General features: G+C 60.4%; 3 protein-coding genes across 6 annotated transcripts; 1 reads left to right on the top strand and 2 right to left on the bottom strand.

The window, feature by feature from the left end:
• Positions 1-12,420: 12,420 nt before the first annotated feature.
• On the bottom strand, positions 12,421-25,879 carry FGFRL1 (fibroblast growth factor receptor like 1). The gene is made up of 7 exons (XM_004772331.3): positions 25,584-25,879; positions 24,918-25,012; positions 15,766-16,038; positions 14,635-14,715; positions 14,259-14,543; positions 13,819-14,172; positions 12,421-13,686 (listed from the first exon to the last, which is right to left on the bottom strand). The coding sequence occupies exons 2-7, from the start codon at positions 24,994-24,996 to the stop codon at positions 13,238-13,240; spliced, it is 1,521 nt and encodes a 506-aa protein (XP_004772388.1). The 5' UTR covers positions 24,997-25,012; positions 25,584-25,879; the 3' UTR covers positions 12,421-13,237.
• Positions 25,880-39,750: 13,871 nt separating this feature from the next.
• On the bottom strand, positions 39,751-56,138 carry IDUA (alpha-L-iduronidase). 4 transcript variants are annotated; one of them, XR_006604958.1, is made up of 14 exons: positions 55,851-56,138; positions 54,943-55,083; positions 44,860-44,945; positions 44,605-44,712; positions 44,227-44,322; positions 43,932-44,134; positions 43,654-43,833; positions 43,340-43,556; positions 42,783-42,995; positions 42,580-42,701; positions 42,374-42,499; positions 42,221-42,301; positions 41,742-41,842; positions 39,751-41,589 (listed from the first exon to the last, which is right to left on the bottom strand). XR_006604958.1 is itself a non-coding variant. In XM_004772338.3 (14 exons), exons 1-14 carry the CDS (start codon positions 56,003-56,005, stop codon positions 41,483-41,485), a joined length of 1,932 nt encoding a protein of 643 aa, XP_004772395.2. In that variant the 5' UTR covers positions 56,006-56,138; the 3' UTR covers positions 39,751-41,482. The 4 variants fall into 4 exon arrangements, 2 of the variants coding, with proteins under 2 accessions (XP_004772395.2, XP_044930279.1); XM_004772338.3 differs by having other exon boundaries at positions 42,225-42,301; XR_006604957.1 differs by having other exon boundaries at positions 41,543-41,589; positions 41,742-41,946.
• On the top strand, positions 50,259-54,945 carry SLC26A1 (solute carrier family 26 member 1). The gene is made up of 3 exons (XM_004772332.3): positions 50,259-50,499; positions 51,333-51,951; positions 52,631-54,945. The coding sequence occupies exons 2-3, from the start codon at positions 51,361-51,363 to the stop codon at positions 54,158-54,160; spliced, it is 2,121 nt and encodes a 706-aa protein (XP_004772389.1). The 5' UTR covers positions 50,259-50,499; positions 51,333-51,360; the 3' UTR covers positions 54,161-54,945.
• Positions 56,139-57,358: the final 1,220 nt, after the last annotated feature.

The following is a 57,358-nucleotide window of genomic DNA, read 5'->3' as shown; positions in this document are numbered from 1 at the left end:
CAGGGTCACTGTGAGCTCCTCGAGTGGCCTCCCACCTTTGGGGAGGAACTGCGGTCACCGATGCTTCTAGGATCCTCTGTAGGATCTCCCCCTTCACAGGAGACATGGGCCAAGACCGGGTTTAAAAAGAAGGAACATCAGCTCCCCCCCAGCACTAAGTGACGGGCCTCTGGCCCCGTCTGTGAAATGGGCCAGCACCTTCCCAAACCATGTCCAGCTCCTGCCTCAGAAGCGCCTCCCCCAGGAGCCAAGATGCCCCATCTCCTCACACAGGCGGCACGGGCAGCAGGGGTGGCCCCAGCCTCCAGGCCGACTGCGTCCCCACCCTCCTCTGGGCTGCCTGGCTTCCAAGTGCAAAAAGCTTGAATCCGGTCCTTGGAAGAGTTTCCAGATGTTTCTGGCCTCAGAAAGAGCCTTCTGTGATGCTGGGAACACGGCTGGGGTAGGGGTCTGGGTTTACCCAGTGGGCACTTCTGTCCTCCTGCATGTCAGCCACGCCGCAACAAGAATGTTCCGTGCCTTCCAAGGAAAACAGACCAGCTGGAGGGAGTCTCGGGGCCTTCACTCCCAGCCTGGGGCCGCCTGGCGTGGGGATACTTGGGGATGGGGTAGCAGACTCATGCCCCCCATGCTGCCACCCCTGGAGATGCTGAGGCCAGCTAAGAGCCTGCCCTCTAGGGCCCAGCATGGCCACCCCACCCTGGGGGCCAACAGGTCAGAGGAACCTGGACCCCTGAATCCTCCCTGGAGACCTGGTCTCCGTGTTTTGGAGGTGCGAGGGACCCGAGCCCTGCCCTGATCCCTGAGTGTGAGGGAAGAAAGGTACCCCTATACGTGCACACTCAGACACATACGTGTGTGTGGTGCACACTCACACCCGTGCACAACCAGTCCCCTCCACACATGCAGCTGTGACTCCAGGTGACACAGCCCAAGAGCCAGCCACTACCTTGGGACCCCGCAGCACGGAAGATTGGGTTTGCACCTGGTCCCTTCCTTCCAGCTGCAGGGCCCCGTCTGGGCTGTGCGTCCAGAGGCAGCCGAGCGTGTTGCACATACAGGACGTGGAGTCGCGTGCAGGAGTCAGCAGCTCCGGGGTGCATCTGGCCGTGGCCCAACATGACAGAGAGATGGCCACCATGCCTCACCCTCCTGTTCCCTGACCCTGGGCCAGGGCCCTGTGTCCATCCAGGCCCCTCGGCCAGGCTACCCCATAGCAGCAGATCAGCACTGCCTGCCTGGCCCTCTGCCGGCCCCCCTCGGCCCCAGCCTGTCGCTGCAGCTGGGCCAGGCGCCCGTCCTCGGCAAGCCCGGCAGGAACAACCCAGTTCACTTGGGGAGTGCTCGTCTGGAAACTGGATATATGTGCAGTTTTTTAAAACCTCGGAGCCAATGTTGAGAATGGGGCTGTTTTTCCAGTGGAAAGTGTAACGTGAGCCCAGAACCGTTCCTGCTTGCTCGCCGCACGGAGACAACCCGACGCCCCTGCACATGAGGCCGGCGCCCTGGCTCAGGGACCACATCGGCCATGCCCTGCGCCCCGCCAGGGTGGTCCCGCCTGCAGCCCCCGCCTGTAGACCCCCACCAACACACCAGGCCAGTCAGGGCTCTGAGACACCCACCAAGGTCTACGGGCCTGCCCCATGCAGCGCCCTCATGCTCACCCAGCAGCCGAAGCCAGGGCTCAAACCCTGAGTGGCCCTGGGCCCGGGGCCCTGGCCCTCAGCCAGACACGGCCCCCAAGCACAGGAAGCTTGACCCCAGGCAGCCAGGCCAGCTGCCCTACAGCTCCTGACAGATGCCATTGCCTCCAAGGACACCCCCAAGGCTGTGACCCTGGACCCCTGGGCTGTGGCTGTCAGAGCCTCACGACTGAGCCAGGGAGCTGCTTTCTGCTCCCCTCCCCCAGGTGCTGAGGGCCAGCACTGGGGTCCTTCCAGTAGGAGGATAGCCCCAAGGCCAAGGGGCTGGGCCCCTGCAGCAACTTCCCCTGGGGAGAACTGCCGATCTGTGGTGTTTGCTCAGTACAGCTACTGCCCGCTTGGCAGCTCCGAGAGCCTCTGGGGGGCAGGGGTCCCATGGCGCTCTGAGCGTGTTTGTGGATCTAGCAGATGATGGTGGCCCTTGGAAAGTTCAGTGGCCAGCACTGCCTGGGCTCTGGGAGAGGCTTCCCTGGGACACACAGTGGGCTCTGCCTTGACCCCAGCCACTCCCAGTCCCCCACCAGGCTGTCTACACCAATGCTCACTTATGGAACTCTGGTCTCAAAGAAGGAGTTGGGCGGGCGTGTTGCCCAGCCTGCTGTCCCTGACACTCTGCTAGGGGACTCGGCTCCCATCTGCCTGGACAGGAGCCCCAACCCCAGCCACAGACTCACATGCTGGTCCCTGTGGTCCCTTGTGCAAGGTGCTGGGGTACAGAGGCAGGTCCCTGCCACAGGGACCACACCTCCAGCCACTTCCCTGCCTCCCTCGAGGACATGAACAAACTACAATCTGGCCCTCAAAGCAGGACGAGTCACCTGGAGGTGAGCTGGGGAGGCCAGTGACCATGAGACACCCACCTGAGCTGAGGATTCCCTGCCGGACCCAGTGACCCCCCCTCCAGGCCCAGATTCAGAGCTGGTCCGTTGCTCTCTCCCCCCGACTCAGGGGCCCAGGGCTGCACGCCAGGACACGTGACCACAGGTGACCCCTGGTGACAGCATCTCCCACTGGGGCAGCCTGTGGCTGTCACTGCTCACCATTCCAGCCTGGTACACATCCTTTTGGCAATATATTTTTTTAAGAGAGTTTATTTTTTTTACAGTAATCTCTACACCCAACATGGGACTTGAACTCACAGCCTGAGATCCAGAGTCCCACACTCTGCAGCCTGGGCCTGCCAGGTCCCACTTGGCGAGGTGTTTTTGTTTTGTTTTGTTTTTTGAGATTTTATTTATTCATTTCACAGAGAGAGAGATCACAAGTAGGCAGAAAGACAGGCAGAGAGGGGGGTGGAAGCAGGCTCCCTGCTAAGCAGAGAGCCCAATGCAGGGCTTGATCCCAGGACTCTTGAGATCATGACCTGAGCCGAAGGCAGAAGTTTAACCCACTGAGCCACCCAGGCATCCCGAATTGGTGAGGTTTTTTTTATCCTGTTTCATGGTGTATTGCTGTATACCATCCGATCCCACCAGAGGGACGTCTGCCACTCCCCACCTCGAGAGGAAACCGGGGACATCCTGTGGGACCATCCGCAGTGGAGGGCAGTTCTGCCGAAATGGAGGACATGCTCCTTTTCTCTGAGTGTGCAGTATCCCCGTCCTCCTGTCCCAGCCGTGGACAGGGCATCACGGGGGGTGGGGGGGTCATCGCTGGGGGGGGGGGCATCAGACTGGGACAGAGGGGTAGGCCAGGAATATAGTTCAGCTCTGACAGCCTCCTGGACAAGCTCTGGGTGCCTGAGCAAAAGGCGGGGGGCTGAAGGCCACAGGAATTCAGCCCAGCCGTGGGGACACAGCTCCAGCTTTCATGAACATGGTTTGGGCCTGTGTCCCCTCTGCTGCAGGAGGCCAGGGGAGGGGCAGTGGGCCAGGACCCCAGCCCTGAGACCCCCATCCATCTGGGCAAGCTCCCGAGGCCGGTAGAAGACCGGGGGGACGTTGAGTGACTCCATAGTTGGGAGAGCCAGGGCGAGGCCAGGCTGAGCCTGGCACCTTCTTGGTCATGGGGGAGGCAAGCCACGTAGTCTGAGCTCCAGGCTCGCCAGCAGCTGTCAGCACCTCAGCCCAGGCCCTCTAACACACATCCACAGGGACCCAGGCCTCAGAGCCCCTCCTCCTTGCCCTGAAGATTCTCCCCCTGGTGCACAGGGAACCCCGAGCCTTGGTACTGCTGTTTTGGGAGAAGCAGTCATGGGTGTGTGTTCAAGTCTGATGTTGGATGGAGGGAACTGCAGCAGGTGTGGGGGGTGTTGCTGCTCCCTGCCCTCCCTGAGCAGGGTATCCTGCACTGCCCCCTGCCCTGCCCTGGGACAGGCCTTCCAGCCCCCCAGGGCCTCCCCACTTCTGGGCAGACTTCAGACACCCCAGGCCATCCTGGGGGGCCCAGAACCCACCCTGAGGCCTGAGGGTGGGTGCCGGGGCAGTGGGGCCTGCCCCAGGGTGGGGCCACTGGCCAGGGCTCCAGTTCTGGCCAGCCCCTACTGAGGCCCCCAGCCTGCCAGGCTGTCCAGCATGGTGGTGATTTCAGCCTGTGAGGATCAAAGCTGGGCCCTGCTGGGCAGAGTCTGCCCTTCCCAGGACAGATAAGAAGGATCACGGCGCAACAGGGGGGCTCTGGGTCACCTTTCAGCCTCTGCACAGATGCAGGCAAAGGCTAAAACACATCTCAGGACAGACACCAGACGTCCTCACAGCTCTGCTGAGACCCCTGGGGAGAAGCCGCCAGCAGGGGTGGTGTGAAGGGGACTGCTGAGCGAGGGGATACCCAGGGCTGAAGCCCCACGCACACCAGTACACATGCATACATATTCAAAGCCCACGGACCCACATGTGCCCACGTGCCCATCCATCATTGGCCCCAGACTGCCCCTGACGGGGCCAGTATCTGCCAGAGGTTTGGCCCCTTGGAGCTGGGGTCACCCCATTCCATGGGCAGGGGAACAAGCCTGGCTGAGCTGGGATAGACAGCAGACCCCTCTGCTCACCCCTGAAGGGACCCTTGCCTTCTCCACCCTCAGCCACACCAACCACCTGTGCCTGGGGTGAGCCAGGAGGGAAGAGAAGGAGGAGAGCGCACTCAGAGCCGGTTGGCCGGGCAGGGCATGGGTTGCCGAGACCTGGGGCTGGCGAGGGTGGAGAGACCAGGCTCCCAGGCCCCCCACAGACACCCCACTGGGCCAGGCCCGAGGGCGGTGGGGTGGGCGGTCCTTCCAGCTCCTTGTGGAGCCCAGCCCTGGCGTCCACCGGGCCCTGGCAGCCGGGCCTGTGGGGCGGGTGAGGGCTGCTGGCTGGCTCACCCTCATTTCCTCTTGGCCTCCGGGCTCCAGGCGGCCGCAGGAACAAAGGGAGGATTGTGCCTCCTTCTGGGCCTGCCCGGCCGGCCGCTGCCCTCGCTGGGCCCCGTGGGCGAGCCTCCGGCCGCCGGCTTGCAAGGGCTCAGGGAGCACAGGCACCCAGGAGCCTGCCCGAGGCTAAGCAGCCCGCCATCCCCTCCAGTGACCACTGTCCATGCAGGGACATCAGCCACGACATCTCTGTGGGTCTTTCCGTGCCTTCGCCTGTGCAGACACTTCCTGTCACCAGGCCATGGCTCATGGCTGTCCAGCCCCAGCCCCTCTGTGCCTAGGTCCCCCATAGCCTGTGATACCTCCCACCACCCGTCCACCCTGATGGGCCAGAAGGAAGGGGCCCTGTCGTCTGTCCAGGGCAGGCCTCCTGGGTCACCAGAGGGTAGGCAGGGGGTGGACACCCTCTGTCTGCCAGCACACACCCCAACGTTCTGGGCCCAAAGCTACTTCTCCTGCCACGCATTTAGTGAGTACCACTGTGTGCAGCAGTGGGCGCCAGAACGGGGACATTTGGCGGAGGGCACAGGCAACCAAGGGCACCCACCATCCCATCTCCCAGGTGGGCCCGCGGTCTTACGGTAGCAGAACGCCTCGACAAGGCTGCGCTGACTGGACAACCACACTCAGTACATGGACAGAGATGGGTATGCGCCCCAAGGCCACCCCCACCCAAGCGGGCCGCATCTGTGCTCCAGCCAGAGACACCAGGCTCCCAGCTGGGAAGGGGGACAGGAGCGGCAGCAGGCTCTGCCTGCACAGCCTGCAGAGGCCTCAGGCACCATCCCCCTCCCTGTGCCACTGGGTTTAGCTCCACCACTACAGTCAAAGGAGCTCTGTGGCTGCCCGGAGGAGCCGGGTGCCGATTGTCTTGGAGGGGCTCCAGGAAGGAACAGTGGAGAACAGCTTTTAGAAGAAAGTGGAAAATATAGAGGAAAAAGCTATGAAGGAAGAAGGAATTTGCCTCTGCAGAGCCCGACCCGTCCCGCCCACCAGCCAAACTGGGCCCCTCATGCCCAGGGCTGAGTCAGAGCCCTGGGGTAGCGGCCAGGCACACCATGTCGTGAGCAGCGCTGCCCAGGGCACACAGGTGGGGGAGGCGGGGGTCATGGCTCCCTACAGCCCGGGGCCAGGAGTGGGTAGGGTTGGGACCCCAGGACCCCCACCATCCTGCCCACCGGTCAGAGCGTCAGAACCAGACGAGGCCAGATGCTGGCTCCCAGAGGGGACTCAGAGAGGGCAGGGGGTCATGACCACCCTGAGCTCATGGGCCGTTGTTCACAGGGTCCTGCCTAAAGCGAGGTGGCCCGCCAACCAGGTGCCCAGGACATGACCCAGAGGGGCTCCCCGCCAGGCAGGGGGCAGCTCTGGTTCTGTCCCCAGCTCAGGGGGTGGTTCCTGGGGGGCTGCTGGGATGATTCCGGGAGGGCCTGGAGCCGTGAGGATGATGGTCCCAGGGGAGAGTCTCACATATCTCCAGGCACCCACTGAGGCTTGTGGTTTTCCGGGAAGTCTGGGTACAACTCACTTTCCCCATCCCTTACCAGGAGACCCGAGAGGAGCCCAGCGCCACAAGCGGGCTCCCACTCTTAGTCGCCACGGGAGCCCACCTGCTCCTCCTCCCTTCAGGGTGGACACTGCAAGGCCCAGCCTCTTCCATTCCTCTCACCTCCCTGGTTCTGTGGCCCTTACCCCTCCCTTCAGGGAGCCCCCAGACCCCTGGCTCTTCAAGAGGCAGATGGATCCTCAGCCCTGGCAGCAGGGCAAAGGCACCCCTGCTGGCTCCCCACTGTCCTCTTAGTGAGGGTCCTTCCAGGACCAGGGCAGGGCTCTTTAGGAACACAGGAGCTTGGCCTTCCCCGGGACTCCCTGGGGAAAACCCACCACCCACTGCTCCACTCCCTCCCTCCGCTCAGGATAAGGCCTGCCTGACCCTCCCTCCAGCCAGCTGTTGGCAGCTGTCACCACCTGCCGGCCACAGGCCAGATGCCCAGCAGCTGTCGGCTGTCACAGGGAGTGGGGGTGGGGTATACAGCTGTGGTGGGGGGCAGGGCAGCCTCAAGCCCCACCACTCCCTCACCTGAGGCTACTGCAGACCCTCTGTGTGTCCTCCCCCACCCCTGGAGGGGGTGCATGGGGAGAGACATCTGGCCCCAATCTGGACCCCTCCCTGAGGCATCACCCCCCTCACACACAGGGCATGGCTCACCCTTGAGGTGCTCAGGAGGCCACTTGCACCTCCCCCCAAGACTTGGTTATGGAACAGCTGGTGGCGTCCTCACCCACTTGCGCTCTTGGCCTCCCTGGCCTGTGAAGGTGGTGTGGACAGGGGTCGGCACAGCCTCTGGGGACGAGCACATGCCCCCTCCAGCTTGGGACAGAGGCCTTGGCGTGGCCAGAGGAGGGAGTAAAACTCCAGGCTGCAGGCCCAGACGGACGGGGCCTGAGGTCAGGAAGTAAGGGGCAGCGTGTGACCCTGGCTGCTGGGCTGCCATTCCTAGGAAGCCCCTGGCCGCCGTGCTGGCCATTGGACCCGACCCAGGCACACTGCCTTATCATTCCAGACAAACTCCAGACCCAAGGCTCCCTGAACAGAAACAGTTGGGACCCCGAGAGGCAGACGTGTGCAGAGCCACCACCTCCCCCTCCCATCCCCCACCCCGCACGCCTGCTCCTTGCCCTGCCCCAAGCTGAGACTGAGTCTGTGTTGAGTCTCCACCCCTCCCCCCACCTCCACCACACCCCGGGCTGAGCGGAATTCCCAGGGCAGGGGCACAGGAGGTCTGGGTCAGTGGCTCCCTCCCACGGAGCCACACAGCTAGGGCACTAGCAGCTGACTGGGCCTCAGCAGCCACAGGGTCTGCACCCAGCTGCTGCCCATAGAAGTATATGTGGGGAGCCCCTGAGCCCACTGCACAGGGCCCCAGGCCCCCTTAGCAGACGAGTGGGTTCGGGAGGCCAGACAGCACTGCTAAGGGTTGCTGCCCCCAGGGTCGTCCCCACAGGAGAAGCCCCAGGGGGCAGGGGAGGTGGGCTCTGCACCTCAGGATCCCTCAGGCCCAGGGAGGTGTTCCAGTTCCCACCTGGTATCACCGAAGTCTGTGGGCCTGTGGGGGGATGGAGGGTCCTGATGGTCCCTGCACAGACAGCTGCAGTCCAGGGACCAGAGTGTCTGGGGCAAGGTGCCAGCCTGGAGGGACCCCTGAGCCAAAGCAGGGGCTGTGGAGAGCTACACAGGGCGGGGGTGGTGGTGGCTGGGGTTGCTGACAGGACAGGGCTGAATCTCCAAAGGGACAGCACACACCTTCACAGGGTCAAGCGGGCAAGGCTGGGTTGTCAGTGCTGGAAGCCAGAGCTGCCCCTGGGCCCGTCCCAGGCTGGGGAGTGGATGCCTGAGGGGCGGTGCCAGGGGTCATGGTGAGGGGCTGGTCCAGAAGCCCCCACTGGGCTGCATACTCATGCCACAGGGACCAGGCCTATCTGTAAGCGGGGCGGACAGTGTGAGGGCTCTGTGCAGGGCCTGTGGCCATCCTGCTAGGGCCCAGAGCCACCAGAGCTGGATGGACATTTCCCCTGGGGCTCCTGTCCTGTCTTGTCTTCACCGGGTAGGGGGAGTGTAGACCCTCTCTGCTCCCTCCTTTACCCCACCTTCACCCCCTGACCCTGCCCTCTGCTCCCACAAGCCAAGTCCCCTCAGAGCTCAGTGTGGGGGCTGGAGGTATGGCCATGGGGAGGGGGTCCTGTCATAGATCCCACCAGCCCCGGGGCCACTGCAGGCTAGCCCTGCCTTTGGGTCACCAAGGGTTTCCGAGCTCCAGCAGGCCCTCCATCAGCATCCCCAGACATGGTCCTGGCCAAATATTTCCCCAGAGACACTGTCATGAGGCCTAAAAGTAAACCCCCAAACCAAGGACTCTACATCACCCAAGCCCTCCAGGAGAGCATCTGAGCCCCAGCTTTCCAGGCCAGGGTGGCCATGTGGGGCTAGGTACACGGTGGGGTCAACACAGGGCACAGAGGGCGCCCTGGCCAACAGGTCCCACCCTTGCCCCCTCCACCCAGCCAAGCCCTTCCATGGGTCCCCTGGATGTGGCAAGGGCTCTATTAAGCGCCGTGGGCTCCTGGGACATCAAGTCCAGCCAGGAGGCCTATCTCCCCAAGCAGGGGTGGCCCTATGGGGGTCCCCACATCACACCCTGCCTCCCACAGCCCCTGCCACAAGGCCAGGATCCTCCAAGCCCCACAAAACCCAGCGTCAGCAACAGGGGCAGCCTGGCCATCCCCTGTGGGCTCTTAGCTCTGGGTTCTGAGTCCAGGCCATGGCTGTCCCCATCCTGTGTCCTGACTGCATGTCCCATGTTCCTGACACCTCTCCTGTGTCCCATATCCTGCATTCCTTTCCCTGTCCCCTGGCATGACCCCAGGATAAGACTCTGATCTCCTGCCAGGCTGTCCCAACCCAAGTCCTGTGCGGGTGGGGCTGTCCCACGTCCCCCTCATTCTCATCAGCCTGGGCCCCCCCACACACCCTGGACAGCTGTGGGATGAGACTCCCCTTTGAAGCCAGGATGGCCGGGAAGGGTGCGTGGTGGGGGGGCTCGCGCCCAAAGTGTCAGAGCGGTAGCCGCCCTTTCAAGTACTCTGGGCTTGGAGGGACCGGCTTATCACCACCCAGGAACAGATCAGGGGGAAGCTTGTAGCCCGGCTCAGTACTGGAGCTCCACCCACCGTGTGCCATGCCCCCACCAAGGACGCCAGCAGCGGCCTCCTGATGTGGCCTGTCAGAAGTCCCTGTCCAGCCTGGCATGGCCGGGGGTCACTCTGAGGACGCAGCTGGGTCCCTCTCCTCTGCCTCCAAACTGGGAGCTCCCAGCCCAGCCCTGCCCCACAGAGAACCCCACAAAGCTGGGGACACCAGCTGTTGTGTCCTTGCTGGTGGTCCCCAGAGCCTTGACAGCTGCCTGCTGACCTTTCTGCCCAAGCAGTAGGGGCCATGGTGGGGCATGGGAAGCTCACCACCCCACCCCCTCTCTCTGTCCCTAGGGCCCCATCCTGGGTGGGGGACCCTGCCCTTAACATCAGCTGAGTCTTATCCCTCTGCATCAGACCTGGGAGTCCCCAAGGGGAGACTGGCACCCACAGGGCAGAGACATGGGCTCAGGAGCAGGGTGGGATGGGCAGAAAGGCCAGGCTCCAAGAGAAGCTCCACTGCTAGTTAGCCACCAGAGGTCTGTTCGAGGAGGCCCAGTCCTGGGACCCCCGGGGCCCCCATCTTTCACAACCCCTGTACCCGGCCTAGCATCCACTCTCCCCCGTCTCACCCCTCCCCCATGCCCTGGACCCCACGGTCTGTCCACACTGCTGTCCCCTCCGCTGCCCTCACATGTGGTGTGCAGGAAATGAGATTCTATCCTGGGAGTGTGGGGCACAGGGTGGTCCCTACAATATGGGGGGGGACTCAAAATGGGACCTTGCAACAGAGGGGACAGAAGTCAGGGTCAAGGATTACCCAGGTAGACCCTGAAATCTCCCAGGAGTCATGCAGCACAGAGCAGGAGGCAGCACAGAGTGGGAGACATCCCAGGAGAGCAGAAGTACAGGGTAGGGCCAAGGGAGAAGGGTCTGGAAGCGACAGGTGGCCCCTGAAAAGGGCATGAGAGGGGTCTGGACCCATGTGGTCACCCCTGGAGCAGGAGGCTGAGGTCTTTGTGAGACAGGCTGTAGCTGAGGACCCTGAGCCCCAGGTGTGGTAATGAACACAGGGCTTCGGGGAGACCGGGCAGGGTCCCCATGTATTCACAGAGTCACCAGTCCCTCAGTGCCTGCCTCCCCTCAGAAGCCCTGAAAGGGCACAGGGGGTGTGGAGCCCAGGGCTGCCGGTCTCAGTGAGAGCCAGGACCCAGGGCCCTGCTGGACCTGTCTTGCCCCTGAGAGACAGACCATCAGAACTCCTTGGGGACAGAAGACAGGAGCAGTTCCCATGTGAGGCCCAGGCAGAGACACTGGACCTCAGCTGTGAAGGTCATGGGCACCTTTGGAGGTCCAGGCAGGGGGTAGGAGGTGTACCCTCCCAGGTGCGGGGGGGTGAGGGAAACGGCTCACTTCCATGGCCTATGGTTGTCCCGTAGCCTGAGTTCTCCCTGCCGCCCAAGGCTGACTCTTTCCATCCCGCCCCCACCTGGGAGAGAAACACATCTGGGCTCTAGCCCCCAGAGCCTGTCCTGTCTGGAGAGCATTGGCTGGTCACCAGCTGTGGCTACCTGAAGCTCCCACAGCTCCCCCTGCTTGCCCAGCAGAGCTGCCACAGCTGGCTTCCCATGGTGTCCCCTGAAGTTGGCCACCACCAGCCCTGCCCAGGCTCGATCACTGCCTATGGAATCAGGATTGCCCCAGTGAGCCTTCCCTCATGCCTAGCCCCTGCCTCCTTGGGGCAGAAAGAGTGGGGTCCAACCCAGGGACACCAGGGGGCCCAGTGGAAGAGGGCCAGAGGATGGGGCCTAGCCCCAGACACCAGAGGACAGGGTTCCCAGACCTGCCCTCGGCTGAGGAGAAGGGAGCCAGGAGAGGCTCGGCCCTGACCCTGGGGAGCTCTGGCTGCAAGGAACCAGCAGAACCAGGTGGGGTGGTGAGTGTACTGGCCGGTAAGGCTGGGCAGAACCTACTTGTGTTCTCTCCAGTGCCCCTAACACCAGCAAGGCCCCATTCCTTCAGCCAGACCTTCTGAAGCTCTGGGGACCCAAAGCACCTCAAACGAGTGGCTTTGCTAAAATCATCTTAACTTAGTGCCTTTTCTTAAGACGCAGTGAGTCCCAGCCTCAGGGTGCGCAGCTGGAGTGAGACCATGGTTCATGGCCCCGTAGTGGCTGGCAGACTCGGGACTGCATCCTCTAGGCGGCAGGCACCAGGACAGGGATGACAACGAGGCCCCACTCCTCCGAGGCCACCAGCTGAAGCCCCAGACTGTGGGGCAGGGAAACCACAGGCCCTACACTGAGGGCCCTCAGGGCCGTTCGTGTAAGAGATGGGACATCCACTGGACCAGGCAGGACTCTAGCTAGCTAGGAAGCTGCTGGTAGGGGTGTGAGTCAGTCAGTGCTCCAAACACGGCCACCTGAGTCCAGTTGAGGGCAGCTGACGGGGCCCCAGGACCCCAAGGTGTCATCCCAGAACCCTAGGCCAACTACAGGACTCCTGGAGCCTGGGCCTGGCACACAGGCCCACAGGCATGGCCACACACACAGCTGTACACAGACTTAAGCACACATGGGCACACACACCTGTTCACAGACCAGGCCCACAAACATGCCCGTACACAGACCCAGGCCCGCACACACATGCACACACGCACAAGCCAAAGGCAGAAACATCAGCTTAATGGAAGAGGATGCACATTTTCTTGTTTAACAAAATAAATTAAATATACGAAGCTTCAGCTCAAACTCTATATAAAATTACAGAGGTCTGGGGCTGCCACAGGCAGTGGGGCAATGGTGCCCGGCCCGGAGGCGGCCATCCAGTTGGCCAGCAGGCCAGGTGCGTCCCGGGCCTGAGGTCAGGCAGGCTCTGTGGTACACCTTCCTTCCAGCATTATTAATATTATTATTTTCTTTTTTTAAATATAAATATCAAGGGCCCTTCGCTCTGGCGAGGGCAGGGTCACCCCCAGGGGGCTCCAGCCTCTTAGGGCAGGGGCCAAGACTGCTCTGCCTGACCTCCCGGCCCGGGAGCCTGGGGAATGCCCAGACAGGAACTGGCAAACACAGCCAGCCGCTGGTGGAGACCTGGGTAGGGACACGGCAGCCGGCACGGGGCAGGGCTCGGAGGTTTGGCCAGGGTCCTCTCAGACCCCCTGCCAGGCGCGGGGAGGGGTGGCTTGACCGTGGCCCCTGTGGAACCCTCCTCATGGGGCGAGGGGTTCCTTCATCAACTAGCCCATTGCTACATGCACAATGCAAAGTTGCCGGCACAGACCTTCCCAGGTGTCTTAGTCTGAGGGGTGTGTGTGTGTGTGTGTGTGTGTGTGTGTCTGTCCAGAGGTATGTGTGTGTCACCGAGGGCGCCCCAGGGTGCTGACTGTGCCTCCTGCCTAGGCCCCAGCTCTCTGCGCAGCCGCCTGTCTCACATGGGCCCGCCGCCCCACCCTGTGCCCCGCAGGGCCGGTGGGTGGGGCCCAACCCCGTGGCACTGGCTAGCACTGGTAGTGGATGTGCTGGTGGACCTTGCCCTCCACGTGCGAGTGTGTGTGCGAGTGCGTGTGTGTGTGCGTGTGCGTGTGCACATCCGTGTAGAGTTTGGGATAAAGTCTGGGCCCGGCAGATGGTCCCGGGCTCAGCAGATGCTGGGGTGCCACCGGAGGCCCGAGCTCCTCGCACAGCCCCACGCCAGGGGCAGGGCCGAGGCTGGGGGGCATGGGACGGTCCTTGTCCCCGGCCCGGTCGCGGGCGGCCACGGGCGGGCGGTGTGCAGGCAGAGGCGGGGTGGGCCCGGGTGTGCACGGCTTCTTCTTGGCCTGGCAGAGCCACAGGAGCACGGTGCCAAGGATGAAGACGGCGCCAGCCGGGATGCCGATGACCACAGGCCACGGCAAGCTGGTGGTCGAGGACGAGGGGGCCACGGGGGGCCCTGGTGGCTTGGGGTCTGCAAGAGAGGCCAAGGATAGGGGTGGGGAGAGCAATGTCGCCACGGGTCCCGGGACAGCCCGCGACCGGCCAGCCCATGGCCTCGTGGGGCGCCTCGCGTAGCTGGGATGGGAGCAGGGAGGGGGCGCACCTGGCAGCACGGTGAGGAAGGCGCTGCGGAAGCTGTAGCCCATGGTGTTGGCCCCCAGGCAGATGTACATGCCGGCATCATCCTGGCGTGCGCGCGCAATGAGCAACTTGTTGAGGTAGGAGCCGTCGGGCCTCGACCACACATCCCCCGTGGGCAACACCACGAACTTCTGGCCGCCCACATCGATAGTGGAGTTGTAGCGGCCCTCAGCGCCATACTCCACACGCTTTAGCCACTGGATCACCGGCTTCACATCGCTGCGCACTTTGCACTGGAAGGATGTGGTGCCCCCGAAGTCCACGGTCGTGTTCACGGGGTGCGTGCCCGTGAGGACGGGCTTGGAGCGCGTCCTCTCTGCATGGAGACACAGCAGGTCATCGGCACCACCTTGGGCCGCCCCCCACCCCACCCCCCCCCCAACCCCAGCCCCCTGCACTCACGGATCACGTCCACCTTGTAGGTTGCATTGATGGCGCCTGCGCGGTTGGACACACGGCACGTGTACCTGCCACTGTCCTCGGGACGCAGGTTCTTCAGGCTCAGTGTCCACTTCTTCTTTCTGTGCTCCCCGGCCTCCAGGCCTGTCAGGGCCTGGTCGTCCTTCATCCACATGATGTCGGGCCGTGGGTGCCCACTGGCCACACACTTGAGCCGCACAGAGCTGCCCACAGGCCGAGCGATCACGCGACGCCTCATCTTGGAGGGCTGCGTGAAGCGGGGCCGCGCTGTGGAATGGCCAGCACACAGGTGAGCAGGACACTGGGAGGCCACCCCCACCCATGCCCAGGGAGGACGGCGATGCCCACCCCCTCTCACCCCACTGCTTGCTGGCTGCATCCTCCTGGCCCCCGGAGGCACCGTCGTGCCCCAGACGCTCCCTTCCTGTGCCAGTATCATCTGCAGAGAGGACAGCAATGAGGGGGGCCCCAACAGTGTCCCTCCCGACCCAAGGCTGGTTCCCAGGCCCTGGCCTCTGGCCCAGCTGGGAGAGCTCTGTAAACACACATGCGCGCCCCCAGGGCACACCCACCTCTCAGAATCCCAGAGACAGCTGGGCAAGAGCTGCCCGCCCAGCCCGCTGCCTGGGTGCAGGTGACCCCAACAGAGCCCCCCCGGCTCCGGGGGGTCTGCAGGCCCAGTGGGAGGAGGGGGCCGGGCCCGCCCGGCAGCTGCGGTAACCCTAGCCCACATCAAGGGGGCCGAGGCCTTGGAGAGCTGACATGGCTCACATACCGCCTCGTCACCCTCCCCTCTCAGAGGACAGTGGGGGGGACACCAGCCGTGTTCCCATTCCACAATCCAGAGCAGGGGGCCCAGTGGGGGTGGGGCAGGCCAAGGAATGCCCTTCCTGTCACAGCCTCCTCCACCCAGTCAGGGACCCAAGGAGGGGGCCGCACAAGTCAAGCTCGCCCCCTTTGCGAGATGGGGTGCTGTGGCTGCCAGGGAGCCCCACCTCCAGGCACCCAGCCCAGGAGCCCTCCCGGTACCAGCGAGTCATGGGTGTGTCTCTGGGGACCCCGCCAGCCCCCACACCAGAGCCCCAGAGGCAGAAGAGAACACAAGGCCCTTGGCGGCCCCTCTGAACTCTGAAATCTGAGCCTCAAAGTCAGAGCCGACGCCAAGGCCTGGCCTCCCAGCCAGGCCCTTCACAAGACCACCACCCTGGGGCTCTCCCATGCCCACTCCTGCCACCCCCTAGCCAGCCTGGGTCTCCCCGTCAGCAGAGGTTCTGGGGACCCCATGGCACAGGCCTGAGGAGGAGGGCCCAGGCTGGGGGTGGTGGCCCCAGAGGTCAGGCCCCTGTCCTGGGCTTGGAGAAGGCCGGCAGGTAGGTCTCCTCCTGGTAGCAGCACTGGGGTAGGGTGAGGCCGCACAGGGAAGGTCTGCTTCCCGGGCTCACGTGGACTTGGGCTCACACGGCATGGGCCCAGCGTGGGCATCACTGACCCATCACGATGAGGGTGTAGTTGACGCTGAGGCTGCCGAAGCCGTTGGTGGCCTTGCACACATAGGCGCCGGCGTCCTCCCGCTCCACCTCCTTCACCTTCAGGCCCTGGGGCAGCACCCGGAAGCGGCTCCAGCCGCCATGAATGGTGCGGCCGTCCTTGGTCCACATGGTCAGTGGCGGCGGGTCTCCCTCCACAGGGCACTGCAGCCGCACAGTGCGGCCCAGCCGGGCCACCTGCCTTGGAACCACCTTGTCTGCCATTCTCGGAGGGCCTGTGGGTGGGACAGAGGGCTCAGTCAGGGAGGGGTGGGTGGCCAGTGGTTAGGAGTGCAGGCAGGCCTGCATGCGGGAGCCCCCGTCAGCTGCCTGCCTGCCCAGCCCAGGCAGTGGGGGTCTGAAGCCCTGGGCCCTGGCCCCAGCCCGCAGGGGTCAGCAGTCTCCTGGATCCTGCCACTGCCGGGATCTGAGCTCCCCGGATGTGCCATCACATCATGTCACGGAGGAGCCAGGATACAGAGGGGCCAGAGCGACTCACCCAGGCTGTGCGTCCACAGGCGAGCCAGGATGGACCCCCATGTACTCCCCACAGGCAAGGCACACAGCACCAAGTCCATGTAGCACAAGCAGATGTGTCTCATGGTCCGGTCAGTGCCCGGCTATGTGTGCCTGGCCAAGGGCCTCCCTGATGCCAGCGGCACCTTGGCAGGAGGCTGAGCAGAGTGGCACGATAGGGTGGCATGACCCCGAGTCCCTGGGGTCCAAGGGCAAGCAGCAGGGTTCCTGTCTGGCTGTCAGCCCCCTGCCGACTGTCCCCCAATAGGAGAAGCCCAAGTCACCAGCAGGAAGAAACCCACTCCCAGCCCTGTCCCAGCTCACAGCCAGCCTCGGTGCCTCCTGGGTGCAGAGCCAGCAGGCACGGCTAGCCGGCTGCAGAAGATACTGCTGGCGTCCCAGAGAGGTGGGGTTGCCTCCTGGCCAAGCCCCAAGGCTCCTGCACCTTGGGGCGACCTCAGGGGGCGCTGAGCCCTTACACTCGCCCCGCTGACTGTACACCCAGACCAGAACAGATGGCTCCGGGCACCCCGCTGCCCTTCCAGGGTCTAGCTCCCAGGATCCCGCCCTCTGGCTGTTGGCCAGGGGTGCTCACTCCACACTGTGGCCACTAGGGCCTGGACGTCCTGAATCCTGTGTCCTGGTCTCCCAGGAGCCGGCCGGTGGCCGCCCTGAGATGCACAGCTATGGGGCCTGCGGGCAGCATGTGCTCTCAAGAACCAGCTGGTGTTTCTATGGTGTGTAGGTACCAGCTGGCTATGTTGCCGGCCTTCCCCTCCAGGACCCAGAGCGCATCCCTAGGCTTTCCAGAGGCTCGTGGCAGCTTCCTGTGCACCATCTCCCAGCCCCAGGGGACCTGTGCAAAGTGTAGCCCCACGCCACTGGTCTGCTGGTGGTGAGGGCAGGGGGTGTTGGCTCCCATTCGGATGGAGAGAGCTGACAGCCCAGGGTCTAGGCAGAGAGGGGCCCGGCTTTGCTAGGGGGACGGAGGGTTAGGGGGCACAGCAGGGGCACAGCAACACCAGGCCCTTCCCTCTGTGCCCTCTATGCCCACTGGTGAAAAGGGAGCTTGAGGTGGGGGAGGGCCCTACCCAGCCCCACCTACCCTCCCACCCACCCCACCAAGCACACCCCCAGGAATGCTTCTGCCTCTGCTAAGGTTCCCCCCACTCCTGCCATGGGGCTCCTAACATGGGCCCCAGGCCATCCCTGCACTCTCAGCCAGCTCCCTCCAGGCCCCCAGGGCCCCAGCAAGCAGCTGCTGAGATCTACCTCTCCCAAATTTCTCAGTTGCATATGGGGCCCCCCAGACACCCACCAAGTCACAGTGAGACAGTTGCGGGGGTCTCCTGAGGCCCCACAGCATGCCCAGGGTCCCAACCTTCCTCCTAGGCAGGCCCTGTCTAACACCTGTCACTGCTTGCAATCCCACTATTCAAAGGGGCATCCCAGACTGCAGGACAGAAAGGGGACCCCCTCAGCCTGCCCCCAGGCTGACTGACACCTGGCTGTCCACACAGGCCCAAACACTGCCTGGCAAGCGTCAGGGGCTAAGACGGTATCCCTCTCTCCCCGGTATCCCTCTCTCCCCGGGCTTTCCTGTCCTGGCCCCATCCTGGAAGAAGCCTGTGTCAGTGGCAGAGAGAGGACCCAACAGACAGCGCTTCCGGGGCCAGGAGGGGCACCTGCAGCCCTGCCCCCTCCCTGTACCAGGCAGTGGGGTGTGAGGAGTGGGGGTCAGGGGCATCTACTGGGCCACAGAGGCCACAGACCCCCTCAGCCACTGCAGAGAGGAGGACAGAGCCCAGTGACTGCCAGACAGAACAGAGGTGTGGCCTTGAGGACTGGCCTGCATGCAGGACAGGGGGACAGGCAGGCAGCCAGAGGCCCCAGCCGGAGCCAGCCTTATCCTAAAGCAAACAGCCCCCTTCCCCCCTCCCTGAGCCTGGCCTTCCCTGCCCCCGCCACCCCCTGCCTCTGCAAAGACCCCAGCAGGCTCACCGGAGGGAGCCCCCCCACCCCAGATTCCTGGGGATTTTGGCCGCCAGTGTGACGGCCACGGCTCTATATTTAGCTCAGGAAACACAAGCCCCCATTGTTCCACCTGGTCAGGTGCCCGACCCACCCAGCCAGAGGCAAACTGAGGCAAGACCTGAGGCAGATGGGCAGCTGGAGGGTGTGCAGGGGGCGGAGCGGGGGCAGTTTCCCACCAGCTGTAGGGCAGTCTCTGGATCCTTCAGCACAGGCACCTTCCCCACAAGCACGACCTCCAGGAAGCCCTTGGCCTTCCATGCACCCCAAGCCACAGCCTTGAGGAATTTTGGGGGGCATGGGCAGGATGTGGATGGCCATGTGGAGGGGGTAAATGGAGGCTGGGGCTGGGTCGCACCCCTCAAGGGGGCTGAACAGCAATGCAGTAGGCAGAGAGAGGACCACTACACCCTCTTCTCCTCCCTCTCTCCTTCCCGCCCTACCCCATCCCCACAGCTGTGACAACATACTAGAATGGGGGTGTGGGGAGGGGTCAGGGGGCAGCAACCAGGAAGACCCCATATATCCAGCCTATACTTCTAGGCTTCCCAGCCACCACCCAGAACTCAGGTGCCATACATCCACCTCATCACGCCATCTCCAGACGCTGTCCCCAGACACACAGGCTATCCCCCAGACACTGTCCCCCAGACACACAGGCTGTCCCCCAGACACTGTCCCCCAGACACACAGGCTGTCCCCCAGACAGTCCCCAGACACACAGGCTGTCCCCCAGATATTATCCCCAGACACAGGCTATCCCTCAAACACTGTTCTCAGACACATGGGCTGCCCCCCAGATGCACACACCCTACCCACAGACAGGCTCCCAGGCACACGCACATACACAGTCATACACCAATAGTAGAGGCAAACTCCCCACACCAGAGACCCCCTTGCCCCACCTGCCGTGAGGACAGTTGCTCAAGGGTTAAAACACTATAACCTCAGCTGATGCTCCTCCTATCCCAGCAGAGCCCAGGAGGGCTGAAGGAGCAGGGGAGCTGGGACAGATGGAGGGATGACACATGCTGGAGGGCTAGGGACAGGACCCCAGTGGCAGTCTAGCCCATGCAGTTTCCAACACCTTCGGGGGCCACCTGAAGTGCAGCCCCCCACACCTCCCTAACCCTCACGGCCTCTATGCTGCCCATCCCTTCCTGGTATCTCTCCCCAACACCCTCCCCAACCCCCCTAGGGGGCTGCAGTGCCCCTCTTGGGGTGGCCTGCTCTGGCCGCTCCATCTGAACCATACCCGAGCCCCTGTTCTGTTTAGGTCTGTCTCGGGCCTGGCCGTGGGGGCATTGCCCATGCCAGCCTCTCCCTCTCTCCGCCGCTCAAGGCATTCATGACCTGCTGACCCCAAGCGGCCTTCATGAGGAGCTGGGCCAGACACCAGCCCTCCCGGGGGCCCCTAAGTGCCAGTCCACACTGCCCACACAGGGGCCACGGACACGGGTAGAAGTGAGGGGCTGCAGGAATCAGCTGGTCAGTACATCAGAGCTCACTCCATTCTCAATCAGCCCTGAGAAGCCCTGGAAATGGCCAGCCTAGAAGGAACTCTCTGGCTGGTTGGGGAGCCATCAGGCTGACCTTGTTGGGACTGGCTGGGAAGGGACTTTGGATGGCCAGCTGGAGCCACTGGAGCCCTCTCTTCCTGGAGAAGTCAAGTGGTCTGGAAAAGAGGACTCAAAGGACTCTGTGACAGGGCCTGACGGGGGGGCAGGGAAGCGATGTAGGTCCCGTCTAGCTTGGCAGAGGCAGGGGGACACTCTCCAGCAGAGTGGGGGTCCCTATGATGGTCCCTTTGGTGGGTGAACACCACGCAGAGGCAGACCTGGGGCCAGTGCCCTCCCCCAAGAAGACAAGGGCTGGGAGGCTAAAAAGAGGGGGCCCAGATGAAGACCACCCCAGGACAGCCGTGAGAGGCAGGGCTCAGCCTCCACCCTGGTTCTGAGCCACTCTGGTACACGCGTGCACACACATGGGCTCCCAATCACCAGCAGGCCCGGGGCGGCCCCTGGGGGCTGAACCCATGGGATCTACCCATGGAACTGGTAGGACCCACAGGGTGGGCTGTTGCCCCAGAAGCCAGGCCGTCTGGGTGCAACAAAGGGACAGCCTGACCCACTGAGTCAGCAAGCTGTTCGAGGTGTCCGACCTGACACACCACCCGGGGAGCAGCACCATGGAAGGCAACAGGCTGGTGGGGGGACCCTCCAGGTCTGTCCCTGGCCCTGGAAGCCCCAGGCAGACCTCCAGCCCAGACCTGACCAGGGCTCCTCCTCATTGCCACTCCCAAGACACACATGGGGGCCACAGAGCATTCCCTGACAGGCTGCTGCCCTGGGGAGGGGGTCCCCACAGGAACGGCCAACAGCTAACGGCACCCACCCCACGGTCCTAGGAACAGTCTAGAGGGCTCACTGGCATACCCCGGTGGCTGCATCCACAGCCTGCCAAGTCCACAGACTCCAAGCTGACCCCTGCCCCCCTCCCCCACCTCAGAAAAACATCATGCACCTAGAACTGGTTTAGCATCACCACCTCCCTAGAGGGGCCCAGCCCCAGCCCCAGCCCAGCCCCAGAGTGAAGAAGGACCTGGTCCCCTGGGTCTCCCTCACAAGCTGGTGCTGGACCCAGAGGACAGGGTAACAGGACAAGAGGCCCAGCGCACCCAGGGTCCTGCCCGCCATGGGCTTGAACCCATATGACATGGTGTTTCCTGAACCTGGAACCCCAGGTCAGAGGTTGGCACCAGTGCTGCTCCTCACTGTGAGGGCTCAAGCGCCAGACGGCCCAAGCCCCATGCCACAGAGCCCCGCACTCCCACCCACACCAGCTTCACCTACCCCAGGGTCCCAGCCAACAGCCCACAGCCAGCTTCTTGCTGACAGACTATAGATACGAGGCTGTGGCACACTGGGATCCCTGAGATCTCCGCAGGCTACAGGGCACACAGCACCCGCTGCCAGGCTCCACAGTGAAGCCCACAGTCCCCACCAGACCGGGCAGGCTGCTACAGAGTGCCAGGGCCAGCCAGTGGCACCACTGACACCCTCAGTGTCTTGAGGCTCAGCATGGTGGGGTCAGAGGAGATCACCGCCCAGGGCAGTCCCAGGCCAGAGCTGGGCACAGCTCCCTCTCCACCACCTGCTGCCCCAGGCCCCTTTATCTCTTCATAGTGCAGGACTTGTGTCAATCTCTAACAAACTGGGTTAGAAAGTCATTATTTCCTGCCACAAAGGGAAGCCCTGGGCATCAGCAGGCCCCAGGCTGGAGCACCTCCCTGCCACACTGTCCCCTGCATTCCAGGGACAGACCTGGAGCCCCTGCCTCATGCTGGTTCTCCCCAACGAGGCCAGTTCCTGTGGGACAAAGGGACCCAGGCCCACCAGCCTCAAGGCCCTAGCCCAGCAACTCACTGGGGACAGGAAGCTATCACCCAGGACGTGCCCAACCCCTTTGCCCTGCACCCTAGCCAACCAACCTCTCAGCCCAGTCCTGGCCTATTCCCACTCCTGGCCCCCATCCAGCTACACCAGGGCGTCTGCAGCCCCAAGATGTCCACCTTGGTCAGTGCGACCTGCCTACCTCTGCCCACGCTCTTCCTCCACCCAGAGGCCATTCTCCCCTCACCTGACCAGTACCCATACCTCCTTCCGGGCTGTGCTACCCACGTCTCTCCCTATGCCCCCAATTCCCTCCCCCAGACTTCCTCGACTGTGGACCGTCTGGCTGCAGACCCAGCCTGAACTAGCCCAGGACAGTGGCCTCCACTGCCCTCGGACCCCAAGAGTAGCCACACTGAACACCCACAGGCTTGACCAGGAGCACACAATGACCACCACTAGAAAGACAGATGGCAGGCAGGGTGGGGTGGCAGCATGGGCCAGAGGCTGTGTCCTGGGCATGCTAGGGCTACGGCCACTGGGATGGCACAGAAGGCCCGCCACCAGCAGCAACGCGGCCAGCAGCGAGACTCCCGGCCCACCGGGACCACCGCCTGCCTCTGCCAGCACTCTTAGCAGTGTCCAAACCCCAGGCCGGAGGCTGAGGCCACTGCTGGGAAAAACCAACATTTCCCCATGGCACTGGGCGGGGGTTGAAGGCCCATTGATTCCCGCACAATGAAGAAGGAGCCTGCGGTAGGAGTTTCCAGGCCCAGCCAAAGGCGACTTTGTTCATGGCTCCCTCCTCCCCCCAGAGGGGACAGTGATTTATTTTCTCTTCCAGGAGTGGGGCCCGAGACATAAATGGGGCGGCTGGCCTGCATCCCCACCTCACAGCGCCTGGGCCCAGCTCCCGCACATCCACCTCAGCTGGGGCTGCCTGGTAGGGTTGGGGGAGGCCCCTGCGGCCTGGCCAGAGGCCAAGCAAGGTCAGCCAGCGCACACGCACACGACGACAGCCCTCCTGACGGCCGCGCGTCCTCCGCACGCCCTCACACACACTGGTAGGCTCTTCCCAACACAGCCCAGACGGCAAGAAGTCACTATGCCGGTGGCGTGAGGCAGCCAGCAGCCAGCGCCCGGCCCCGGGGGCGGCGCTCGGCCCTCCCAGGGCACACCAGCACGGTCCAGGGGACAGAAAGGTGACTTCGAGGGCTGGCTGTCCAGAGACCTGTTCACTGCTTCCCCTGTGGAAAAGCTCAAACCCGACAAGCTCTTCCATGAGTTCTTCTAGAGCTCTCTGGGAAAGGCAAGGCCATCGGAGCTGCTGGAGTTCCCACTGTGAGAAACCCAAATCCTATCTTCCCTCCAATTTGGAAAAAGCTGTTGAAGACAAACCCACCCTGATTGTGAAACTTTCAGAAAGAAGAACTTTGAAAACATGATCTAGTGTAGAGACGGGCTGACTGTGGAGAGCGTGACGCACAGGGAAGACGGCTCTCGGCAAACAGCCTGGCCCTCTGGGGGCGCGCCCAGAGTTACCGTGCCCCTCAAGGCCAGGCTGGAGGGGAAGCCAGCACTGTTCAGGAACAGGGGCCTCATACCCCACCCCCAAAGCCACACAGGACCTTGCCCTTGGAGAGTGGGTGCCAGGGCAGTGCACACCCGGCATGAGGGCCAAGGCTGGAGACAAGGCGCAGTCCCAAGGCCCAGGCTGAGGGAAAGAGAGCTGGGTGTGGCCCCTCCAGGGCCCCCTGGCACTGAGGCAGGCTCTGCTGCCGCCGCCATTGCTGCCATCCACCACTCTGCGTCAGGATCCAGCCAATGACCAGGCCAGGCCAGCGGCCTCCAGAGCTCCTGGCTGAGCAGCCAGAGGACAGGCAGGTGTGGGATCGAGGGGAGTCCAAGCAGATGAAAGAGGGATCGGAATCCAGGCTGCCGGCCACTGGCGGGCGGGGGAGCCTTGCTGCATATGACCTGAGTGCCTGCCGTGCCCAGGACACTGCCAGGCCCAACCACGCCTGGGCAGCCCCCACCAGGCCACCAGGCCAGTCCCTAGCCGGGCAGGCGGGGGGGTACTGTGGCATTAGGCCCACCTGGGCTGCCGCCTGCCACCCAACTCCCGAACGTGCCCATATAAGGCCGGGCTGGGCTCGGTGTACCCGCTGGGTGGCGGGGGGAGGGGTGCGAAGCCTCAGAGGACTGGTGGACAGGACAGGGACGCTCCTGAGTGGTCAACACACCCAAAGGGCTGGCCCGGCCAAAGGGCCCGCCTAGCCGAGAAGAGGCCAGTGCAGAAGATGGCGGGCGAGAGTCCGTGAACGCGTATGTCCCATCACCCGTCAGCCAAGGCTGTACCTTGCTGGGGCTGGGTACAGGGGCGAGCGTCCCTCGGGAGACATTGCAGGCCTGCCCACTGGGACATCAGGTGTGTGAGCGTGCATCTGAGTCCTGGAATGGAACACACCCACACACAGTATGTGGCCTGAAGCAGGTGGTCCTCTGGGTCTGCCTGGAGACGAGCCCCCACCCCTACACCATGCAGCAACTCCATGTTCCAGACACTCAATCCCCCAGCCCCCCACCCTATATCTTCCCAGGGATGGGCCAGCTCAGGGCACAGGGCTGGGTCATGAGTCCCAAACACTAACAATGTCCCCACTGTCCCCAAACCGCACCCTGACCACCATGGGGGTCTCTGGGTCTAATTGGGTCCTTATAGGGGCCTAACTGGGTTCATTGTGCCAAACAGCCTACCCCACAAAAATCTTCAGGGTAACCAACTGCCCTCAACCTCAGGTACACACACAGACATGCATGTGTCCTGAGAGGCACTGGGGCCAGAGTCCACTCTACCAGCAAGTGTGGGGTCCCACAGGTGAGCCGGGGTGATCTTTGGGTGAGAGAGGCCTTGTGGGTGAGGTGTGCCCCCTCAGTGAGCATAGAGTCCCAAGGGTGAGCTGGGGGTGAGCTGGGGGACCCCACGGGCAAAGGGGGATGTACCTTCTGGCTGAGCCTGGGGGCCCAGAGGGTGAGAAGACCCACCAAGCTCCAGGCCAGTAGGGGCGGGGCGCAGGCACGCGCGCCAGCCGGGCACTGTGGCAGGGTTCAGGCCCGGGAGGGAAAGGGGCGGCGCTGGCGCAGGCCGGGGCGCCGGGCTGGGCGCCAGGACTCACCTCGGGCGGCGGCGGCCGGCGGGAGGGCCCCCAGCAGCAGCGGCGGCAGCAGCAGCAACAACGTGGGGCTGGGCGTCATCTTGGCCCGTCCGGACCTGGAGGTATTGAGGGTCGGTCACTGGCGTACAGGGTAGGAGTCGCCACCATCTAGACTAGGGCCCCGGGGCCGCCAGCACCGCAGTCCGGGGCTGCGAGGGTCTGGGTGCGGGCCTCCCCGCCCTCCCTGCCAGCGCTCCGGGCGGAGGAAGCGGCGGCGGGGAGCACCGCGGGTATCAAAGGCAGACAAAGGGTTTACACTAATTACCGGCCTCCCCCGCCGCCCCCCGTCTCTAAACACCGTCTGGATTCCTGGCGCTTGTAACTCGGGCCCTGCCCGCGGGACACACAACACCGGCGGCCGCGCACATAATCGCCTGCGCCATTAGCGGACAAATTTGCGCTTGGGGGGGCCCACGTGGGGTGCAGGGGCGGGGGCGGGGCGCGGACAGGACCACTGGCCGGGCAGGGTCGGCGGCGGCGCGTGCGGTGCCCAGCGGCCTCGCACATTGTATTCCGGAACCCAGACCCTCCCAGCCCCCGGCCAGATCCCGGACCCCGGACCCCGATCCTTCCCTGCAGGCCCTCCCAGTCGGCCCCCCGGGGTCGCGGGCGCGCGGAGGGTCTCACCTCGGCGGGGCAGGCAGGCAGCGGGGCTCAGGGCCGGGCCCGCGGGACGCGCTGCGCGGTCATCGCCGCCCCGGGCGCCGCACCCCGGCGCCCCGCGCCCCCGGGCCCGGCCTCGGGACGGGGCGGCGCTACCTGGGCGCGGGCGGCTCGGGCCAGGACCGGCGCCTAGGCGGGTGTCCGGAGGCAGCGCGGGCGGAGGGGTCGAGTCCAGGGGCTGGAGGCCGGGGCCGGGGTCCCGGGGCGGCGGGGCGAGGGGCCCGGGGCGCCGCGCCGCGAGGCGTCCTTCCCTGCGGGGCTTTGTCAACTCTCCCGGAGCGAGCGCCGAGCCCGCCGCGCGCCCCGCCCCGACACAACTTCCCTCCAATCGGCTCGCCCCGGCTCGCCCCGCGCCCGCCCCGCGCCCGCCCCGCGCCCAAACTTTCCCCCAATCCGCGCGCGCCCGCCCCGCCCGCGGGGCTCTGGGCCTTAACCCTCGCAGTGCGGGCGGCCTGCGGGCGGGGCGGCTGCCTGGGGCGCGGCCCCGCCCCCGGCCGGGCCCGGCCCCCAGTCCCAGTCCGCCCTACCCGGCCCAGCCACCCCCTTCCCGCCCTCGTCCCGCCCCCGCCCCACCCCCGCCACGCCACGCCCCCCCGCCCCTGCCCCGTTAGTCTCTGCCACCCCAGCCAGGCCCACCGCCACCCCGGCCCCCACCCCACCCCGCAGCTCCCCACCCTGTCCCGCGCGCCCCTGGGTGCCGCGGCGCCCACCCCATACCTGCAGCCACCGTGCCTAAGCACTCCTGGTACCCCCAGCGCTGGCCCTGATCGAGCCCACAGTCGCCTGACCTCGGGCCAGCCCCGACTGCAGCTAGGCCATCCCTGGTTGCCCAGGACGGGCGGACGGGATGGCTGCAGGGTTCCCTCGAGGCCCAAGTCCCCGGGGAGCCCCTGGGAGCAGTGAAGAGATCCAAGACCCAGCTCCAGTCCCAAGTGGTTCTGGCAGAGGGGAACAGGTCTCTGGTGAAGTGGGGAACAGAGGTTCTGCCCCGTGCCCAGGGTCATGGTGGCATCCCTGACCGAAGGCAGGTATGCCCACCTGGGGCTTCAGGCCTGCCGCTGTGATAGTAACCCCAAGGACACCAACAAGAGTAATAGAGACCAACACACATCACGACTTCTTTAATCCTCAGAGGCAGGCAGGTGCCTTGCTGTCACCTGACACAGGTGAGGGAGCAGAAGCACAGAGAAGGCAGGTAATTCGCCCAAGATTTCCCCATGGGCAGTCAGCAGAGACTGAACATGCAGACTGAAACTGTGCTTTGGAGGCCTGCTTTACTGTGTCCTTTCTGCACACTGCCCTCCCTCCCCCCACCCCAGCCCTGGCCTGCTCAGCGTCTGCCCACTCAGATGCCTCCCCACCTTCACCCTCCAGGGCCTCCTCCCCAACCTTTCTGATCTGAGGAGGGGGCCAGGCTCTCCTCGGCTTCCCCTCCACTGTCGCTTCACTGGAACGGACAATCATCATTTTAAAATAAAATTGTGGGGGCTCCTGGGTGGCTCAGTGGATTAAGCCTCTGCCTTTGGCTCAGGTCATGATCTCAGGGTCCTGGGGTCAAGCCCCACATCAGGCTCTCTGCTCAGGGAGCCTGCTCCCCCTACCCCCCGCCTACTTGTGATCTCTCTCTCTCTCTGTCAAATAAATAAATTAAATTAAAAAAATAAAATAAGATAAATAAAATTGTGATCTTGCTGTGATTCCATAATGCCTTCACCATAAACCCCACAAGCCTTGAGGCCCTGGATGCCTGGGTCCTAACCACATCCCCTTCTCCCACAAACTCTGGCCAAATAATACCCCCAACACACACACGAACACACCTGCCCCCATGCAGGAGCCTTTCAGTCCCCTCTCGCCATGCTGCTCCATCAGAAACCCTGACTGGAACAGCTTCTCTCTGCTCAGGAGTGCCCTCTTCCAGGAGACCTTCCAGGGAAGACTGAAACTGCAGAGGCCTTGCAGACTAACATTCCCAAGGCAGAGGAGAGCTGGGTGAGGGAGTGTCAACAGTCAGGGTTTGGGGCCTATCAAGGCCCAGACTGCCCACCCTTCCCAAGCAAGTGAGAAGGCAGTGTCCCAAATCCTGTCTCCAGACCAGTGTAGGCACTTCGGGATGGGTAGAGGCGAGCCCAGCCCAGCCTTGTCCTGTCTGTACCCTGAGTGAGGGCCCAAAGGGCAGACCTGAGTAGCCCTCCCGTACTTGATTCAGGCCTTGCCGATGGGGAGGAAGCAAGGAGAGCTGATTCAGGGCCCTCCTGGGAAGGGAGGGTCGGGGTGGAGCTGGCCTTGGGGGTCATGGACAGGTGCTCTGGGACAAAATGGGCAAGTGGGTGGAGTGGGTCTTGGCTAGCTCGAAGGCTGCCCCAGACTTCAGGAACAGGTTTGTGAGGAGACACAACTGGAGCGTGAAACCCTCCAACAGGTGTGTAGGCTGCCAAAGGCAGCTGTGTGAAAAGGCGGTTCTCAAGTTTGGGGGGTGGTCAGAAATAAGGATGTGGGCAGCATGCGAGGCCGTCCAGTGCAGCGTGGGGCTAGGTGGGCAGTGGGGAGGGGTCATGGGCCTATAAGCAGCCCCAGGCAGGGTCGGAGGGGGGCGAGGAGGCGTGGCCCACCCGGAGAGTACTGGGTGGAGTCCCAAGGAGCGGCTCTGGGGCACCCAGTGCTGCTGGCCCCTTTCCCTGTTCCAGGACAAGCTGCCCCCTGGCGGAAGCACCTAAGGAGGTAAGCCCCCACCAAAGGGCACCCAGCTTCCCTCCCCTGCCTCGCCACTTCCTGGCCCCTAGGCACACCTTCTGGGGCTCCCCAGGTGGGAGGCAGGTCTGCCTGAATGCCCAGCCCAGGCCACTTCCTCCAGGAAGCCCTCCCACTGTCCCTTCATGACAACTGACCTGAAATACCAAACTGGTTCTAATCTTGCCCCTTTATCACTAAGACTTAGCGCACTTGGCTCACCTCTCTGTCTCAGTACCCCCATCCACTGTCTGACCCACAGAATTGTCATGGAGGTTGCAAGAGTTCCTGTCTCTCACATGCCTGGCACAGGTGAGCCCCCCAAAATATGTTGCTCTTCATATTCTCCTTCCACCACGACAAGCTGCTCCCAGCCCTGTGCCAGGTTCTATCAGTGGGGCAGAGATGTGGGGTTCTGCCAGCAGGACAAGGCCCACATCCCCACTAAGAGATGGCATCTTAGTAGAAGGTGTCCTGACTGAGAAATGCGCCAGGTGGCGGAAAGTGCGGCAGGAATAGAAACCAGCTCATGTGCAGGCTTCTGCTCCAGCTGCAGGAAGAGGGACCAGGTTCACATGCTCTCGCCTGAAGCAGGAAAAAGAAAAGGGGGGGGGCAACGATAAATATATGTGAAAAACAGCACTCAAAACACAGAAAATTACACAGCAAAGGACAGTGATCCTTGAGAGAAGGGAAACAAATGGCCATCCGTACTCCCTGCCTGGAGACAGTCTCCAGGGCCAGTGGAGGCAGTGGGGATCCAGGCAGACCCCAGGGTTCTCCCTCGGGTTAGCGGTAGAGCAGAGAGTCCCACGAGGACAAGGTGGCCAGAGTTCACAGGGCAGAATCCTGGAGAGGAGGTAGCTATGCAGACAGGGGACCCCAGGGACCTACAGGGGTATCAGCTGGTTACAAGCTGCTACCCCCAACTTAGGGAAAGAGCAACCCAGAAAGGTTAGCCCACAGAGTGTGGGAACAGTGCCTGCATTGGACAGCCAGGGTTGAGAACCCCTAAGTTAAGGGGCATCGGTTAGAGTAGAAAGAAGAGTTTTGCCTTAGTAGCAGGGAAAAATCAACCTTAGGCTACATGTAGTTCCAGTCCAGCCCAACACAGCTTAAGAACAAGACCCAAGAAGGGAGGGGAAAATGAAACAAGACGAAACCAGAGAGGGAGACGAACCATAAGAGACTCTTAATCTCAGGAAACAAACTGAGGGCTGTTGAAGGGGAGGGGGTGGGAGGGATGGGGTGGCTGGGGGATGGATACTGGGGAGGGTATGTGCTATGGTGAGCCATGGGAATTGTGTAAGACTGATGAATCACAGACCTGTAGCCCTGAAACAAATAATACATTATAAGTTAATTTTTAAAAAAAGAACAAGACCCAAAAGGGTCACACAAGTTCCAAGTAACTTAACTACATCCCAGAAAGAAATATAAGGATGTTTACAGAAATGGAAAGCCATCCAGCACCCCCAAAATGTAGGATACAAATGTTTTACAACCAAAAATCATTAGGCATGAAGAAAGGCAGTAAATTATAACCCATATGGGGGGGGGGAATAAATCAAAATTAACTCAGATGTGACAAGGGTGAGAGTTAGTAGGCACACCTACTGTGACTACAGTCCATGAGTTCAAGATGCTAGAGGAAAGATTGACTATGATAAGTAGAGACATGGAAGATTTTTTAAAGCCTCAAATTGAGCTTCTAGGAATGAAATATAAAACATCTGAGATAAAGAATTACATTGAATGTGATTGATAGAATATTGCACAAGAAAAAATTATGAACTTGAAGTCATAGCAATAAAGACTATCCAAATGAAATACAGAGACAAAAATGACAGAAAAGAAAAATGAACAGTGTTAGTGAGCCATTGGACAACCCCACACATTAAATTATAGGTGGATTGGAGTCCCCAGAGGATAAGACATGGAGGTGAGAGAGAAAAGTATCTTAAGAAAATGGCCAGAATTCTTATAAATGTAATAAAAACCATAAACCCATAATTGCCAAAAGTTCAACAGAACTTAAGCAGAAGAAGCATGAAAAGAACTACACTAAAGCATGTACATTATTCTCAAAATGCTGAAGAACAGTGATAAGATGAACAGCTTAAAAGTATCTAAGAGATGGGGCGTCTGGGTGGCTCAGTCGTTCAACCGTCCAGTTCTTGGTTTCGCTTGGGTCATGACGTCAGGGTTGTGGGATCGAGCCCCATGCAGGCTCTGTGCTCAGTGGGGAGTCTGCTTGGAATTCTGTCTCCATCTTTCTCTGCCCCTCTTCCTATACTCTCTCTCTCTCAAATCCGCAAATCTTAAAAAAAAAAAAAAAAAAAAAAAAAAAGTATCCTGGGGAAAAATTTGTATACAGGAGCAAAGGAAAGGATGTTCTGTTGATGTCCTGTTGGATAAAAACAATGCATGTCAGACAGTGGAGCAATCTCTTTACAATACTGCGAAAAGAAAACCTGCCAACCTGCATTCTTTATGAGTAAAAATGTCATTTGGAAACAAAGATAAAATTAGGACTTTTTCAGACATAAGGAGATTGAAGAATTAATCATGAGGAAATCTATACTACAAGAAATGTTAAAGGGCATCCTCTGGGCACCCGATGGAAACCTGAAACCACACACACACACACACACATACACACACACACACACACACCCATACATACATACAAATAAGAAGGGGGGAGAATAAAGGGCACAGAGACAGTAGCTGCACGAGTAACAATAAGAGATGTTTTTCTTATTATTTAAATCTCTTTAAAAGACAATCAGCCATTTATTTTTAAAAATTTTTTAGGGTCCACACCCAATGTGGGGCTTGAACTAACAACCCTGAGAGCCTGCCAACCAGGAGCCCTGACAATCAGCTATTTAAAAAAAAATTTTTTTTTTTAAGATTTTATTTATTTATTCATTCATCAGAGAGAAAGAGGCACAGCGAGAGAGGGAACACAAGCAGGGGGAGTAAGAGAGGGAGAAGCAGTCTTCCCGCTGAGCAAGCAGCCTGATGTGGGGCTCCATCCCAGGACGCTGGGATCAAGACCTGAGCTGAAGGGAGGTGCTTAACAACTGAGCCACCCAGGTGGCCCAACAATCAGCTATTTAAAACAAAAAATAACAGAAGTGTACTGTAGGGGCTCATATCATATGAAAAAGTAAGATGTATGACCATAAGAGCACAAAGACTGGGAGGGGAAAGTGACAATGCAGTGTGACAGGGCTCTTTTACTATATAAAGATGTCATCATATTACTGGACAGGAGACATTGCCTATATAAATCTGAAAGAAATGCCTAAAATTGCCTAAGAATGGGGCACCTGGATGGCTCAGTGGGTTGAGCTTCTGCCTTCGGCTCAGGTCATGATCTCGGAGTCCTGGAGTCAAGCCCTACATCAGGCTTTCTGCTCAGGGGGGAGCCTGCTTCCCCCTCTCTCTGCCTACCTCTCTGCCTACTCATAATCTCTCTCTCTGTGTCAAATTAAAAAAAAAATAATAAAATCTTTAAAATCACCTAAGAAAGCATTACATCTAGTAAGGCAACAAAGCGGACAGATGGGATAATTAATGTAAAAAAAGAAAGGAAACCAGAAAAAAGGGGAAATAACAGACCAGACAAATAAAAAATAAATAGCTAGATGGTAGAGTAAGTCCAACCACATCCATAATCGCTCTAAACATAGAGTGTAAATATCCCAGTTAAAAAGCAGAGATTGTGTGGACTCCTGGGAGGCTCAGTCCGTGAAGCATCAGCCTTCAGCTCAGGTCACGATCCCAGGATCCTGGGATCGAGCCCCTCATCGGGCTCCCTGCTCAGTGGGGAGCCTACTTTTCCCTCTCCCTCTCCCTGCTGCTCTGCTTATTTGTGCCCTCTCTGTATCTCTCTGTCAAAGAAATAAATATAAATATAAATATAAAATACATATAACATAAAATATATAATATAAATATTATTATAATATAAATATTAATATAATATAATATATACAATATAAATATATAATATATAATATAAAATTAAAATTAATTAATTGATTAATTTGTAATTTAATAAAACTAAATTAGTAAAAAATTTAAAAAGAACAGAAAAAAAGAAAGAAGACTGCCAACTAACTTGGCCTAAATAAATAACATATTTATAGAACAGTCTTTCATCTTCTGGGCCCAAGTCTCAACATATGCAAAATAATTCAAGTCATCAAAACAATGTTCTCGGGCACCTGGGTGGCTCAGTGGGTTAAGCCGCTGCCTTCGGCTCAGGTCATGATCTCGGGGTCCTGGGATCGAGTCCCGCATCGGGCTCTCTGCTCAGCAGGGAGCCTGCTTTCTCCTCTCTCTCTCTCTGCCTGCCTCTCTGCCTACTTGTGATCTCTCTCTGTCAAATAAATAAATAAAATCTTTAAAAAAAAAAAAAAAAAACAATGTTCTCTGACCATATTACAATTATATTAGAGATTGTTAACAGAAAACTATCTGGAAAATTCTCAAATACTTGCAAACCAAATAATCTACTTCTTAATGTTCTATGATTGAAGAAAAAAAAAACAAAAAGAAAATTAAAAATTATTTTGAACTGAATGGAAGTGAAAAGACAACATGTAAAAAAAAATTAATAATCTTTATTTGGAATACAGTTAAAGCAGTCCTTAGAGAAACTGGCAGCACTGAACACCTATTTAAGAAAGGTCTCAAACCAATGATCTTAGCTTCCAGGTAAAGAAGCTAGAAAGGATGAGAACCAATGAAACCCAAAGTAGACAGAGAAGAAAAATAATAATGGGTACATTAGAAATCACTGAAATTTAAAAAAAATAAACACAGGGAAAAATAATGACCCCCAAACCTGTTTCTTAAAGAAGATCGATCCAGAATCAAAGAGGGATTGATTAGTGGAAGGAGCAAGGCCACACAATTACAAATTTTACACATGTGAAAATATTAATAGGAAATGTTATGAATAATTTTATGCCAACACATTAGATGAAATGTACAAATTCACTGGAAATTACAAACTGCCAGAGCACACTCAGAGAGAAATAGAGAGCCTGAATATGTCTATTAAATGATGTGAACTTTTCATTAAAAATCTTTCCACGAAGAGAACATCACCCTCAGAGTACTTCACTGAGAATTCTATAAAACATTTAGTTGGGGGCACCTGGCTGGCTCACTCGGTGAAGCATGTGACTCTTCGGCTCAGGGTGGTGAGTTCGAGCCCCACACAGGGTGTAGAGAAGACTAAGAAAACATTTAGGGAGGAAATAAATCCCATTCTTCACAAATACTACCAGAAAAGGGAAGAGAAGGGAATGTCTCCCAACTCATTCCATGAAGCCAGCAACAATATAAACAATATAAAAACAATATAAATATATATCATTATCAGCTAGGGTTTATCCCAGGGATGCAAGAGTTGGTTTAACATTTGAAAATCAATTAATGTAACTTACTATGTATTTTTAATATTATATTTACTTATTTATTTGAGAGAGAGAGAGAATGCAGGGGAAAGGGAAAAGGAAGAGAGAGAGAGAACGCGAAACACAGAGCCCGATGTGGGGGCTCAATCTCATAACCCCGAGATCACAACCTGAGTTGAAACCAAGAGTTGGATTCTTAAACCAACGGAGCCAGCTAGGTGTCTCTGTAACTTAATGTATTAACAGAAAGAAAAATCGTACAGATTATCTCAACAGAGGCAGAAAAAGCATTGGACAGAACCCAACACCTATTCCTGGTTTTTAAAAAGTCTCAGCAAACTAGGCATAGAAAAGGCTTCTCCAAGCTGACGAGCCTTATGGGTGACATCATACTTAATGGCTAAGACTGAGACTAAATCTTCCCCTTAAACCAGGACTGGGCATTGGGTTTGCTCTTTTCACTGCGATTCAACATTATGCTGGAGTGAAGACTGGAAAGAAAGAAGTAAAATGGTCTTGATTTATAAATGACACAATCATCTATGTAGAAAATCTATGTGATCTGTAAAAGCAAAGCCACTAGAACCAATCGTCTTAGCGAGCTCAGCGAGATGCACGGTCAATGTGAAGAGGGTCACATGAGTGTGTACAGCAAACAGGGCTCTCGTACACTGCCCGTGTGTACAACTGCCTTGGAAAATAGTTTAGCAAGTTTTTTCAGAGTGAAGCACACATCGACTCTGGTCCTATGATATGGTCTTCTACCGATATGGTATTCACCCACCAGAAAAGAAGGCACGTGTCCACACAGATCTTTGTGCACAAATGTTCATGGCAGCTTTATTTGTAAGAGCCCCAAACTGGAAACTACCCAAATGCCTGACAAGTGAGTGGGTCACCAGACAGATCCACATCCATACAATGCGTTAGCGACAGACACAACAACACAGATGAATCTCCAGATAGTTAGACTAAGTGAGAGAAACACGAAAAGTCATAAGATTGCACATTGTGTGATGGCATCTGTGTAACATTCTAGAAAAGCCAGGGGAGCTGTAGTGACAGAAAGCAGATCTGGGGCTGCTGGGGGCAGGGCGGGGTCCCAGGGCAGGTGAGCTGTGGGGGTCATTGATGTGCATGATCTAGGTTGTGCTCACGGATGCAAACATGTCAAAACTCGTCAAGTTATATCCTTTAAATAGGGCAGGTTATTGCACTCAATAAAGGTATTATTTTTAAAAAGACAAATGGGGGGGGGGCGCCTGGGTGGCTCAGTGGGTTAAAGCCTCTGCCTTCAGTTCGGGTCATGGTCCCAGGGTCCTGGGATCGAGCCCCACATCGGGCTCTCTGCTCAGCAGGGAGCCTGCCTCCTCTCTCTCTACCTGCCTCTCTGCCTACTTGTGATCTCTGTCTGTCAAATAAATAAATGAAGTCTTTAAAAAAAAAAAAAAGACAAATGGGTTGATGTGTCAGAAAGACAGAAGGGGCCTTAATGGAGGGTCCGGGGTCGACAGGTGTCCAGGCACCAGACCCTCCCTCAGTGTCTGTTGAGTAGAGGGCATGAACACCTGAGTTGGGGTTGTAGATCAATTTGGATTTTTCATGCACAAACCTTTTTGGTTGCACTTTCCCTCCTGTGACCTGTCATTTCAACTCAAGATCCTCATGGGAGCTTTCCCTTAAAAGAAGACAGGGCTGGCCTCGTCCCTGGATCTGCTCTAGAACTACGATCTGGAGGGTTCTGGACCCACTTCTTCCTGCCTTTGAGGGATACTTGGGGTGCTCCTTGTGACTCTCAGCCACAGACACAGTAGGGTGGGCAGCCCCACGTGCAGCCCTCTGAGAGGTGAGCTCACAAAAGCAGCCCCCAGGATAAGCCTTGGCCCCTTCCTAGGGTCAGCTGTCCCCACAGGTGCTGGCCTGAATCCCTGAGGGGATCTCTGCCTGAGGCCCAGCCATCCTGACCAGGGCTGATCGTGGACAAGTGTCCCTGATGGAGAAGCCCACTCACCACTGTCACTGGCCCAGGGTGGTCCTGATTGGGGTTCTCTGTAGCTCTCCCCAAAGGCAGCAGCCTGGAGCTGGGGAGAGGCACTGGGCACGGGGCTGGCATCCACAGCCTCCTCCCACATGGTGTCTGCTACACAAGCTCTCCCCTGGAGGAATGGCCACTCCACAGGCTGGCCCCAAAGCTCCAGGAGGAGGGGCTCGGCCACGTGTGGAGAGCAGTGGGGCTTCGGGCCCTCCTGCTGCTGAGTTGGGGTGTCTGCAGCTCACCCTGGCTTGGGCAGGGAGGGGCCGCTTACAGCATCCTACGGGCAGCCCATCTCCGCTGCCACCCCCGGGGAGACCCTTGACCAGGAGGGTGCAGGAAGATTTTTGGCTTGGTATCGGGGCACTTGGGCTGCACCCCAGGGGGCTGGGCAGGTGGTGTTGCCCTGCACGGTGATTCAAAGTGTTGGCAGGGAGAGGGGCTTGCCTGATCCCTGGCAGTGGCACCCAGGGCCTTTCTCAGTCTGGGAAGGGTCTGCGTTCGTGAAGTTCCATCATGCCAAGGGCTGAACCCCATCCACGTCCCCCCCTACCCCAGTGGACCTGGTGCCCACTCCAGGATGTGGGCAAGGGCACCAGGCCCAGGATGGCCCTCATCAGCAGCACACACACCCCCAACCCTGCTGGGGCCCTGAATAGGGCCCGACTCCTTCCCTCCCTTCTCTACCCCCGCACTCTCCCTCCCTCACCAGGCCCACGGCCATTCCCTCCCCATTCTGGAGGCCAGGTCATGCCCAGGTGTTTGGTGGCACCTGGCTTCTCTGACTTTGGATTCCACTTGGGTTTGGTCTATGCACGATCTGGAAGGAGTCCAAGGCAAGGCCAGAGGTCTATGGGACATCCCTCTCTTCTTCCCTCACACCTGTGAAGGGTACCACCCATGCCTGCTGGCCTGGTCCCAGCAGGCACCTCCCTTGGGCTCTCTGGTCCCTGACCCCCTCGGTGACTATCCTGCATCAAAGCCGAGCCAGAGCATGTGTGTCCTCGATGCGAGGGCCCTGACTGGTGGGGCCAACAACACCCATGGTGGCCCCAGGACACAGACCTTCCACAAGGGCTCCTGGCATCAGGTGACTCCGAGCTGACCCTGTGGATGGGAAGTGGCGTCACCGGGACTCAAATTCCCCAGGGGGCAGTGCAGCAGTGGGTGGAGTGCAGGGGCTGGTTGCTATGGCAACAGCAGAGCCTGCATCGACAGGAGACCTCTCCATCTCTCAAGAAAGGGAAGAAAGGAAAGTGAGTTGAGGGCCCTTGGGGCTGGGGTCTCTCTGGCCACAGGGCGGGCACACAGTCCTACAAAAAGCTGGAGCAGCTGAAGTGTTCATTTGCTAAAAAATGGCCACTCTCAAGGAGAGGAACACCCTGATACCTGAGAAGGCCTCGGGCAGGATGGGCAGGAGAGCAGGGCCACTGGGTCCTCTAGCTGGGGCCATCACACCTCCCTGTGACCACGTCTGTGCCTGGGTCACCCCTCTGCCTCCAGAACCCAACAGAGGTTGGACCCTGATATAGCTTCCAGGAAGAGGGAGCATACCTCAGTCCCTGCGTGGTGTGGGCCACGCAGCTGCTGGGCTAGGCAGCCTGAACCCCCAGAGGGACCTGACTCTGAGCTGCAGCTACTTCTCAACACATCGAGGGACCTGCATGCTCCCAGGACCCACAGCGGCCTGAGGCTCCCGAAATGCCCTTCTGGCCCGGACTGGCTCACGACTCAGAATGTAAGTTTCAAGAACACACAGGTGACACACACATGGGTGTTTCCGAAGTGGGGGGCCCTCAGGGCTCTTCTGCAAACAAGAGGGCATGGTGGCCTGTTCTCGACACAACCCATGACTGCAAGGCTTTGAGGCCTCATGTCCAGGCCCAGAGCCTTTGATGGTGGAGAGAGGTTGCGTCCCCTGAAAAAAAGAACTCAGAATCCAGTTACTGTTAATGTCCTGAAGTATGTAAGGGGGCCCTGTGGCCATTTTCAGGAGATTGCTCTCCAACCTCTGGGATTACTGGATGGCCCTGAACCTTGGAAGCCATCAGTCGCCCCCAGGAGCTTGGAGAGGTCTGACAGAGCCTGTGAGCCAAGGGCTTTGCAGACCCCTCCTGCCAGAGTTTCTGTACTCCCCCGAAAGCAGAGAGTGGGGTGACATGTCCCACATTGGTTCCCTGTGCAGGGAGGGCCAGCACGGAAGTCCCTGGGCCCAAACCACCTTGTTTCCAGGGAAGCCTCAGAGACCTGTTCCCATATCAGACTCAGGGTCCTTTCTGTGCTGTCAGGACAGGTGGTCACCTTGCCCCCTCTGGCCATGGCTGACACAGCTGACAGTATGTTTCCTGCACAAAACCACATGGTGTGTCTCCTGACATGCAGCTGACCTGGCAAACGCCTCCTTCTCCACCCTCACTGAAGAGCAGAATCTGGAGCAGTGGCCTTCATGTGACGGGGATCAGCATACTCCCAACCCCTTCTCCCAGGCTTAGTAGGGTCCCGGGGCTCTTGTTTCCTTGAGGACATTACACTGACTGGACTGGGTGTGTGCGAGTTGATGAGTGCCTGGGGTGCCTTAGTCCAGCCCATGTTGACCACAGGCTGAAAGATAAGCTGTCAAAAGCCAGGAGCTTTCAGGGAAGTTCTTGGGATCTGATGGAAACATTGGGATGTCCTGTAAAGTAACATCATGCCACCCAGGAGGACAGCCGGTCAGGCCCACGGTGCCTGACACAGCTGCAGCAGAGATGCCTCTGGGACGTGCCAACAGGAGGAACATCTCCGGCCCAGACTCCTAGCCTCCCGGAGTAGGGCTATTTCCTCCTCCATCCAAATCCCCTATCCACTCAACAACGGCTGTGGACTGGCCGCTGAGCTCCTGATAAGCTCTAAGCTGACTGACCCACGTGCCCAGCGAGAAGCATGTACGTGCAGTGTTTTGCCCTCAAGAGTGAGTAACGGGGACGGCGTCCAGCTGCTGCGGGAAATGAGCTGTACGAACACGGGGGTCCAGCTCCCCTCTTCCCCAACCAACCCTGGCTTCACAAGGATGCTGGCTGCTAGGAAATGAGAAGCGTGCAGACATGGCTTGGGGCAAATGTGTACATAGACCAGTGTCTCTCAGTGGCCCAAGCTGAGGGCACACCAAGCCCAAGCGTGGTTCTACCAAAGGTAGTATCCAGGAAGGTGACCAGCTGGCCCAACTCCCGAAGACCGGGACAGGAAGCTTGAGGCTAAGGTATGCAGAGAAGCACAGAATGAGAGTGCTATCCCACAGAAACACCTCCATGGACATGTGGGGCATCCCTCACATCTGAGACCAGTAAACAGGCCTCCCTGCCATCCTGGTGACAACTCCTGGAGACCAGGTAGAGAGAGGTACAGCAGCAGGGGCAGAGGCTGTGTGCGGGCCAATCACCTGGACACCCCAACTCCCAGAAAGCCCAGCCACAAATCAGCAAAGACCAAAGCTAAGCCGTCCACATGGTCAGAGAACGGGGACGCACCAGAGTCTGGTGACAAGCTGATGATGTGGACATCATAAGCTTGGTGGAGACGGTGCCTTAGCCCCTGGAGGTCTAGGGCTACAGCACGGATGCGTCTCTGTCATCCTGACTCCCTGCTGACCATCCCAGAGCCACACTCGCCTCTAGAGGGGGACCCGTCCTCCCACCAGGACAACAGCTGTGCACCTGTGCCAGGAATTCATGGCCAAGGGGCAAATGGGGTGGGAGCTGCAGCTTTGCCAAATGCCAGAACACACTGGGCAGAGAGGGGAGCAGCCTCACGGCCTGAGGGACCTCTGCTCAGCGGGTTGGAAGGTCTTGGCATCTACGGAAAGACCTAGTCCACCATGGAACCCAGGCCCCCTCCCGGAAGCTGAAACAGCCCCTTCCACCGTCAGAGTCCCAAAGACCACAGAACCAGCAGGTAGAGAAGAGGCTGCTTTACTGCTGGAATGATGGATCCCCACCACCATGGAGAAATGGAGTCTGTACTTATTAGGAGCTGAACTGTAACCCCCCCACCCCCGCAAATTCTTGTGTTGAAGTTCTAATTTCTAGTGCCTCCGCACAGGATTGTATTTGGAGAAGGAGCCTTTAAGGTGAGGAAAATGAGGTCCTGAGAGTGGGCAGTACTCCCACAGGACTGGCATCCCCAGGAGAGGGCAACAGGACACAGAAGGTGGGGAGAAGACCACCGTGGGTGAGCCCAAGCCCGGGAGAGAGGCCTTGGAAGGATCCAGCTGAGCCCACACCTTGATCGCAGACTTCTGGCCTCTGGGCCTCGGAGAGAACACACTTCTGTAGCTGGAGCTTTGGGGTCGGTGGTTTGCTCTACTTTGTCATGACGGCCTGAGCTGGCTGAGACAGGGCTGCGTGACAGGGCAAGAGGAACACACCAGGAAGCCAGGGACCCACCCGGCACCCCCTCTGCTCCCTGTAAACTAATGGCAGTTAGCAGGGAACATAAGGGCTGGGCCCCCCTGGCACTGAGCTCCATGGTACCCACACCGGCAAAGAGGAAAAGGAACAGGGGCTGACTATGGGGTTCAGATGAAGAGTGATCAAGGTGACTTCTCCTACCCGCAATAAGGCACTTGGTGAGACCTTGGTGAGTCCTTGAGTTTTTCATGTGAATGGGCAGCTGGCAGGTTGGGGGAAGCCAGGGAGGGTGAGCAGGCCTGGTCTTCGATCTGCCCTTTCAGACCCACATCACCTCCCCCTGACCAAAGCCCAGGTAGCCCCAGAGGGCAGTAGAGGAGGAGAGTGGGATCAGGGCCTCACACCTCAACTCTTGCTCACAGGGCACCCCAGACTTGCTGCACCCCTGGGCTGAAGGTCTCTGCTCCTCACCAGGTGGCCTCTCCATACCTCTCTGTGTGGACCAGTGAGTGCTCCCTCACCTGCTCTGTGGCCCTGGGGTAGGAGGTAGGAGGCGGAGGGATCCTGGGTCCCACACTTCCCCGTGCAGCATCCCTGCCCACTGTCACTTATCTGTGAAGAGCCCCCAGTGTTCTTCATCTCAACATCCCATCTGTCTCCTTCTGGGCTCAGATATGGAACCAGGATGGCCCCAGGAGCAGGCACAGCTTGCAGCTGACATTGTGGGCCTTTTTTCCTGCTGGCCGTGGTTGGGGTCTGACAACCTGGAAGCCCCACCCCACCTCCCACCATGTGGAGTGCAGGGGTCAGCCTGCCTGGGCCTCAACGAGTGGGTCCTCATCTGGGCTCCAAGCTGACTCCGGCAGGCCCCCTCTCGCTCAGCAGAATGGACATGGGACAGCAATGGAGCCCACTGCACCCAGCAATGAGGCCAAAGGCCCCAGGGAAACAGGAGAGCTATCCTAATGGCAGCCGGACCTCAGTCTCCACGTGCCTGGCCAGCGCCCTGTCCTAGCTCCCTCAGTGGGAGAACACTCTGAAGAGGAGGGACTTGGGGAAGGCCCTGCTCTAGCCAGGTTCCAAGTGTACCCTGGGCCTGGCCACAAAGGGTAACCCCAAGACTGACCAGTGGAAAGGCACTGTAAGGGGATGAGCAAGAGGACAGGAGAGGACAGATAGAGCCGATGGATGGGCCACTGGTGGTCCAACCCATCTCAGCTCCCGGCCCCCCAGGCTGCGGAGTCAGCACAGGTTCACAGTCACCGGGTGGGGAGGGCTTCATAGGGCAGGGACTTCCACGTAGTGCACAGGGTTTGAGAAAGGGCCTGGTCGGGCCCAGTAGTCCACAGCTCGAACCCGGTAGAAGCCAGAGGTGACGGCGGTGTCTGAGGGCACAAACACATCCGTGTGCTCTTGAGTGATAGCCCCCAGGACCCGCCCCAAACTCCCAGAGCTCCCTGGAGCCCACCCCACGGGACACTGTGCCAAGGCCCAGAAGTGGGGCAGCTGAGGCCAGGGCACAGGGCCACAGGCACACCTGGGCTGAACACAAAGAGGTTGAAGGTCGACGGCTTGCTGCTGACAGGGGTGTACATCTCACCATCCGTGGAGAACTGGATCTCATAGGTCCACAGGCACCTGAGGGGACCAGTCAGAACCAGGGCTGGCGTCCTGGTGCAGTGGAGTATAAGGCAGACTCACAGCCCCTTCTCTGACCCTTCCCCGGGTGCCTGGCTCTCCTCCTGCAATGAGGACAGGCCACATTGATGAAGAGAGGGGACTGGAACCCAGATGCCACCTGCCAATGTTCCCTGCAGGGCCAGGGACCAATGTCTTGGCCATTTCTGTGTCTGTGAGAACAGCGGGAGCAGTGGTATGACAGGCAGAGGTGGGGACCAGTTGGAGAACCAGAGTGGAGTGACCACATGGGCACTGCAGCCTCAAGAAACTGGGCATAGACAGGGACAAGCAGCTCCTCAGGGTGGGTATTAGGGGAGTGGGAGTGAGTGCACTCACGCACTTGGAGCCCACGTGCTCATCCGACCAGACCAAAAGCACCTGCCCACTGGTCAAAGGCAGGGCACGGAGCCGGGTCACCTGCAGGGAGAGAGGCTCCATGACTGGGGGGTTGGAGGGGCCTGCGAGGCGGGGCAGGAAGGGGCTACTTGCCTGGCCTGGTGGCTTCTCAGGGCGCGCGCACACGTGCACCAGCAGGAGCGAGGGCAGCTGGAGCTCCGGGCGAAGGGTCAGGCGGCCGCTGGCAGGGAAGAGCTGTGGCGCCACAGCCACCGGGTCCTGGGGACAGGAACTGGTGGTACTCTGGGCCTTGGGATCGCAACAGCCGCCCTGCCCCATCCTGCGCCCTGCCCGCCGACCTCAGCTGCGCGCATGCGCCGGAACTCCTCTGTGGAGGGGAAGACCGGCTGGCCGAGACGCTGCCACTCGCCATGTGGACTGCAGAGCTCGTTGTCCAAGTACAGCGTGACGTAGACAAGCCCTGTGGAGCCAGATGCTGGAGCCACGCCCCACCGGGCCGGCCCACCAGAGCCTCGCCCCGTCCCCCAGGACCTCAGCTCACCCGGGCCTGGGGGCACCCCGCTCAGGCGCAGGGTCAGGGCGACGCTGCGGTTGGCGTGAGTGCGCGTGTCGTCACTTGCATAGATCAGCACCGTGGCGCGCCAGGCATCAAGGGGGCCACTGGGTCTGTGGGCGCTGGCTAGCACACCCACTGTGTGGTTGCTGTCCAGCACGGTCCCGGCTTGCGACACCTCAGCCCAGAGCTGCTCGCGGTCTACAGGGCCGGGGTGGGGTGGTTGCTAGGCAGAAGTAGAGGCCTCCCAGGGCTGCCCTCCAGGGCCTGGCTTCCCACCATTCATTGCCCGCCAGTAGGGGTCCAGCCCCAGGAGGGCCACAGTGACCCACTGAGCTGGGGAAGCGGGGTGGTGAGGGGCAGGAAACTCCCCATCCTCCCCCATCCCCAGCAGGGCACATACATCGGTGTTTCCCCTGCCTGAGGGCCTTTGCACAAGCCACTAGGGCCCTACTGAGTCTGGGTCCTGGCCCCACCCAGGGTGCCCCCGGCGGCCTCCTCTGTCCCCAGTCTGGGCTGGCGCCGGGTAAAGGAAGGGGCGATACCCAGCAGGGCCAGCAGCGCCATGGCAGTGAGCACCGGCTTGCGCAGGAGCTGCACGTGTGGCGGCCGCGTGTTGTTGACCTGGAAACGCGCAGTGAGCGTGCGCTGCGTGAAGTAGTGCGGGTGGTAACTCAAGAAGGCGTTGTCGTTGCTCAGGAGCGCATAGCGCATGGCCGAGCTGGTGTTGGCCAGCAGCAGGTTCTGGTGCTGCGCGATGACCTGCGGGCATCCAGGTGGCAGCGCTCTTCCAGGCGCCCAAACCCCGGTTCCCCCAAAGGAACGTGGCCCAGGGGGTAGGTCCTGGGGGCTGGCCTACCTTTACCACCATGGCCGCATAGGTCACGTCAGCCCTCCAAGGCTGCGGCAGGGACCAGCCCACCAGCGGGTCTGCCTCATCGTTGTAAATGGGGGTGTCAGCAAACTTGGGGAAGAGCTGTTTTATCTGTTGCACCGTGGCCTTCTCCTGCTCCAGGATGTAGATGGAGCTGCCGGCACCCTGCGGGAATCAGCCTCAGGACCACTGGGCTGAAGACCAGGTGGGGCTGCAGCTGGCCAGGGTCCCTGTCTAGCGGAGGGGCAGGGGCGGTACTGTACCTTTTTGTGGAGGGAGATGTAGTCCAGCCGCACACCCGACTCCCCCGTGAAGAAGTTGGTGCCATTGTGACAGTGCCCCAGGAGGCCCCAGCAGAGCGGGGATCGAGGCCAGGGGTGGAAGGAGTCCCCGGGGCCGCCGAGGCGCAGAGCAGGGCTGGCAGCCCGCAGACCCTCGGAGCAGGCGTCGTAGTAGTTCAGGAATCCTGGGCCAGAGGGAACTTGAGTCCATCGCCTGGTGCCTGAGGGGCTGCTCCCGCCCCTTCTCCACTCACAGGACCTCAGAGCCGCCACCCACCTTGCATGGTCATGGACACGTTGTCAAAGTCGTGGTGGTCTGGCTCATTCCATGTCTCGAAATTCCACTTGGAAACATGTGAGAGTCCATACCGACCTGCAGAGTGTCCCCACTGTCACACATGCTTCCCCCTGCCCTGTGTGGGGAATGCCAAGCCTATCCCAACTCACAGGAAGTCTGCCTATGGCTGGACACTTGGCTATGACAAGGCTATCCAAACCCATATGAGCCCACTGCACCCTGCCTGGCCTCCTTCCCCATCAGGAGACCCTGGCTCAGGGCTCATGAGAGAGAAGACCAAGGAGGTGGCCCAGGTGGTATGGGAGAGCCTGACCAGGAACGCCCACCCTCTCCCTCCAGGGCCTGTGCCCTGCCCACCAATGTATCTCCTGGCCACGAGAGAGACCAGCTCCTTCCACTCAAACACCTGCTTCTTGTCCTCGAAGTTGGTGAAGCGTTTGGAGGGGCTGCCCATCAGCTCAAAGCCTGCAACACAGAAGGTGGCGGTCCGGCCGGGGGCCCCAGCTGCCCGTACAGAGGCCAATCCTCTGCATATAACCAGCGAGGACTCAGAGGGGTCAGGTCATGGGGAGGGGACAGGACTAGAGTGCCGAGGGCGGGGCTGCTGCTTACCTGGGAGGAGCTGGTTCTCCCTGAGAAGATCCAGGTACCGATCCAGATGGGTGAAGTTGTAGCTCAGACCTTGCCCAGCTGATCCCCTGTGGAAAAACAGTGAATGTCAGGCCAGAGGACAGTGGGATCTGGGCTGAAACTGTCGCCACATTCAAGCATGTAGGGAGCCCGCAAGGTGCCACACAGGTCTCAGATCCAGACTCCTCAGTCGGTCCCACCCCTTGGAAAACACCAATGATGGCAGCCTAGCAGTCATTCACAGCCTAGTATGAACCAGTGTGCCTGTACTGGAAGCCTACCCCCAAGCCTTCAGGAGCTAAGAACAGCTTTGGGCTCAGGTGTGGCATGGGGCAGGCAGGCCTTTTGGGAAGGGTACAATAGAATGGAGTACAGGAGAACAAGTCACCCTACAGACAGCTGACTATGGAGTGGGGAGCCATGAAACAGGGCAGGACCTGGGGGACGCCACACCTTGCTTCTTGGCATCTCCTGGAGGCCAGGGCTCCAGATTTGTCTCAAGAGTATTCCTCTTCCCTCCCACACTCAGAAAAGGAAGAAGGGCAGCCTTCCCACCCTACTTCATTCATCCCAGACTGTGGCCCAAATTCTTCCAGGTTCACATTCTGGGAGGAGATAGAAATCATCAGGCAACTATTTGAATATTTAAGAGCACATCAGATGTACCCTGAAGGGGAAGGGCCAGGGAGCAAAGGATCAGGCAGGGAGGGCCTCTCTGAGGTCATGTCTAAGACCTACCAAGTAGTGAGACAAAGCGAGCAACAGGAATGCTGGGGAAACAGCCAGGGCAGCATGTGCAATGGCCCTGAGGTTGGAGCAAACTCATAGTGATCGAACAGCAGAAAACATGGGAGTGGACCTGGGACACAATAGGGTGCAGGCTGTGACAGGGTCACAGAAGGCCTTGTTCCCAAGGTGAGGATGGGCCCCTGACTCAGAGTGAAATGGGGAGCCCTGTCAGAGATCCAGTGAGAAAAGTGCCATGACTTTGTTTTGAAAACTTTTTTTTTTAAAGATTTTATTTATTTATTTATTTGACAGACAGAGATCACAAGTAGGCAGAGAAGCAGGCGGGGGGGGGGGGGGAAGCAGGCTCCCTGATGAGCAGAAAGCCCGATGCGGGGCTCAATCCCAGGACCCTGAGATCATGATCTGAGCTGAAGGCAGAGGGTTTAACCCGCTGAGTCACTCAGGTGCCCCTGAAAACTTTTTTTCAACAGTTTTAGGTTTATAGCAAAACTGAGAGGGAGGCAGAGAGACTTCCCATTTTCCCTCTGCTTGCACGTGGGCTCAGCCTTCCCTGTGAACCATGTCCGCACCTAGTGGTATATCCCTTATGGTGGACCAGCCTCCACGGACACACCACCATCACCCAGAGTCCACAGATGACATCAGGGTGCTCCTCGGGGGCGCATGTTCTGTGGATCTGGACGAGGGCATCAGGGCAGGCGCCCACCACCACAGTATCACCTAGAGTTGCTTCCCGGCCCCCACATGCCCCGTGCTCCCCCTGTCCGCCTTCCTCCTCCCAGCCCCCGACAACCACAGATCTAACAACTGGCCCCATAGTTTTCCCTTTTGCCATGATGTTTGGAAAGGTCCCCCGAGAACAGTGCAGCACCAGTACTGGGTGGTGGCCACAAGGCAGCAGAAAGGAGCTGGAGCAGATGGGCTTACAAGGTAGAAGGGACAACCTGCGGATGAGTGGAGTGGGTCTCACACAGCCCCTCACACTTCACCTGAGCAGCTTGGCCAGTAGGGGTACAGGTGGTCTCTGAGGGTGGACCCGGCATTGAGGGCTGAGGGAGGAAACTGGTGGCCTTGCAGTTAGGCACAGGCAAGGCCCCAGGGCGGAAGGAGTCGTGCAGGGTATGTGGCCCAAGCTGAGGGGCACTGCCTCCGGAGGAGCATAGGCAGGTGGTCCGGCAGGCCTCTCAGGGCTCCCCCTAAGAACATGCCTGGTCCCTTCACGGTCTGTCCCAGGAAAGAAGGAGGCTGGGGGTGGGAGGGCCTGCAGTGCGCCCTCTTGTGGCCACTGGGGAGAAGGGTGAGGTCACGGAAAATCTGGGTCCTGGGCAGCTTTCATCTGTCCAGCTCTCCATCCCACACCACAGTCTGGCCCACAGTCATCTCCCTGGGCACAGTGAGGACATGGATAAGTCAAAACCTCTCCTCTACGTTCTTCTCTCTCCCACGCCTCGCTTTGTACAGGGTCAAGGCTGAGTCTGGGCCGGGGCTTCAAAGCCCACACTGGGACCAGGGCAAGCCACAACACATGTGGGCCTCCTGCTCCTCCCAGGCCCGGTACTCTGCTTTCTCTGGCTGGCCCTTCTGTGCAGGGCTGCGTCCTCCCACTCCTGAGGCCCAGCAGGACAAGCCTCTGGGCAGTGGGACTCACCTCCCTCACCTGTTCCCCTCCCATCCAAAGGTCAGGACTGGTAGCAAAGAAAACTAACAAGCAGTTGGGTAAAAATTAAATGTGCACAGCAGACGGTTCCAAAGTCCCACTGCTGTGGGGGGTGGGTGGGCAGAGGTGATGGGGTGACCAAAGGGAAAGTTAGGACATGTGCAGGGGCTCCAGGCTCTCCCTCTAGCCCCTGGAGGCAATGACCCCAGCCTGCACACATTGGGCGCCCAGCAGGCCTCAGACATGTGCTGCCATGTGTGGTGTCTTGGGCCAATGAGGTACCACGGGGGAGCCCCAACACAGAGGCATCCCCAGCCTGTCACCCTGGGTGGGTAGGAGCATACCCTGGCCCGGCCAGCCCTCACAGCTAAGGATACCCTGCGGGCCAAAACACCCCTCCCCAGGGCCAAAAAACCCACCTCAGAGTGACCCCCAGCCAAGGAACCCCAGGGAGCAGTCCTTGGGCTCCACAGTGGGTGTCTGGGTCCCCCCTGCGCCTGGGCCCTTCAGAGTGAGGAGCTGAGACCTCAATCAGGGAGGCGGCTGAGCGGTGAGGTGAAGTGCACACAGGCCTGGGTCTCCACCGACCAGCCTGCATTCTGCGGCCCGGGTCCGAACCTGGACGGGAGGCCTCGGCTCCTGGCACGTGGGCCACGGCTGCCGCGGATGCACAAAGGGCTCATTCACGCTCGCCGGCGGAGGTCGGGCTGCACTGAGCAGCACCCCCAACCACTGCGGGGTGGGGGCGCCTGAGCGCCTGCGCCAGAGGACAGTGCGGCGACCCGCCCGGTGAGTGTTCGGGTGAGAGCGGACCGGCCGCGGCCGCGCGTGCTATGCGGTGGGGGTCGCGCACGGAGGGGACGTGGGCGAAGACGTGGGGCGCGCGCTCCCGGAGCAGGAGGGCGGGGCCGTGCGCGCTCAGAGCGGGAGTGGTGTAGGGGCACGCAGCCGGCTAATGGACCCGCCCCCTGAGGGAGCTCGCAGCCTCAGTCTGAGCGTGGGGCTAGGAGGGTGTCGGGCTAAGGGCGGGCGGGAGAGGCCGGTGCTCTCCATCTTCCCAGCCAGCACCGGGGGAAACACGGGTCTGGTCCTCCGAGCCGTGGAAGCAAAACGCGCTGCAGACCCGGCCCCTTTGCACTCAGAGTCGGGATGCAATGTCTCCTTTCCAAATAAGCGTACTTGACGATTTAAAACCGAAATTTAAAGACAAATACTAAGGAAATAACCATGTGGCTTAGGGCTGGGCAGACTCCCCCAGAGGGGGGTTCCAGGAGGGCGAACCCCAAGGCCCCTGTCCGGGAGAAGTCTGCAGCTCCGTGGGCCGGCGGAGTGAGGGGGTGTGGGCCTCAGGAGCCCCTCTGACAAGCAAGTGCCAGGAATAGGTACCTATGTGCGGGGCCAGACCACAGGTGCCCATCACCAGCCTCAATGCAGAGAAGCTGGGGAAGGGCACGTTGGGGGCAGGGGGAGGGGGTCCTGCAAACCTCTCAAAGGTCAGATGTGACCTCAACTGCTACTCCTTCACCTGATTTAGACACCCAGCCCCAGCAGAATGTGAGCCCAATCCCGGCCAGCAGGGGGAGGGGAGCGGGCAAGGCTGGCTCCCTGCTGCAGCTGACAGGGTGGAGGCTCTGGGTGGGCCCACTGCCCACTGAGCCCCTCCCAGAAGCAGCTTTGCCTGCCCTGCATCTCACCCCTGGTACTTTCCCACCCAGAGCCTCCAGAAACCCCTGCCTAACTCAGGAAGGGCCCCTTCCCATGCTAGGTCCCCACCCCGAGGAACCCCTCTCCTCCAGCAGCACCCAGGCCCCCTCGCCCAGCACGCACACGCTATCCCTGGCTGCCACTGCTCTGGGCACCAAAGAGTCGTTTCGGACACACAACCCCAGGGAGTTCTCTCACTGGCCCCCTGCCAGTACTGGGGCAGGAGATAAGGTAGATGCCCCCCTCAGAAAGCTACCCTCCCCTCTGCACCCCAAGGTGTGCCTGATGACCCCAGGAAAGGGCCTGAGGCTCTCCTGCTCTGGGCAAACAGCTCCCCACCAGAGGTCACGTGGGTCCTGGGCTGGACGTCCGGGGTGGGGGGAGAGGGAGACCCTAGGTGTGTCCTGGAGGGACGGGAGAGCACTAGCGGCTATGGGGCCAGGGCAGCCCAGTGGGATGGACCCCTTTGCACACATAATCCTTCAAGATCTCAGTGATGGAATTTCACCTCAGTTATTCGGTATAAAGGTGGGGGACCTGAGACCGCAACAGTCCTCGTACGGTTTCTGAGGCACGAGGGTAACCATCTAAAGCCATCACGTGCCTTCCCCCAAGCCCTGGCCCATGCCGGGCACCTGTCAGTCATGCAGGTGCTCAGACCACCCCATCCCCTCCCAGCAAGAGGGCACCCCTCCTGAGTAGTGTATCTTGGTGCCTGCTGGCCCTCCAGCAATCCACACGCGTGCATGCACAAAAACCTCACACCCGCCTTCCACACAAGGACATGGAACAGAGGCTGAGGATACAGCTGCCCAGGGCCACCCTGGCCAGCGCTCCAGCTCAGACTAGATCTGTCCCTCCTTACAACATGAAGGGTAACCAGGGACAGGATAAAGAGCTTGTCCCTCCCCCAGGGTCCCTCCCCCTCCTCGCCTACCCCTGGGTAGTTGTGGCGAGGACAGTAAAAGGCCCCAGAGCTGAAGGGTCCCTTGGGGCCTGTGTCCCGGGGGACTTCCGCCTCCCCCAAGGACCCCAGCATCCAAGCACCCTGCCCCAGGCACTAGGCACCCTCGCCCACCATGTCCCGCACCTGGGCCAGCGCGGGGAGGCTGGGAGCTTATCAGGAGGCCCCGTACAATTGTTTGTGAACCTCTGATTACAGTGCAAGTCCCTGGATTAGCCGACAGGTAACACCGGTCTGGGGGAAACCCATGACTCAGCAATTTTGGGGGTAAATAATTTAACTGCAAGTCCAGCTGCCCAGGCAGTCAGATGGTCACCACAGAGCACTGCCCCCGGCGGGCACGACATCTGCCACGGCTGGGCTCCTGGCTCCAGCTCCACACTCGAATCCTGCTGCCCACACCCCTCCCACCCCCCACTGGCCAACAGAAGCCAGAGGGCTCTGGAGGCCCAGCCGGCCGGCTCACTCCAGCCCCAGTGCCTCGCTACCCTCCAGGCCAGCTGCCTCGCTACCCTCCAGTCCCCCAAGCCTGTGAGGGGCTCCTCAGGTAAGACCATCCAGGGCCCTGCTGTGGAACTGTGAAATCCCTGAGGCGACCAAAGAAGCCAGCTCCCTGGGGGAAGGGAGTGTGGGACCGGTTTCAGGTCTCCTCTGTGGACCCGCAGGCACAAGGCAGATACCACTGAAGCAGTCCCCTCCCACACACCCGAACCTTGGGGGCCGTGTACTGAGGTCTTCCCAGGAAGGAAACCCACTCAGCGTCCCTCTGGAGTTCAGGGGGCTCTGGCTCCCCGAACCTCCCGCCATACAGTCCTCCACACCCCGGGGAGATGCCAGGCCCTGTGTTGTGGGCCAGGGGTGGGAAGGCAAGAGCAGGCCGGGCCCTGGAAGGCCCACTGTCCTTGGGACACAAGGGACAGTCCCACACTTTTGTTCACGGTACACCTGTGTGATCTGAAGAGTATTATTACACCCTGGGCAAGGAGACCCCACAATTCTGGGGGATGAGGCAGAGGACAGAGACCAGTCACCCCAACCTCCCTACCCCCTGGCCCCCACTGAGATCACCCTCCCAAAGCCATCCCAGGAATTCTGGCACAGAGACTGGGGTGGCCAGCGCTGCTGGCCCAGCACAGATTTGGGGTCCCAGGATCTCCAAGGTTTAACAGGGCCTCAGGAGGTCTCCCTCCTCTGAGCCCATGGTACAGAGGTGATGGAAGGGCTGCCAAAGGGGACCATGGTGGTTTGGATGGGTGACAGAGGGGCCACTGCCTGCCCGGGGAAGTGGACGGGAAGCAGGGGAGCTGGGTTTGGCCATGCATAGGTCTGGGGCTCTGTGCTGCCCTCTGACCCCAGCAGTGACACACGCGTCCATTGCAGGTTCCCCTGAGGAGTGTGGCGGGCCAGAATGGAAGTGTCTGCGGAGGGCGCGCCGCAGGGCACGGGGCCAGTGCTGGTGCGCCGGCGGTCCCCAAGGTCCCTGGGCCTGCGTGAGATGCTCAAAGCCAGGCTGTGGTGCAGCTGCACGTGCAGCACGCAGAGGGCCTGGACGCTGGTGCAGGACCTGCTCCCCGCCACCCGCTGGCTGCGCCAGTACCACCCGCGGGAGGCCCTGGTGGGTGATGTTATGTCCGGGCTGGTCATTGGCATCATCCTGGTGCCCCAGGCCATCGCCTACTCGCTGTTGGCAGGGCTGCAGCCCATCTACAGCCTGTACACGTCCTTCTTCGCGAACCTCATCTATTTCCTCATGGGCACCTCGCACCACGTCTCCGTGGGCATCTTCAGCTTGCTCTGCCTCATGGTGGGCCAGGTGGTGGACCGCGAGCTCCTGCTGGCTGGCTTCGGGCCTGCCCAGGAGGGGCCCGGGCCTGGGGACAACAGCAGCACCATCAACACCTCGGCTGCTGTGGCGGGACTCAGGCCGCAGGACTGTGACCAGGACTGCTACGCCATCCGCGTTGCCACTGCCCTTACGCTGGTGGCTGGCATCTACCAGGTGAGGGGCCGCCCAGGTGGGGGTTCTACAGAGTGAGGTGCAAGCCCCTTGGGTGCTTACCACCTACTCGGAGGGCCAAGCCCAGGGCAGTGTAGAGTCGGGGCCTTGGAGGACAGTGGGTTTAACCAGCAAGGACAGGACAGAGCTAACAGAGGTGGGCACGGGATAGCACCCCAGGATGGGGGCACCCAAGGCTCTGAGGATGCCCAGGAAAAGGGACCCTGTCTGGCGAGCTGTGGCCTAGACAGGAAGAGTCGGCTAGAGCTGGGGACTGGCCTGACTGGCTCACATAGCCCCCTGGGTTTCCTGTCTCCACTGGGACCCCGAGGGACTGCCTCTCTTCCCGCAGCTTCCCCATGCCCTCAGCTCTCCTGGACCAGGCCTGTCCTGTCCACCCCCAATGTCACACCCTGCCAGGGGCCCCAGGTTTCCCAGGACGGGGGCAGTGTCCCACGCAGGACAGGGGAAAGGAGCTGCTTGCTGCTGCCTGGAGGCGGCACATGGAAGAGGACCAGCAATGAGCACACGAGGCTGCATGTGCTCCTCCAGCGTCTGTTGTGCTCGTGTGCACACGCACATGCAGGGGACTCCACACACAGTCCGCTTAGGAGACAGGCAATGGCAGTGAAGGGGTGAGGGGCTCTGGGCTTCCACCACACTCACTCCACCCTGTCCGCAGGTACTCCTGGGCATGCTCCGGCTAGGCTTCGTGTCCGCCTACCTGTCTCAGCCGCTGCTTGATGGCTTTGCCATGGGGGCCTCGGTGACGATCCTGACCTCCCAGCTGAAGCACCTGCTAGGCGTGCGGATCCCACGACACCAAGGGCTGGGCATGGTGGTCAGCACGTGGCTGAGCCTGGTACGCGGCGCTGGGCAGGCCAACCTGTGCGACGTGGTCACCAGTGCCACGTGCTTAGCCGTGCTGCTGGCTGGCAAGGAGCTCTCTGAGCGCTGCCAGCGCCGCCTGAAGGTGCCCCTGCCCACGGAGCTAGTGGTCATCGTGGCGGCCACGATGGTGTCCCATTTTGGGCAGCTCCATGAACGCTTCGGCTCCAGCGTGGCTGGTGATATCCCTACGGGCTTTGTGGCCCCACGGGTGCCAGACCCGGGGCTGATGTGGCGCGTAGTGCTGGACGCAGTGCCACTGGCCCTTGTGGGCTCCGCCTTCTCCATCTCTCTGGCGGAGATGTTTGCCCGGAGCCATGGCTACTCCGTGAGGGCCAACCAGGAGCTCCTGGCCGTGGGCTGCTGCAACGTGCTGCCAGCCTTCTTTCACTGCTACGTCACCAGCGCCGCACTGTCTAAGACCCTGGTGAAGACGGCCACTGGCTGCCGCACACAGCTGTCCAGCGTGGTCAGTGCCGCTGTGGTGCTGCTGGTGCTGCTGGCGCTGGCACCGCTCTTCCGGGACCTGCAGCGGTGCGTGCTGGCCTGTGTCATCGTTGTCAGCCTGCGTGGCGCCTTGCGCAAGGTCAGGGACGTCCCGCAGCTGTGGCGGCTCAGCCCGGCTGACGCACTGGTCTGGGTGGCCACCGCGGCCACCTGTGCGCTGGTCAGCGTCGAGGTGGGGCTGCTGGCCGGCATCCTCCTGTCCCTGCTCAGCCTGGCTGGCCGTACCCAGCGCCCGCGCGCCGCCCTGCTCGCTCAGATTGGGGACTCTGGCTTCTATGAGGACGCGGCGGAGTTCGAGGGCCTGGTCCCCGAGCCTGGGGTGAGGATATTCCGCTTTGCAGGGCCGCTCTACTACGCTAACAAGGATTTCTTTCTTCGGTCCCTCTCCAGCCTCACGGGGCTAGACGCGGGGCGTGCGGCCACCAGGAAGAAGGAGCGGGGCCTGGAGGCCAGGGTCAGTGAGGGAGACCCTGTCGAGGGCATGGACCTGGGCCCAGAGACCAGCACGGCGGCCCTGGTATCCACGGCAGCTGGATTCCACGCTGTGGTCATCGACTGTGCACCCCTGCTCTTCCTGGATGCAGCCGGTGTGGCCACGCTACGGGACCTGCGCCGAGACTATGCAGCCCTGGGCGTCATGCTGCTCCTAGCCTGCTGCAGCCCCTTGGTGCGGGACACCCTGAGGAGAGGCGGCTTCCTTGGGGAGGACCAGGGTGACCTGACTGAGGACGGGCAGCTCTTCCACAGCGTGCATAGTGCCGTGCAGAGGGCCCGAGCCCGCCACAGGGTGCCAGCAGCCACGGACTCCGCCCTCTAGCAGAGCCTCCATTCTGCCCCAGGAGCCCTCCTCAGATATACGCACACCATTGGTCAACGACATCAGTTGCCACAACTCCTCCAAGACTGATGCTGTGCCCCTCTGCCCTGGAGGGAACACACAGAGGCCCCTGACACTTAAACATCCAAGAGCGACTCCCTTGAAACAAACCGCCCCAGTGCCAGCCCGGACCACAGGTTGAGCATCCAGGGCCCTGCAGGGTTGCTTTGACGCTGGGTGTCACGGTCTTATTTGAACAAGGTCCCCGAGGCAATCATGACGCCTCCAAGGTGCCAACAGGATACTGGTCCCTTGCCCCGCCCAGTCCCAGTCCCACTGGGTGAGAGGTGGCAGCTCTGGCCAGGGGCAAGAAGGTCTCTATGTCTCTCGAAGTCTTCCAAACACACACCCAAGTGTTCTTTTGTGCCACGCCTTGGCTGGGTGGAGCCCTGCAGGGCCAAAGGGGAGGGGGTGTGACCAACACAACTTCAGCCCAGCCCCTGGGCAGTCTTCCTGCAAAGCCTGACTGGCCAGCGCACCGCACAAGGTCTGTGGGTGCATGGGCGCTAGGCCAGCCACAAAGCTGGTGCAGTGGGACACCCACCTGCCCCCGAGCCTCTTAGTGATGTCCAGCGGGTTGCCAGCTGTGCCCAACCCAGGAGCCACCCAGCACCCACCACAGCCCCCAGACTGCACGGCCCGCACACCCGGACAGAGTCCTCCTCTTGGCCTCAGTCTTCACCTCCATAAAGGGGGCTCTGCCAGCTGTCCCCATCACTCACCTGGCTGTGATGAGCTCCAGCAGCCAGTGGGTCCGGACCTGCTCAATGCCACCATGAGGGACAGCACCCACATAGGCCAAGTTAAGCTGCTGGTCCCAGCTGAGGTCATACTGGTCAGCCTGGCTGTGAGGAAGTGGGGGGCTGGGGACAGAAAAAGGGGGATGTGGCATGAGTCCCATGGACAGGCCCAGGCTTGCCCAGGACACCCGTCTCCAGCAGCTGGACAGAAAGTGCCTGTCAGTGAATGTTACTGTCCCTGATGTAATAAAATGACCCCTCACACCAGGAATGTCAGGAAGTCTCATGTTTATGGAAAGCAGGGGCTCCCTGAGGGGAGAGGACCACATCCCAGTACCCTGCTCCTTCCCTTTCAGTCAGGTGCTCTCAGCCAGAAGCAGGCCACAGAGGGGGTGGGAGCCATAGGGAGGTGGGAGACAGGGGCAGGTCTGAGACATAGCAGGGTGGGAGACAGGTCCCCTCGTAGGGATGTGTGACGTCACTGTGGCTGCCCCCTCAGGAGGGTCCTGGTCTGCTGCCTCTCCTGCGCTCCACCTGCCCCAGGTGGCCAGCAGGCAAACTCAGGGCCTGTCCAGAGGCCTCTGGCACCCACTCAGAAAACCCTTCTTGGCATCCAAAACACTGCCTGGAGCCCGCGGACAGAGAAAACTCTGGGTCTGACTGACGGGGGACCCTGAGGGTAAGGAGTAAACCAGCCAGCGGCGGGCTACCGCCCGGGCAGCTGTCCTCCCATCAGAGCGCCTAAGGTGGGCCCAGAGCGCGAGAGGGAAAGGGTCTCTCCAATGCAACCAGGGGGACCCAGAGCGTGTCCCGGGTTCAGGAGGAGCGCGCGGCGGGATGGAGGCGAGATGGGCCTCTAGGGCCTCGGTTTCCTCGCACGGAGCGCTCACCAGAAGCCGGTGCTCCTCCAGAAGGGCCGCAGGGGCCGCAGAGCGCGGGCCGCGTCCACGAGCACGAGGTGCGGGGCCTCTGCCAGGGCCCTGGGCGTGGCCAGCAGCGCGGCCAGCAGCGTGAGCAGGGGGGGGCGGGAGCGCGGTGCCCGCATGGTCGGGTGGGCGCGGGGGCGCGGGGGCGCACGGTCGCCGCAGGCCCGGCGGGTCGTCTGTGCTCTGGGAGCCGAGGGCTGCGCGGCGCCTACCCGTTCCACCTCCGGGTCGCACGCCACGTGACTGCCGCGGCGAGTTCTCGGAACCCGGGCGGGGCGGGCCTGGCAAGAGGCGGGGCCGGCCTGGCAAGAGGCGGGGCCGGCGAGGGGGCGGGGATTGGGGGTGGTCCCCATCGTGGGTCGCGGCCCCTTCCCAGCCCTGGGGCCTTCTCTGCTGAAGTGCGGCTGTGCGCCGACGCGTCCCGCAGGAGCGCTGCGCCGTCCCGGGGCCCGAGCGAGCTCTTTTCTGATTCGCGCTTCAGAGGGTTGCTCCGGAGACTGGCAGGGAAGTAGCCGAATGCGCGGGTCAGGCGGCCACTTGATGGCTCTGACCTGCGATGGCTGGATGGTGTGCACAGGTAGTCGGACGGGGGCACGTTCGGAAGATGAGCGCTAGATCTCCAGTGGATGGGATGCAGGGGGTGGGGGGGAGAGTCAAAGGAGAGCCCGTGCAGGGTGGGCTTGGCTCAGGGAAGTGACAAGGATCAGGTGTGGTCAGGGCGCAGGCCGGCTGGGAGAAACCGAATGGACCTTGCTGACAGCTGGGTGGCCCGGCCTGGCTGTGCTCATCCTTACACTCCACGTGCAGGCGCACGCGTGGCAAACGCCGTGGCTTCCACAGTTGGACCTGTCCCCACACTGTAAGCTGGCTCCTGCCGCCCTCCTGTGGGAAGCCCCAGAACCCCTCCCTGGAGGCCACCTACGGACCAGCCCCTCATGCTGGCGACAGAGCAGCAGCGGTGTGGGGCTGGCTAGCACTACTGGAAGATCCCCAGCCACAGATCTGGGGGGCCTGCAAGGGGGGGGGGGCACAAAGACCGCTGCCCAGGCACATGGCTGTGAAGGGCTGAAGCCAAAGGCCAAGGAAGCATTTTCAGAGCTCACTGATTTTTCAACAGAAGCTACAGAAACTAGTACACAGTGAGAGGAAACTCACTCCTGGAAACACACAACTGGGGAGCTAGAATTCTGAACCCAGCAAGAAGTTTACTTCAAAAGAAAAGGTCAGATAAAGACTATGCGGAGAAATGAACTCTGGAGACACTGGTTGCCACTGGCCCTCACCTGAGGAGATGGTAACTGGGGCCCTCGAAGCAGAATGACCCCCACAGCCCAGAGCTTCAGGAACAGTGTGTTGTATATAAACCTAATGAAAAATGCTTTCTAAAACCAGAACAGAATGTCTTCTGGGACTTAAATACCCCAGGGAATTGAAACGCATGACAATAGCACAGAAGTTGTGAGCAGAATAAT

The sequence above is a fragment of the Mustela putorius genome, unplaced genomic scaffold, assembly GCF_011764305.1.
Source record: "Mustela putorius furo isolate JIRA1106 unplaced genomic scaffold, ASM1176430v1.1 tig00000083_pilon_pilon_pilon, whole genome shotgun sequence".
NCBI classification, from domain to species: domain Eukaryota; kingdom Metazoa; phylum Chordata; class Mammalia; order Carnivora; family Mustelidae; genus Mustela; species Mustela putorius.
Note: the sequence above shows the minus strand (reverse complement) of the source record. Positions and strands in the feature narration are given on the sequence as shown.

Coding starts and splice junctions, on each gene's coding strand:
- FGFRL1 (XM_004772331.3), bottom strand. CDS start 24,996: ATGACGCCCAGCCCCACGTTGTTGCTGCTGCTGCCGCCGCTGCTGCTG. Junction 14,544..14,634: donor TGCAGCCAGCAAGCAGTGGG/GTGAGAGGGGGT, acceptor GCCATTCCACAG/CGCGGCCCCGCTTCACGCAG. Junction 14,173..14,258: donor CTACAAGGTGGACGTGATCC/GTGAGTGCAGGG, acceptor GTCTCCATGCAG/AGAGGACGCGCTCCAAGCCC.
- SLC26A1 (XM_004772332.3), top strand. CDS start 51,361: ATGGAAGTGTCTGCGGAGGGCGCGCCGCAGGGCACGGGGCCAGTGCTG. Junction 51,952..52,630: donor TGGTGGCTGGCATCTACCAG/GTGAGGGGCCGC, acceptor CCCTGTCCGCAG/GTACTCCTGGGCATGCTCCG.
- IDUA (XM_004772338.3), bottom strand. CDS start 56,005: ATGCGGGCACCGCGCTCCCGCCCCCCCCTGCTCACGCTGCTGGCCGCG. Junction 44,946..54,942: donor CTGGAGCTCATCACAGCCAG/GTGAGTGATGGG, acceptor GTTTTTCCACAG/GGGATCAGCTGGGCAAGGTC. Junction 42,302..42,373: donor CTGAGAAGCCACCAGGCCAG/GCAAGTAGCCCC, acceptor CTCTCCCTGCAG/GTGACCCGGCTCCGTGCCCT.